Here is a 72,089-nt window from a genome sequence, read left to right as displayed (position 1 = left end):
CATTGTTTTCCAGGGCGACTTACTGCCAATAAACAAGTGTAATTGATGCCCACCTCTGCTGCGGCGAAGAAGATTATCGGCAGAAGAAGATTATCGGCAGTGTAATTGTCTCATTGGGTTGGAACTGGCATCTCAGAGGGAAAGCCGGGCTGAATGGATTGGAGGAGCATTCAAGATAATTTGAAAGCAGAGCAGCGTCTTAAGTTGAGCAATACACACAAACATCACTTGGTTTCATTGGAATCATCCACTTGTGACAATGGCAGATTTGCAGTGAAGTTTAAAGTGGAACTGACAGCGTTTTAACAAACTGTAGATATGAAACAAACAGACAATCAGTCCAAAAATATAAAATTCCCAGTTTTTGCTACAAAACCAACTTTATAAGAGGTTTTAAAAAGATGTTATGTTTTACTCAAAATCCCATGACGTACAGTAAGCCATTGCAGAATAGATGGATGCAGTTCAATGCGTGATTAATATAATTCCCCAAAATATTGCCATTAGGTTGTAAATCCCAGCTGGCCTGGTACATCGCTTGCTGCCTCCACCCATTTGAGATGCACTCTTTCAGTTTCAAATGACTCTATATTTTGGACAAAAACGGACAAATGTAAGTAAGGCTGGGAATGTCAATTCAATCAAAGTAGCAGGGGAAATGATCACAAGTCAGTCATAGCGTGGCTAATCATTTTTTGGCAGAAATTTGTTTACATCCCTGTTAGTGAGCATTTATCGTTTGCCAAGATAATCCATCCACCTGACAGGTGTGGCATATCAAGAAGCTGATTAAACAGCAGGGAGGTTGTTGGCATGCTGACTGCAGGAATGTCCACCAGAGCTGTTGCCAGAGAATTTAATGTTCATTTCTCTGCCACACGCTGCCTCCAACTTTGTTTTAAAGAATTTGGCAGTACATCCACATGGCCTCACAACTGCAGACCACGTGTAACCACACCAGCACTCCACCTCCGGCTTCTTCACCCGCGGGATCGTCTGAGACCAGCCCCCCGGACAGCTGATGAGACTGAAGAGTGTTTCTGTCTGTAATAAAGCCCTGTTGTGAGGAAAAACTCAGTCTGATTGGCTGAGCCTATCCCCCCAGTGGGTGAGCCTGGCTCCCAAGTGGGTGGGCCTATGCCCTCCCAGGCCCACCCATGGCTGTGCCCCTGCACAGTCATGTGAAATCCATAGATTAGGGCCTCATTTATTCATTAGCTGAAAAGGTTTGAGAGAGTTTATCTAATGTTCCCTCGTTAGATTTGAGCTCATCTCGCTCTGGCTAGAATTAGTTGTTGATCTTGTTATGACTGATTTCCTTATATGAACTGTAACTCAGTAAAATCATTAATTGTTGCACCATGCATTTATATTTTTTGTTCAGTTTATGTAGCTATTTATTTAGCAAGTTAATTAAGAATACGGAGCCTAGCAAGCTGCTGGGAGGATGGCATGTCATTGGAGTAGTGGGGGAGTGATTGAATGTTTCCCCTCATATCGTTTTTCGCTGGCTACAGCTAGAGATGCAAGTGTTATTTGGTTACCTAGCAAGAAAAATGTATCGCCTTGCTAGCTATCTAGCAATGCTGAACTTGAATGACTGTTATCCAGTTAGCATATCTCTTGCGTTCGTAAATTCACTCTGGCTAACTACTCCGATTTCAGAGCACTCTTGTCTGAGTGTTCCAGAGCGCAGAATAACTAATGAATTTACATCCGCTGAATATGACCAGTATCCGTAAAGTCGGCAAAATAAGTGATTAAATTGTTGCCAGCAGCACAGTTTGTCGCTAACGCTCTAGATAACATGTAAACAGTCTAACCAGCTCTGCTAGGGCGAGTGAGGTGTTCTCTCATTTTTAGCCAGTTAGCTTGGGTGCTTGACTACCATTGTGAGGAATGTTTGGATCAACCCTACAACTCAGCCAGAGCGTCCAGTGTCAATAGTGCAGTGCTCTCTCAGAACGCTCCTAGAGCGAAACGCTAGAAATGTACAAAAGACAATCTGACAACGCTCTGAATTTACAAACTACCCAGAGTGCACTCTGACACACTAGAGGCAATTTACGAATGCACCCTTAGTTGTCAATCAAATGTATTTGGCATTGATCAAATGGGCAGGCAGGCATGCAAGTTCCCATTCAATTGTCAAAACATGGGTTGGGACAAGCATGCATTGGAAGGCAAACTGCAGAAGGACGAGCAGACTACTAGTCCCCGTCGTTTATCAGTGCAATTTTGACGGCCAATTTGCTGAAAATGTTTGAGAGGGTTTATCGAATGTTTCCTCGTTAGATTTTAGCTCATCTCGCTCTGGCTAGCATTAGTTGTTGATCTTGCTATTATTGATTTGCATAACTGAGGGAGAGAGAGACTACCTTTTCATGGTTGTTTGATCAATAGGACTGTAAAGTTCCCAAATATAAGAGGACTCCGGTGGTATTTACATACTGTTTTTGCAGAAAATCCATTCAGTTGTATTTTGTGGCCTTTTTTTCTAAACTTGCGCTGTTGCTACTGCCTGAAAACACACAGTCCAGTCCAGTTCAAAGTGAGTGATGGCAGGCCTTTGCGGCAAATGGCTCATTTGCATAAAGGCCTACTGTAGGTCTGATTGGCTGTGGCGCAGTCTTGGTCCACGGACAAGACAGAAGTTTTTATTAAGTTTTATTTACTGCAGTGTCTATTAACTATCCATATGCATGTTCGCTTTCCCACTCTACATTTCTATAGAATTTTCACAAATACCTTACTATACGGCATTCTCAAACGTTCTATGAATTTATGAAAAGGTGAAAATGACCATATCTAGACGCTTGCTTGTCAGAAAAAGTAAGAAAAATGGTGTCATATTCTTCCTGGAGGTGTATATGAACAGATTTTAATAACATTTTTTAAAATGCTGTCAGTTCCACTAAGTGTATAACTCAAGTGAAAATGTAATTAGTTAAAATACGCACGCACGCACGCACGCACGCACGCACACACACACACACACACACACACACACACACACACACACACACACACACACACACACACACACACACACACACACACACACACACACACAAACAAACAGCTCACTAGCTGCCCATCTGGGACCATCCATTTTCATATGTGTGAAATTAAAACTTGAGCCAGTCAGATGTGATAAAGCAAATAATTGCAGCATCGTCGTATAGCTAATGAGGCAACTGGCTGTTTGCGTGAATGTGTTTATGTTCAAACTGAGCTCACAAGACCTCTGAGTAGAGCAATCATTTTGACTAATGTCTCCTTATTATGACTGGGGTTGAGCGTACGATAGCTGCTGTGTAAATATAGCAAGAATACACCATAATTCACATGACTTCACAAATTCATAACAAATTGATTAGCTAACAAATTGGACACCTGGAGATGCACTAGGTGCTACTTTACCAAAGAGGCACCACTCATAGCAGAGAATACTGCTATTACTGGGTATATTTTAATATTTAACCTTTATTTAACTAGGCAAGTCAGTTAATAAGAACACATTCTTATTTACAATGATGGCCTAGGAACAGTGGGTTAACTGCCTTGTTCAGGGGCTGAACAACAGATTTTTGCCTTGTCAGTTCGAGGATTCAATCTAGCAACCTTTCGGTTACTGGCCCAACGCTCTAACCACTAGGCTACCTGCTGCTCCTATAGTGAGGCTGGGAAGGAATGTCTCCCTCCACTCTTCAGCTATAGATGTATATCTATAGAATCTGTGTCTCTCTCCACTCCCCATGTGTTAATGTATATCTATAGAATATGTGTCTCTCTCCACTCCCCATGTGTTAATGTATATCTACAGAATCTGTGTCTCTCTCCACTCCCAATGTGTTCATGTACACTACCGTTCAAAAGTTTGGGGTCACTTAGAAATGTCCTTGTTTTTGAAAGAAAAGGACACGTTTTTGTCCTTTAAAATAACATCAAATTGATTAGAAATACATTGTTAATGTTGTAAATGACTATTGTAGCTGGAAACGGCAGATTTTTTATGAAATATCCACATAGGCGTACAGAGGCCCATTGTCAGCAACCATCACTCCTGTGTTCCAATGGCACGTTGTGTTAGCTAATCCAAGTTGATCATTTTAAAAGGCTAACTGATCATTAGAAAACCCTTTTGCAATTATGTTAGCACAGCTGAAAACGGTTGTGCTGATTTAAAAAAGCAATAAAACTGGCCTTCTTTAGACCAGTTGAGTATCTGGAGCATCAGCATTTGTGGGTTCAATTACAGGCTCAAAATGGCCAGAAACAAAGACCTTTCTTCTGAAACTCGTCAGTATTTTTATTCTGAGAAATGAAGGCTATTCCATGCGAGAAATTGCCAAGAAACTGAAGACCTCGTACAACGCTGTGTACAACTCCTTTCACAGAACAGCGCAAACTGGCTCTAACCAGAATAGAAAGAGGAGTGGGAGGCCCCGGTGCACAATTGAGCAAGAGGACAAGTACATTAGAAATGTCTATTTTGAGAAACAGATGCCTCACAAGTCCTCAACTGGCAGCTTCATTAAATAGTACTCCCCAGGTACTATAAACATTGAAACAATAGTCTCAATTTCAACAGTGAAAAGGCGATTTCGGGATGCTGGCCTTATAGGCAGAGTTTCTCTGTCCAGTGTCTGTGCTCTTTTGCCCATCTTAATCTTTTCTTTTTATTGGCCAGTCTGAAATATGGCTTTTTCTTTGCAACTCTGCAAAGAACTTTGAGACTGGTGTTTTGCGGGTACCATTTAATGAAGCTGCCAATCTGAAGAATCAGGGGGATAAGCTATTTCCTTGCGGTTCTACGCCCAGGGAGACAGATTTGCAGCTAATAACATCTGAGCAGCTTCCCAGAGCAGCACTGCTGTTCCTCCTCCTGCCAAAGACCTGTCAGCAACACACTGGAGCTGGCAGGACAGACAGATAGACAGGATCTAGGAGGAGAGAGACACACACCCATGCACATACTCACACATACATGCATGCACGCGCACACACACACACACACACACACACACACACACACACACACACACACACACACACACACACACACACACACACACACACACACACACACACACGCATCTCCAAGTTCAGTTTGGTGAGTGAAAGTTCACAGGGAATCAATGAAAACAATTTATAATTACTCCCAAACAAACCCCGCTTAGATATTCTAATCCACATACAATATATTTCAAATATCACTTTGGCGGCCAACATGTTTTTCTTTTCATAACAGATATACATTGAGATATTAGGGTATCTGGGGTCTTATTCTTGGATATTAGCCAACACTTTGTCAAGGAATTGGAGTGATCTTATCCAACAACCTGCCACAACAACCGGATCAAATGGCTCATGTTAAGTCTGTTTAGTAAAACAATTAGCCTGTCGGTACCTTCAGTGGTCAGAAAAGGCCTGTTTGTGTGTGTGTGTGTGTGTGTGTGTGTGTGTGTGTGTGTGTGTGTGTGTGTGTGTGTGTGTGTGTGTGTGTGTTTGTGTTTGTGCGTGTGGACACACGTTTCTCCTGACAAACCCTCCTTTCTTTCTGAGGCAGAACAATGAGCACTTCTCCATCTGCTGGGAGGTGTGGGTCGGTGTGGGTGTGTCGTGTGGGGCTCCGCAGCTGCCGAGTTGCGTAATAAGGAGGTCGGGGGGTGTAAACACAGGGTGAGAGAGTGTCACTTGCTGTTTTTAATGGAAACAAACCTGTGTGCTGTTAGCACCGGTGCAGAGCTGTGGAGGTTGCTCTCAAATCTGATAAGGGGCAGCTACTTTCGGACGGGCGTGTGTGGAAAGGACAAAGCTGTTTATCACAGAGTCAATTCGTCTTCATCTACCAGAGAGGAAGCCTGTTATCATTTATCTCTCAAATATTTGAAAGCTCTTGTGGCTACATTTCTCAAGACACCCTCTACCTCGGAATAATATTTTTCTCTATATTACTGTTATGTTCTATGTGAATATATTGTGATAGAGTGTTCTAACGCAGCAAACGTTATATAAATGTTAATATACCTCCCATACGTATGTCTCAAACTAGCTAGCCACCTGGCTTGGCTAACTATATAGAAGTAATTGAGAGAAACTACTCACCTCAGTACCATGAATGCTATGACAAAAAAGGGCATTGAACTTAAGTGTTTCGATCAGAAGCCAACATATAGGGCCAATGAAGCCCCAACTTCCTGTTTACAATGCTGTTGAATGGGTCATTAATCATGACACTGTATGGCCACTTCCTGTTGGGGGTGATGACTTAGTTCGATTGACATAGGATTAATGGGGGCCGTGTGAGCGGAGTCATTGCAGCTGTTTTCACAGAAAGGCAGGGGTTAAGTGCTTAACTATTTGGTTACAGGTTACTGCAGGTATCACCTCTTTAAGTACACACATGCACGCACACACACACACACACACACACACACACACACACACACACACACACACACACACACACACACACACACACACACACACACACACACACACACACACACACACACACACACACACACAAACCTCAAGCTCTAATTCCACAGCGGCCACGTAATACACGACATATATGTTTACACTTTTACTACTACTTGCTGTGTTGCTAGGCAGTACAGGTCATCTGCAGTATATCGTTTTCTAGTAACACGTTGGTAAGATATAGCAGTTTTCCTGGTTTCTAGGTAACATCAAAACAATGCATGAAAGTGTACAGTCTAATAATAGTTCAAAATTCAAAACAAGTAAGTGTGCTAATTTCATTTAAGTGTCCTACTCCTACGTTGACATAATAATTCTGTTTACAACTTACAGTTTTTTACGATTGCTGACACACTACAATTTAACTTTTCCCACAATTAGCAAAACCTTACACTCAAGGAGCAAAACACAAGGCTAGATTTGCACAACTGTAAGCACATTGTCAGCTTCACACTATTTGCAAAACATTACACACAGTGATTTGCAAAACACTAAACACACTTGTATACATCAGACACAGAAGTATATCATGATGTCACTTCCTTGCAATTCAAAAGCACTGACTGTCAAATTACCACACCTATGAGCCAATCTGTTAAACACAGCCATCAGGTGCACAAACACATGATTGCTAAATTGTAGACACACCAATCAGGTTTAAGCACTATAAAAATGCAGGAGGAAGGTTCACCTGCCTTCAACCAAAATGGAAGGAGTCAGAAGAAGAGTGAGGGTGAGAGGAGGAGTACACAGAGAAGGAGGTAGAGGCAGAGGCAGAGGCAGAGGCAGAGGCAGAGGCAGAGGCAGAGTCAGAGGTCGAGGAAGACCTGAAGCAGGAGGAGAATGTGCACAAAGAAGAAGAGGACCAAACTTATCAAATGACATTCGTGCAACACTAGTGGACCATGTTGTGAACCACGGATTGACGCTGAGGGAGGCTGGACTGAGAGTTCAGCCAAATCTTAGCAGATATACAGTGGCATCTGTCATAATGTCACTTTTTGACAGGAAAACAGGTAAAAGAAGATCTGTCTACAGTTACAGTAATCAGCCGCTTATTGTATGCACCATATCCACACTTGTGATACCCCTTCCTGTGACATTGTACAGTAAGTTACATGTATTATTCTCTACATAGGATTGAGTGTCGGGAACGACAAGGAGGAAGGGGGCCCATATTCACGCAAGAACAAGAGAGAGATAATAGACATGGTTTTGGCCAATAATGCTATCAGGCTCAGAGAACTACAAGCCAACATTATCGGTGACCATGCCATTTTCAATAATGTCCATCATGTCTCTCAGTCAACACTGGCACGCATCCTGAAAAGACATCAGGTTCAAATGAAACAACTTTATCGAGTGCCTTTTGAGCGGAATTCAGAGAGGGTCAAACGGCTGCGGCATGAGTATGTGGAGGTTTGTATTGTTCACTTTAGCACTGTGATGTTGCATACTGCACACATGACTTTTTTACATTGACTGTATACTAGACCTGTCCTGAACTACACAATCTTGTCTTTCACTGTATTTCAGGGAGTTTTGCAGATGGATGCTGAGGAAATCCTGCATGAATTCATATACTGTATACTGATGAGGCAGGGTTCAACCTCACAAAAGCAAGAAGGCGAGGCAGAAATATCATTGGCCACAGGGCTATAATCAATGTCCCAGGGCAACGTGGGGATAACATCACCCTTTGCGCTGCCATTTCACAGCATAGGGTTGTCCTCCGTCATGCCAAAATGGGCCCTTACAACACACCTCACATTCTCGCATTTTTGGACCGATTGCACCACATCGTCACAGTAGGTAATGAAATGCACCAGATGCAATACACGGTCTTCTGGGACAATGTGTCATTCCACCGCTCTGCTTTGGTCCAGAACTGGTTTCAACACCATCCACAGTTGACAGTACTATACCTTCCACCATACTCTCCGTTTCTAAACCCTATCGAAGAGTTTTTCTCTGCATGGCGGTGGAAGGTTTACGATCTCCAGCCCCAGGCTCAGGTACCCCTCATTCAGGCCATGGAGGACGCCTGTGACCAAGTCGACGCCGCAGCTGTGCAAGGATGGATTCGACATTCAAGACGGTTCTTCCCGCGTTGTCTTGCTAATGACGATATTGCTTGTGATGTTGATGAAATTCTCTGGCCAGATCCAGCTAGGCGAAGAGATAATGTATAGTATGTTTACTGTAGTATTTTCTGTACAATATTGTCAGTTTTTTTCTGATTATTTTTTATGTTTGTTGTTGTTATTTACTGTAATTGTAACCTGTACTGGATACAGTATTTTAAGTTTGTCTGTTGTTTGCTGAGCTAACAGTGTTATGCACACTACTGTAGTAGCATGAAAACTTGGACATGTTTTGTTGTGATTCTCCATGTTGACATGTTGACTGATTTGGGTATATGGAGAGAAATAAATGATATTTTCCTCAGTCTGCAGCGTTGGTCTTGTGTAGTGTTTGTATAGTTGCACTTTCTCTGTGTACTTCATTTACACTACTCTAATCACTGACAATTAGACTTGCTAAAAGTGTTTTAGGTTAGCAACAGCAGTGTGTAACTGGTTCAAAAAGATTGAAGTCATATGAAATGTGTGTGTTTCGTATGGTAACAAAATATTATTTTTATGAAGTCGTGTATAGTTTTGACAAAAGTGTTCCATTTTGCAAATGATCTGAAGTGTTGTGCTACTTTGGTGTAGGGTTGTGCTAATTGTGTGTAGTGTTTTGACAAACCGGGCCCTGTTTTCAAAATTGTGCTTAAACAATTGAAAAAAACTGTAATCACCGTAGTGTGGTTAAGGGGATAGTTAGGTATTTTTGCATAGAGTTTTGGATCTCTCCTTCTTATTGATCTCCTTCTTCTCCTGATGTCACCAGGCAGGCAAAAACTCCATCCCACCAAAACAGACAGACATTTCAGGCAGTCTTTTCAAACAGCTTTACACTAAAAAGACGTCATTTTCACAATTTGACAGTATTATTCGAACCTTATAGTGTTGAAATATATATATAAAACACACGAAAATCTAGTTGTTGACTGCACTGGGCCTTTAAAGATTTTTTTTTTTTTAAATGATTCACTCCAAACTCTGTACCTACATTAAGGGTTAGATACAGGCAGAAGTTTACAAAGGATAAATGTTTGTCCTACTTTTCTAGTTTTAAGGTTCAAGTGATCCATTTCACTGACTTGATGTGAAAGTACCAGAACGACTTTCTTCAAAATAAAATAGTTCCCTTACCTGAACTACTTTTCATATCCGCTTTACTCCTTTTTGAATTGCCACCTGCTGTGACAAGATATTAAATCACGAAGACAGGAAGTCTGAAAAGCACCATGTTTGTGTATGAAATTGAACCCAATTGAAATTGAACCCAATTGAACACAGTGCTTTTGACCAGGCCTAATACCAAATCAAATCAAATTGTATTTGTCACATGCACCGAATACAACAGGTACGCTGAATACAACCTTACCTTGAAATGCTTACTTACAAGCTCTTAATGAACAATGCTGTTTTAAGAAAATAGAGCTAAGAAAATATTTACTGAATAAATGAAAGTAAAAAAATAAATAAAAAGTGACACAATAAAGTAGCAATAACGAGGCTGTATACAGGGGGTACCAGTACCGAGTCAATGTGCGGGTGTGCAGGTTAGTCGAGGTAGTTTGTACATGTAGGTAGGGGTAAAGTGCCAATGCATAGATAATATGCAGCAGTGTAAAAACAAAGGGGGGGAGGGGGGGCATGTCAATACAAATGGTCCGGTGGTCATCTGATTAAAAGTTCAGCAGTCTTATGGCTTGGGAGTAGAAGCTGTTCCGGAACCTTTTGGACCTAGACTTTGGTGCTCCGGGTACCGCTTGCCGTGCGGTAGCAGAGAGAACAGTCTATGACTTTGGTGACTGGAGTCTCAGACAGTTTTTTGGGCCTTCCTCTGACACCGCCTGGTATATAGGTCTGGACCCAGCTTCCCAAAAGCATCTTAAGGTGTTAAGATCCATAGGATCCTATGGTTCTAAGATGAACTTAACCTATGGTTCTGAGATTAATTCAACCTTAAGATGCTTTTGGGAAACTGGGCCCAGAGCCACATTTCTTCTTAACCTGTTGGGGTCACTACTAACAACACAATTAGCATGTGCTATTAATAAATGAGTATTTCATCATTTCTGAACATTTCTAAGCAAGAACGCATTTAAGAGTAATATTGAAAGCCTATCTGTATTCCTATATATTCGTATAAGCATATTAAACCAATAGTCCAAATGTACGGTAAAAGTGTTCAGAATAAGCAGATATCAACTACACATGTTTGGAAACGCATGACAGTCCAGTCTGTCTCTGTCTATTTTGAGTGGCTTGCACAGGAGCCCACTTTGTCTGGCATGGCGACTCCACATATTCATCTCTGACAAATACATCTCAAACTGTAATGATGGACTCCAACTTAGGCGTGACTTATGGGCTCGCCTCCACCGCTCATCTGCCATCTGTCAATCAATCATCCCCCTGCTCTACTCGTCAAGTTATTTAGCATTCGCTTCCATCTATTCTTCAGCAGCTGTCTATCATTCATCAGGATGGATGAACTGATTAACGATGACGCTCTCCTGCCTCACGGCATCTTGCCCACTATACCTCTAATAGCTCTGTATGTTGTCTTATTTTGTTTCTCTCTCTCGCTCTCACTCTCTCATTCTCTCATTCTCTCTCTCTCTCTATCTCTCTCTCTCTCTCTCTCTCTCTCTCTCTCTCTCTCTAGGGCTTTATTGGCATGGGAAACATATGTTTACATTGCCAAAGCAAGTGAAGTAGATAATAAACAAAAGTGAAAAACTTTATAAAAAATGTACAGTAAACTTTACACTCACAAAAGTTTCAAAGGAATAGAGACATTTCAAATGTTATATTATGGCTGTATACAGTGTTATAATAATGTGCAAATAGTTAAAGTACAAAAGGAATAAATAAACATAATTATTAGTTTTATTTACAATGGTGTTTGTTCTTCACTGAATTCCCTTTTCTTGTGGCAACAGGTCACACATCTTGAAGCTGTGATTGCATACCTCTGTATTTCACCTAAAATATTTGGGAGTTTATCAAAATTGGATTTCTTTTCAAATACTTTGTCTGTGTAAACTGAGGGAAATAACTGTCTCTAATATGGTCATACATTTAGCAGGAGGTTAGGAAGTGCAGCTCAGTTTTCACCTCCTTTTGTGGGCAGTGTGCACCAGTGGCGGTTCTAGACCATTTCAACTGGGGGGGGCCAAGCTGGGGCCAGTTGTACTGTTAGAGGGGCCAGTTGTACTGTTAGAGGGGCCAGTTGTACTGTTAGAGGGGCCAGTTACATTAGACGTTATTGTTGTCATCGTTTTCTTCACTGCATTGCAGGCATTAGCAGGCAAAAGACCATGTTCATAATCATCATCGTTGCTACTGTCTAATAACGGATGTAAAAAAAGAACGATAGCAAAAATGTGTTATGTAAAAATTATTTCATACTCCACATTTAGGGGGGCCACAAGGGGGTCCAAAATTGTTGTCACAGGGGCACTGCCCCCCCCCCCCCCCCCCCCTGCCCCACCCCCCCAGAATTGCCTTCGGTGGCCTATCTCAATAGCAAGGCTATGGTCACTGAGTCTGTACATAGTCAAAGCTTTTCTTAATTTAGGGTCAGTCACAGTGGTCAGATATTATGAGACTGTGCACTCTCTGTTGAGGACCAAATATCATTCCAGTTTGTTTTGTTATTTAGTTAATTCTTCACAATGTGTCAAGTAATTATATTTTTGTTTTCTTATGACTTGGTTTGGTCTAATTGTGTTGCTGTCTCTGTCTGTCTGTCTGTCTGTCTGTCTGTCTGTCTGTCTGTCTGTCTGTCTGTCTGTCTGTCTGTCTGTCTGTCTGTCTGTCTGTCTGTCTGTCTGTCTGTCTGTCTGTCTGTCTGTCTGTCTGTCTGTCTGTCTGTATTTGTCTGTATTTCTGTATTATATCCAACAGGGCATGTTTGAGGTGAGAGCGTTTCAGTTCCCCCTTCCTCTCATTCTTCCTCTCTTTCTTTGTCACATAGTGTCTTTCTCCACAGGTATCTCTCCTTATCTCCCTCTCATTTCATTGTTGCATTCTCCACTAAACAATAGAGGGAATTATGGGGTGAGTTTATACCTCTGTTTATCTCTTTATCTCTATTCTTTACTTTGTTCTCTCTCTTTGTTTCTCTCTCCCTCCAACCTTCCTCTCTCTCAGACCCTGCTGATATAAACTGAGGACGGCCTCCCCCCTCCTCCTCCTCCTTCTCCTCCTCCACCACCTCTCCTCCTGCCTTGGGTCATCCCTAATGAGAGGCTCTTAAAGTATGCCCCTCTCCCTCCGGTCACATTAAAGAGTGTTCACCTTCTAAATGACAGATCAAACGAGGAGAACCTAAGGAGAAACTAAGTAAACTCCTCCCAGGGAAGCAATGGCCCTGTGGTACAGAACCGACCTGGGTTCACATACTAGTTGAAATGTTCCTAGAACTTTTAATGTTTTCTTTAGTCTGCCTGGAGTGCCAGATGGGGCAAGTTTACACTTTGCAAATGTTATATTGGTTCCATTGTGTCAGGCAAGCTCAATCAAGCCCACATAAATCATTTGAAATGATTTCAAATGGTATTTGAACCCAGGTCTGCTATTGAACGGTAAAATATGTCCTTTAGCAGAGGACAAAAAAAGGCATAAAATTCATTCAAATTACTGTAGTATTGTCCAAGAGTTGTATAATAAATCCTTTTGCCAAGACCCTAGATGTCAAAGGCAACTAAGTCCATTCAATGTTTTAATTGTGAACAAGACATTTTAATAAGGAATTCGAATTCCTTATAATCAAAAACTCTACTTCCTGGTAATCAGTGTGTCCCTGTAAACTGTACCTTTAAACTGGGACACGGATAATGATAGGAGTCTGGTTTCAGTACACTGTCTTCCAATAGCCAGGTTCAAGGCAATCAGAAGGGTCAATTTCGGCCTCTTTGAGCGTAAATCAGTATGAACCATTTGATCCATCTCCACTGCTCATCTGTTACACTTGTTTCAACTCTTCCGCTTCTTTGTCTTCCTCATAATGGGCCCATGGACCAGGGCAGGTGGTGTCTTTCTTTCTCTCTCTTTCGTCTCAGACCAGGGCTGGCCAGATGATGGCAGAGTGATAGTTCTTTTCAGAGAGATCCAGTGAAATAAAATGAGTCCTGGGCTCAGGCTTCTGTCAGGCCAGGACAGTTGAGTGTCTTTGGGTCGCCTGGTCGCCTCGCCTCCTCTCGTCTCCTCTCTTCTCCTCTCCTCTCCATATAGGGCCTATAACTGGTAATGAATGAGTTGCCTAATGGGGTGATGTGGTAAAACATGAGAACCAGTCTCTGGCACCAACCCAGCGGCCAAGTGTTTCTCCCCCGCTGGCCGCCGTCCGTCAGGCCGTCTGAAAAATGTGGAGGAAACGCCGGGAATCAGACCCATACAGGGGATGAGGGGGTGGAGAGAGGCTTTGGTTATGTGATCTATCACCACCACCAGAGAACAGGGTGCGCGTGTGTGGGCTTGTGTGGACTCTTGCTGTGGGCATCGTTGTATTCCTAGTGCACACTGCAGATGAAGGCTTGTGTGTGTGTAAGCATGTGTTTGTGTGTGTTTGTGTGTGTGTGTGTGTGCGTGTGACATGGTCATGTCATGGACATCTCTGCATCCCTATGCCTAGTGTACACAGTATATATGAGAATTTGGTGTTTGGCTTGTATGGTATGACTTATCATTGGACCTTCAGCACCTCAGCACCATGTGTGCATGTGTGTGTGTAAGCATGTGTTTGTGTGTGTGTGTGTGTCACTCCCTGATCTGTTTCACCTGTCCTTGTGATTGTCTCCACCCCCTCCAGGTGTCGCTTATTTTCCCTGGTGTATTTATCCCTGTGTTTCCTGTCTCTCTGTGCCAGTTTGTGTTGTATGTTCAAGTCAACCAGTGTGGTTTTTCCCGTGCGCCTGCTTTTCTACTCTCTTTACTAGTCCTCCCGGTTTTGAGCTTTGCCTGTTTTTCTGGACTCCATTCCCGCCTGCCTGACCATTCTGTACCTCTGGAACTCTGAACTGGTTTTGACCTTTTGCCTGTCCACGACCATTCTCTTGCCTACCCCTTTTGGATTGTCCCAATAGCAGGCCATGGTAAACGAGGCCCTGGTAAACGATGTGCTCCGTGACATGCTAAACCAGTTTGTGTTCATATACCTTGACGACATCCTGTTTTTTGCCCGGTCTGCCCAAGAACATGTTCTGTATGTCAGACAGGTCTTTCGGCGCCTCCAGAAGAACCAATTGTTCGTAAAAGCCGAGAAGAGTGAGTTCCACCGCTCTACCATCTCCTTTCTGGGATATATCATCGCTGAGGGAAATGTCCAGATGGATCCTGGAACGGTGAAAGCAGTGGTGGATTGGCCTCAACCCACGTCCAGGGTGCAGTTGCAATGTTTCCTAGGTTTTGCTAACTTCTACCACCGTTTCATTCGGGGTCACAGCACCCTGACGGCCCCCCTCTCTGCACTCACCTCTCCCAAAGTACCGTTTACATGGTCTCCAGCTGTCAACAAAGCCTTTGTGGACCTGAAGCATCGGTTCACCACAGCACCCATCCGGATCCGTACCGTCAATTTGTGGTAGAGGTTGATGCTTCTGATGTTGGAGTGGGGGCCATCCTGTCCCAGCGATTTGCCCAGGACCAAAAGCCATCCCTGTGCCTTCCTGTCCCATCGACTCAACTCTTCAGAAAGAAACTACGACGTGGGTAACTGAGAACTCCTGAGCTGAACATCCGTTTTTGGTCTGGACCGACCACAAGAATCTGGAATATCTCCGCACAGCTAAGCGCCTTAATTCCAGGCAGGCCCGGGGGGGCTCTGCTATTTACTAGGTTCAATTTCACCATATCCTACCACCCAGGGTCCAAAAACGTGAAGCTGGACGCTCTCTCCCGTCTATACAGTTCCACCGCCACTCGCTCTGAATCTGAGACCATCCTCCCTGCCTCTTGTTTGGCGGCTTCGGTTGTTTGGGGAATTGAGGCTCTGGTCCGCAAGGCTAAGTGTTCCCAGTCGGACCTTGGGGGGGGGATCCCCGCTAACCGTCTGTTTGTGCCTCATGCGGTCCAGTCTCAGGTCCTTGAATGGGCTCACTCCTCCAGGCTTACCTGTCATCCTGGTACTCGTCGGACCCCGACTTTCCTCCGTCAACGCTTCTGGTGGCCCACCATGGTTCCTGATGTCTCGGCCTTCGTCGCCACATGCATGGTATGCGCTCAAAGCAAGACTCCGCTGCAAGCTCCGTCTGGCCTCCTACAGCCACTTCCTGTCCCTCATCGCCCCTGGTCCCATATTTTGTCACTGGGCTTCCTCCGTCAGATGGCAACACCACCATCCTGATGGTGGTGGACAGATTCTCCAAGGCCGCCCACTTCACCCCTCTTCCTAAGTTACCTTCTGCCAAGGAGATGGCCCAACTTATGGTGCAGCACGTCTTCCGTATCCATGGACTCCCGGTTGACGTTGTCTCGGACCGGGGTCCTCAGTTCTCCTCCCAATTCTGGAAGGCGCTCTGCACCCTTATTGGGTCGTCAGCCAGCCTGTCCTCTGGGTTTCATCCCCAATCTAACGGCCAGTTGGAGCGAGCCAATCAAGATATGGAGACGGCACTCGGGCGTCTGGTTGCCAGTATCCCCACCACCTGGAGTTAGCAATTGGTCGAGGTGGAATACGCCAGGAACACTCTCCCTTGCTCGGCTACTGGACTAACCCCATGGAGCATTTGAAAGGGGAATCAGCCCCCGCTCTTCCCAGAGCAAGAAGTTGAGGTCAACGTACCTTCAGCCCAGATGTTCGTCCGCCGCTGTCGGCGTACCTGGAAAAGATCTAGGGTGGCTCTTCTCAAGACCACCTCCAGGTATCGTCGACAAGTGGACCTCCACCGGACTCTGGCTCCTCGCTATCGGGTCGGGCAGAGGGTATGGCTGTCAACTCGGGACCTACCCCTCCGGGTACTGTGTGTGTGTGTGTGTGTGTGTGTGTGTGTGTGTGTGCCTCGAGATCTCAAACACATTACGGGACTGTTAATAACTTAATGTTAATGACATGAATAATACTATACTCCCTGACTTCGGATCAGATCAGAACTCAATGAGGCCCCATATTACTAAACATGGTCTCCATACTGGCTGACTTCAGATTAGAGGTCAACAAGGCCCCACATTAGAAACCAGACTGTCCACGATACTCAAGGCGTTCTGTAGAGCTGATGAAATGACAGTCTCGCTTTAATTATCACAGAGGCATCATCTCCCCATCAGAAGATCCATATTAGGATCATTATCTATCTACACAGTCTTTGGAGCACAAATCTGCAATTGCAGCTCAAACGCCATCATAACTACTGTGCACTACAAACCTGGATGAATATGAACCAGCGATCAATAAATCCATTCTAATTTCATCAGACGGTGCGGGAAAACTGCAAGCTAGGTTTTAAGAGTGCATGGGTAAGAATGATATAGTTGGAATGAATTGAAAATAATGGTCTAACTTTTCATTGCCGTTTTTAATAATACATCTTCTGCGAGATAAAAACGATCTATTACCGGGTAAAGACTTTTAATCAAACCTTGAAACCCTATTATGTGTTGACATGAATTAGATTTTTAAACCAAATTCAACCAACTAGCCATGTTGATGCAATGTTTTTTTTACACTGCAAAAATGACGATGTTGCCTGATCCATATAATCGGCCTACGAAAAGAGGAGACACAAATAAAATAGGACGTCCATCTAACCTGGAGTCGGAAATTGGGTCAGTGCCACCACAAAAGTGGCAGTGGCCAAATGACAAAGCCAGTGAATATGCACACTCACAGGGAATACGGCTGATGTCCTCTGCTAGTACCAATATTATAGGCTACTTTTCACTCAATTAAGTTAAGAATTTTGATAACTGAAAGACAGATTGGAGTCATTTCACTTTCATCTCTTTACAGCAATAGCCATTTGCTTTCCAAAAAGTTTTTCTATGATTGTATTTTGAAATATTGCAAAATGCCTGCCTGGGTCTCTTTGCTTGTCACTGACAGTCGCAACTCCACAATCATCTATTTGGGATTTGCAGTGCGCGCTGCCCACATTGCGGGCACTTCTGACTGTAGGCTATGCATTTTAAAACAATCTACAGCCTTTTTTTTAAAGAAGCCAATGATTCTCTGTGGCCAAAATGATGCTTTCTGGTGTAGTAGCCTATTTTGAAGGATTTGATTTAGTTCTATGGACAGGAGTAAGCTAATTAGGCTACATCATTTTGACAATTTATTTCAATTTACTTTCGAGAAAGCTTAGCTTCCCTTCGCCTTATGGACACGCCTCCCTATGCCTTTTAATGTGGCTCCTGTAGGCTACCCGCGCACGTTCGTCCATTCACAAAAAGAATTTCAGCATCCAAACCCCGGCAGTGAACTGTGCACCCGCAATTTTATGATTGGAAAGTGACATCTGTTACAAAACACCTAGTACTGTAATGACACTTTGTGATTGTCATTAGGCCTAGACTTGTAGCTTGAATTGATGAGTCCGCTGTTGTCCACTCGTCTCCGCCTCGTCTGCAAGTGTCTCGGCCACTCATCTCCCCCTTGACAAAATGTAAGTGTTTTCCTCAAACCACAACACTATTTGGGTATTTGGAGCATATACCACCCAGTTTTCAGCCAATCCTCACATTGTTAATGCGATTGACATGCAGTAATGTTAAGTAATAGTGTAGTAGCCTATAGTTTTATTAATTGGCAAAGGCTCATGTTTCACCGGTACAGAGTACCCCCACTATTTATTTTGCCGGGACACCATACCACCTTACTTTCACCCCTGGTGATAACATTGATAAAGTAAGTTGAGATAATGTGGAAACTACGCTGACACTTTTTTTTGTTTGTTGCCTGGAGTGTACAATATGACCACGAAGAGATCAAGAAGAGCCTCAAGAATAGACTCAAGCGTAATCCTCGTTCTGTCACTCTATGTTCAACACCCCAGCAAACCAACACTGTCACAAAGTAGGAAGACAGATACACAGCGTCACCATTCTACCTCAGCAATACCGCTGTGTATCCTGTCTAGCTTTGTTCAAAGCCAAACAAGCAAACTTGTTGACTAAGAATTTTATCTGACCAGTGGGGCCTGTGCTATTTTCCTGGATATACCAACTGCTGTCACCTGCAAAAGACTACCCAGACAATCAATGTGAAGATTTATTTTGTTTTCTGTTATCAATGGTTTTCATATTTTTCATTGAACATAGTTTCTATTTGTGGGAGAGTTACAGCGACTGAGGAGACACAACGAGGCAAGCTCTATGTTTCGGATACATATTGTTTGTTTGGAAACTGAACCTTCAGAATGAAGTATAGAAAAACGACATGACATGCTGCAAAAAAATAAATTATCCAACAGTGGGGCCATAAATTAGTGCTAGAAAATGACCTGTCCACATATGTCCCATTACTGAAGCAAGAATTGTACAGAGTACTGAATCCCTTTTAACAATAAAAAACATTTATTCTAAAGTGCCTTCTGTAGATTGTACCTGTACGCTGAGGGCATAATTGAACCAACATGATGAGATAATTACATTCATTGCAAACTGCATGTTGTAAGCAGCCACTTCATCATTTTAAGTGCTCTTTTATGCTCAGGGCCTTCAATGCTTTAATGTATCCCCATGGGTTATGATTGTGTGATATATCGTTTAATATAGTTTAAAGTGCATTCTAGAGGTGCTTTGGACGAGTCTTTGCACAATGGGATTGCTGACTTAACGACTTTACAGGCCCGTTGAACACTGGTCAGAAGACTGTAATGTAAATCAAATGTAAGCGACTGGTCTTCAAAAACAAAGTTAAGTCTAGTCAAGAATCCTAAGAGGCCAACATTATAACACGCCATTCATTTTCAGGATGCTTTGCTAGAGTTAAGGCTGAAAGAGGAGTGGGTAGTGAGCACTAGCACATGTGGATGCCTCCCAACTGGCACTCTATTCCCTACATAGTGCACTACTTTTGACTAGGTTCCATATGACCTGTTTTCTCACATGATACTTTAAGTAAAAAACACATGATACTGCATTACAATTAACATTTTGGTAATGCTTTTAGGTACGCATTGGAATGTGTGCAGGGAAATGTGATGTCATTTGGGTAATTTCATTTCTGAAAATGTTTCACTTGAAGCCAATGAAAAGAAATGGAAAGAAATGGCTTCTGTTTTGCTCACAAAGCTCCGCACTGACAGCCAGATGGATACATTGAATGTGTCCTCTCTTTAATAAAAAAGAAATATAGATAACGTGATACGTACCATACATCCAAATGTTGTGAATCCTTCTGATGGACCTTGAGTTACAGCTTTCTCCACAATGTTATGTCTTGTGTTATAATGAAGCCTGAAACCCCAAAACTGGTATTTTCTTCTATCTCTTATCACTTGAACACAGCTGCTTACAAAGTATCTTTGAATTTGGCTACAATGAGTGTTGAATGACAAGCTACTTTTCCAATTTACATATGATTTGTTCCGGTGGATTTGTCATTGTGCCAATACATATGCTAAAAAATACCCGGAAACTTAATTTCCATAGAAGAATATATCCTAGTTGTGCCTCTTCCGCATTGGTCTCACAAAGACGACAACCATTTTATTAATTCAATTATATTCTAAACATAAATACTGGTAAATGACAGACAAAATATGCTATGCCTCATAATTGAAATGTTTCCACCTCAGTGCAACGTGCCAATGCCATGTGAGTGAAAAGGTGAATGTATTACACCTTTCCGACCACAAAACAGCACAAGCTCTTTGTTTATGTTACGACAAAGGAGTGTGAAAAGCAGATAGGAAATAGACTGGTATACAGTATAGTACTTCTTATCTTATCCACAGAGCCACAAACTTGACTTGGTTAATTATAGGAAAACTACAGTGAAAAGGAGATAGCATATGCAATTGTCTGCTGATCATTGGGAGGTTTGCACTCACGATACATCTACAACCTAAGGAAACACACACAGGAGCAGAAAATCCTACACATTTCATCCAGAAGGGAATTTCGGTGTGCGAAATGTTGCGTCGGCTCATTGTTCGACAGTTATGAGTAATTGTAAGTGTGACGCGTTATTTGCTAAATAAAGCCAGTAAAACCTTATGTAAATGAGGGAAAATCGCACAATGCAAGGCCGAACGACTTACAATGTCCATTGTAATAAAGAGAAAAAAAAATACATAGCAACAATATTTCCCAGCTCTACAAGCTAAGTGGATGTCAATACCTTTGAAGCCCTGATGAAGGCTTAACTGCCGAAACGTTGGCATTCAACACATTGATTTGAGCCATGTTAGTGTACTGCTTTCCTTTTCAATATCAACAATTCAAAATAGATTTTCCAATCAACACCCTTCCCACTGGGCCCACTCTGGTTGAATCAACATTGTTTCCACGTCATTTGATGAAATTACGCTGAACCAACGTGGAATAGAATTGGCATCTGTGCCCAGTGGGTTGAGGCAATAGATCTGTTAGAACTTGTAAACAAAACAGTGCAAGGAGCAGTAAACGATACACCATACACACATACAGTAAGCACTCTATCCTGTCTATGATATACGGGATGTGCATATTGGGTAATGCAAGGTGTCTCCCATTTAAACACATCCATAGAGATAATGAACCTGCTAAATGTAGTTTGGCTTTAGCAGTAGATGAATCGCTTTAGCAGCCTAAGCCCAAGACAAAGAGCTGGGTACATATTGAGAAAGCCTCTCAGAGTAGGAGTGCTGATCTAGGATCAGTTTTCTATTTCGGCTCATTCTGAATAAGATGAGAGCAAGATTATAGAAAGACCTGACACCTATAGATCAGCACACCTACTCAGAGACGCTTTGTCAACACGGGGGCCCTGACGAAGCTCCATTTCCTTCTTTGAGATCATCACAGAACAACAAGGGGTCGTGTGTTGAGCTCTTTAACTCTCAGACTCGGCATCTTCCCTCCGCCATGTCAGTTCCACTCTACATAGTCGTAAATAAGAGGGAGAAAGTGGGGTATGGGCACTGCTCGGGAGGGCCCGACGGTGGATGGTGGCGCCTGCTGGTTTGACAGATTGATCCAGCGGTGGTTGTGGTGGTGCTGGCGACAGTGGGGAGGTGGGTAGGGGGAGGAGGGAAATTTTGGCTGTGGCTGTGGTGGTGCTGGCGACAGGGGGGAGGTGGGTAGGGGGAGGAGGGACATTTTTGCTGTAGTTGTGGTGGTGCTGGCGACAGGGGGGAGGTGGGTAGAGGGAGGAGGGACATGTTGGCTGTAGTTGTGGTGGTGGTGTGGTGTGGAAGGAAAAGTTTGCCCGCAAGCGACAGTCAATGGAACAGTTTGGCAAGCAGCACATGACACACTTAGATGCACGCATAGAAACACACAGCCACTCACATGCACACACACGTGCAAAAATGCACACACACACACACACACACACACACACACACACACACACACACACACACACACAGCCAGCTACACCAACTACAACGAGACAACCCCTTAGTAGTGCACATTTCCTCTGAAGTTATGTCAATGTTGTGGTTTCCACGTGACGTGCTCAAAACAGCCTCATATGAACCCAGTTTTGGGTGGTTAGACCTCGGCTCAAATATTTTTCATTTCTTTTTCAAATTGTCTGTTTGTGCTTGATTGACCTTGCCTGGTTCAATGGAACCAATGGAATCGTCCCAAGATTCAAAGGAACTCCAGGCAGGTTCAATCAAGCGTTCAAAGCAAACAAGTATTTTGACCCAGATCTGGGTGGTTTGAGACCAAAGGCTTCCTCCCCTGGGAGCGCCTGCAGTTCAACCCATATCAGTCCCCTGGTTGGTTTCCAGAGATAACCTTCAGACACCATCTCCCCCCGCTCTCCCCTCATCAAAAGGAGCAGCCAGATAAGAGCTGACTGGGGAGGTAGAAGCCTGTGAGTGTCCAGCCTGCCCATAGAGATGGATAGAGGACACACTTCCCACAAAGGCTGTTTTAGCATGAGATGGAGATAGCCACATAGAGATCCTATAAATCCATGAGTAATTCTATGGAAAGCCCTCAATGGCTTTGCCCATGCTGTCAGAGGCGGTCAAAGGCGATCAATGGTAAAGATAGGAGGTGTGCCCTCTTTCCATCTCTATGGGCCAGCCTCATACAGTCAAACTTCCCATGGCCACACTGGCCTTCTCTATCTCTATCATAGAGGGCTTCACCGCCCACATATTTAATGCTCTCTTCTGCCATCAAGGGAATATCCCAATGTGCCTGTCCACAAGGGTGGCCATTGGGCGACCACATCAAACACTAGGAAGTAACCTTGGGGTCAAATAGAGTACACAACAGATAAGCTTGGAGTTGTTCAAAATAGGCTAGTTAATACATTCATCTGAGTATAGAAACAGTGTACACTAATAAGTGTGTTAAAAAAAAAAATCTAGAAATTTGAAAAAGAGAAAAAAAGACTTTTGCCATTAGAACCATTGTTTATCATCTGTAGACTCGGTATTGCAAAGAAGATGAATTAAATTCGAAATGCAGCCATTTTTTTTGCAGAGATAAAAATATCTTTCTTTGTCAAAAACCATGAATAGTCAATGACACTCATTGAAATAGAAGAGGGAGTTTGAATTAAAAACATGAGGGCGAATGGCATTATTCCTGACATGGCGAACCGAGTGGGCGCACTCTGTGAGAGAGGGACGCAATTAAGATAACCTACAAAGAGAGAATTTTGTTTGTGCTGGTTGTCAGTGTGGGGCACCTAACCGATTCTTCTGGCAGGTGGACGTTTTATGAAAAACATCAACAGCTCTGATGCCTGGAAAGATATATTGTAGCTTCTTGTCCCTGTGTCCATGAACCTGGACATGACTGAACATTTACATTTTACATTTGAGTAATTTAGCAGACACTCTTTTTCAGAGCGACTTACAGTTAGTGCATTCATCTTAAAATGGCTACAAAGGGAACAAAAGGACAGTCTTAGACTGACCTCTGGGAAGGTGTTCACTGACATTTCTCTCATCGTGTTAAACACCCTTTAACTAGCATGTGGTTAGCTAGGTTTTGTGCTAAAGTAGCAATGTCATTTTGAGAGGATTTTAAGATTTTAAGGTTTTTCAGAAATTAAGATTCCTGCTTTAAATTTTCCATTTGGAATCCTGCATAACTTCGCAACAAGAATTGGTTCACTGATTTGAAATAAATATGAATGAGAACCTTTTTTTGTAATGAGTCATTCATGGCACCCAAGGACACTGTACACAGGCAACAATAAAATACAAAAGTAAAAATGTAGGATTAAAAACATTGAAGGTGCAATAGTTTGATAAAACAGCTACCCACTGGGTTCAACGTTATTCCGTTGAAATGATATGGAAACAATGTTGATTCATCCAGTGTGTGCCCAGTGGGTAAGGCAAAAGGCAGAGCCCCGATAAGGGAAAGCCCAGATGTAAATGTGTATTGGTGTAATATGTATCATATATGCAATTATATACACTTCATATCACATGCGACCCATAATAAGACTATGCAATTAACCCGTTAAATTAATTACAGTGGCAAGAGAAAGTATGTGAACCCTTTGGAATTACCTGGATTTCTGCATAAATTGGTCCAAAAATTTGATCTGATCTTCATCTAAGTCACAATAGACAAACACAGTCTGCTTAAACTAATAACACACAAACAATTATACGTTTTCATGTCTTTATTGAACACACCACGTAACCATTCACAGTGCAGGGTAGAAAAAGTATGTGAACCCTTAGATTTAATAACTGGTTGACCCTCTTTTGGCAGCAATATCCTCAACCAAATGTTTTCTGTAGTTGCGGATCAGACTTGCACAATGGTCAGGAGGAATTTTGGACCATTCCTCTTCACAAACCTGTTTCAGTTCAGCAATATTCTTGGGATGTCTGGTGTGAACCGCTCTTTTGAGGTCATGCCACAGCATCTCAATTGGGTTGAGGTCAGGACTCTGACTGGGCCACTCCAGAAGGCGTATTTTTTGTTGTTGTTGAATATATTCTGTTGATTTACTTCTGTGTTTTGGGTCGTTGTCCGGTTGCATCACCCAACTTCTGTTGAGCTTCAATTGGCTGACAGATAGCCATACATTCTTCGGCAACATGTCTTGATAAACGTGGGAATTCATTTTTCCGTCGATGATATCATGCTGTACAGGGCCCGAGGCAGCAAAGCAGCTCCAAACCATGATGCTCCCTCCACCATACTTTACAGTTGGGATGAGATTTTGATGTTGGTGTGCTGTGCTGTTTTTTTCTCCACACATAGTGTTCCTTCCAAACAACTCAACTGTAGTTTCATCTGTCCCCCGAATATGTAGCCAGTAGCGCTGTGAAAAATCAAAGTGCTCTTTTGCAAACTTCAGACGTGCTGCAATGTTTTTTTTGGACAGCAGTGGCTTTGTCCTTGGTGTCTTCCCACGAACAACATTTGTGGTTTAGGGTTTTACGTATTGTAGACTCGTCAACAGAGATGTTAGCATGTTCCAGAGATTTCTGTAAGTATTTAGCTGACACTCTAGGATTCTTCTTAACCTCATTGAGCATTCTGCGCTGTGCTTTTGCAGTCATCTTTGCAGGACAGCCACTCCTAGGGAGAGTAGCAACAGTGCTGGACAATCTACATTTATAGACAATTTGTCTTACCCTGGACTGATGAACCTCAAGGCTTTTAGAGATACTTTCGTAACCCTTTCTAGCTTTACGCAAGTCAACAATTCTTCATCTTAGATCTTCTGAGATCTCTTTTGTTCGAGACATTGTTCACATTAGGCAATGCTTCTTGTGAATAGAAAACTCCAATTGTGAGTGTTTGTTATAGGGCAGGGCAGCTCTAAACAACATCTCCAATCTCGTCTCATTGATTGGGCTCCAGGTTAGCTGACTCCTGACTCCAATTAGCTTTTGGAGAAGTAATTAGCCTAGGGCTTCACATACTTTTTCCAACCTACACTGTGAATGTTTAAAGGATGTATTCAATATAGACAAGAAAAATACAATAATTTGTGTGTTATTAATTTAAGCACATTGTGTTTGTCTATTGTTGTGACTTAGATGAAGATCAGATCAAATTTTATGACCAATTTATGCAGAAATCCAGGTAATTCCAAAGGGTTCACATACTTTTTTTTGCCACTGTATCTGACCGTGTTTAACTGACTAAGATTAAACTACTTCATCACCCTCCCGGATCCGGGATCCTCCTCATCAAAAAAGCTGACTAGCATAGCCTAGCCTAACGGGACAGGGATATCATATAATATAATTTTCATGAAATCACAAGTCCAATACAGCAAATGAAAGATAAACATCTTGTGAATCCAGCCATCATTTCCGATTTTTTAAATGTTTTACAGCGAAAACACAATATGTATTTCTATTAGCTAACCACAATAGCCAAACACACAACCGCATATTTTCACCATGTTTCCACCGCATAGGTAGCTTTCACAAAACCGACAAAATAGAGATAAAATTAGTCACTAACCAGGAAACAACTTCATCAGATGACAGTCTTATAACATGTTATACAATACATTTATGTTTTGTTCGAAAATGTGCATATTTGAGGTATAAATCATAGTTTTACATTGCAGCCACCATCAAAAATAGCACCAAAGCAGCCAGAATAATTACAGAGAGCAACGTGAAATACATAAATACTCATCATAAAACATTTATGAAAAATACATGGTGTACAGCAAATGAAAGATAAACATCTTGTGAATTCAGCCAATATTTCCGATTTTTTAAAGTGTTTTACAGCGAAAACACAATATAGAATTATATTAGCTTACCACAATAGCCAAACACACAAACGCATTTATTCACCGCAAAGGTAGCTTTCGCAAAAACCAGCAAAAGATATAAAATTAATCACTAACCTTTGGACAACTTCATCAGATGACAGTCTTATAACATCACGTTATACAATACATTTATGTTTTGTTCGAAAATGTGCATATTTATAGCTACAAATCCTGGTTATACATTGTGAATACGTAGCAACGATTCACCAGAATCTCCGGCGATATTTTGGACACTCACCTAATCTGACCAAAGAACTCATCATAAACTTTACATAAAAATACTTGTTGTATGGCAAATGAAAGATACACTGGTTCTTAATGCAACCGCTGTGTTAGATTTTTAAAATAACTTTACCACAACATACAGCTTGGGTTATTGTGAGACAGTGCTCACCAACACGGCGGAGAATAGACATCAACATATTACACAGAAATACGAAATAACATCATAAATGTTGTCTTACTTTTGCTGAGCTTCCATCAGAATGTTGTACAAGGAGTCCTATTTCCAGAATAAATCGTTGTTTGGTTTTAGATTGTCCATTTCTTCTGTCGAATTCGCGCCACAATGCTAGCCAAGGTTGCTAATATTCCCATCCTCTCTTGGCGCAAAGAACGGAAAACTCCAAAAGTCCCAATAAACGTTGAATAAACTGATAAAACTCGGTTGAAAAAACCTACTTTATGATGTTATTATCATATGTATCAAATAAAATCAGAGCCGGAGATATTCGCTGTGTATACCGAACGCTTTTCAGAAGACAATGTCGAGGTCCCTCGCGCGTCGTCGAAGACAAAGAAAATACCGGACCTGTCAATCCAAAAGCTCTTGTTTGGCTTCAGATCAAGCTAGACACCCCATTCCACCCACCACTGCCTGTTGACATCTAGTGGACGGCGTATGAAGTGCATGCATATCGATAAATAAAAGCCAGTTGAACAGGCAGGCCCTGAAACAGAGCCTCATTTTCAGATTTTTCACTTCCTGTATGGAAGTTTGCTGCCAAATGAGTTGTTTTACTTCAAACAGTTTTAGAAACTTGAGAGTGTTTTCTATCCAATAGTAATAATAATATGCATATTGTCACGTTCCTGACCTGTTTTCCATTGTTTTTGTATGTGTTTAGTTGGTCAGGGCGTGAGTTGGGGTGGGCATTCTATGTTATGTGTTTCTATGTTGGGTTAAATGTGTTGCCTGATATGGTTCTCAATTAGAGGCAGGTGTTTGACGTTTCCTCTGATTGAGAACCATATTAAGGTAGGCTGTTCTCACTGTTTGTTGGTGGGTGATTGTTGCTGTGTCTGTGTATGTCGCACCACACGGTACTGTTTCGTTTCGTTTCGTTCTTTCATTCATTTTCGTGTGTTCCTTCCTGTTCGTGCGTTCATGTTATATGTTCTCTAGTTCAGGTTTGTTCACATCGTTTATTGTTTTGTAGTTATCAAGTGTTCTTCGTGTTTCGTCTTTCATTTAATAAATTCATTATGTATTCAGCACCCGCTGCGTATTGGTCCGCTCAATCACCTATAGACGATCGTTACACATATTGTATGATCTAGAACAGAGTACGAGGCCGTTTCATTTGGGCACGATTTTTTCCAAAGTGAAAACAGCGCCCCCGTATTGACAAGAAGTTAAGGAATGGTCATGAGAAGTGAATATCAAAGCAAGTATTATTTATTAACTGTAATATGAATGGATTCCAATACCAGGCATAAAGCTTAAGCTTCATTTTTTCTTGTTTTATTTAACCTTTATTTAACTAGGCAAGTCAGTCAAATAACAATTATTATTTATAATGACGGCCTACCAGAAGGCAAAAAGGCCTCCTGCAGGGATGGGGGCTGGGATTAAACATTTGTAATAAAATAAAAATATAGGACAAAACACACATCACGACAAGAGAGACACCACAACACTACATAAAGAGAGATCTAAGACAACAACAGCATGGCAGCAACACATTTAGTTAACCTTTATTTATCTAGGCAAGTCAGTTAAAAACAAATTCTTATTTACAATGACGGCCTACCAAAAGGCAAAAGGCCTCCTGCAGGGACGGGGGCCGGGATTAAAAATAATAAATAAATAAAATATAAATATAGGACAAAACACACATCACGACAAGAGAGACAACACAACAATACATAAAAGAGAGACCTAAGACAACAACACAGCATGGTAGCAACACAACATAACAAGATAACACATGAAAACACAGCATGGTAGCAACAATACTGGCATCATCATAGCAGTCATAATACAGGTATAAAGACCCTAAAGTTAAGTTACAAGAAAAAGCATGAACAAAGAGATGCCTAGAAAATGAGAAAATATTGTAAAACCGGTTTCCAGTGGACAGTATATAGGATAAGAGAGATAACAATGACCATCATTGCATTTCTGACTTCTAAAGGTCAAATTTTTCAAATCATTTTCAAACCAGCCACCATTGACCAATGATACCAAGTTTACAGTAACCTGATCTCCCAGGCCCACTCTCCACAGGATGTCACCGCATCTAAATTCTTGTGTGTGGGGATGAGACCAATGTATATGAGACAGAATTCCTGAGTTAGCAATAAAACCCTTTTGCATAGAGTAATTCAGAGTTCACCCTATGCTGATACAAGTAACTACAGAGATTATGCATCCATAGCATAGAGTCCTCCATAGCATAGAGTCCTCCTTAAGGGGCACATTTCAGATAGATACCAGACATGGCTGCTGGAGGAGTACTCTATCGCACGTTCCAGTAATCAGTCCTCTGGATACTGTAGAGAGAGAGATACATTTTGGCCCCTTGATGGGTGGATGGGCTGACTGGTCCTTGGACATTGTCCTTTGTGTTTTGTTGAGCCATTTGCCATGCGGCCGAAGGTGACAGAGAGTCTTCTTTCCCAAATATACAAATGCTCTACACCCACACAATTTTCCCAACACATTAGCTCTCACATTTCCCCAAATTGGACAGCTATAACTTCATCATGTCTTTAACAGGTAGCATTCATCACTTTATCAAACCCTGCTCTGACTTCAACTCATTCAAAAACATAAACGGAGATAACGCTGTCTGTGTCTTGCCATCGTCACTCATGTACAGCCCATTCAACCATCAAATGTTCATCTTATGGGGCCAACATGTCTAGAGAGAGGCCAAAACACTAAAGTGTCAGATGGAGGAATATTGTTCAGAAGCTCATCTATTAATGATCAAAGGAGAAATCCTCACACTCGTCGGCAGTATTCTTGTAGTTAAAATATGTGGTTCACCAAAAGGGCAGTTTCATTTGTTTAATATTCAGAAGATAAGCCTTAATTAATACCTTATAGCTGCCGAGGAACAGTGAGAGAGCTCTAACCGGTCTTGATACATGACCAAAGGCTCATTCTACATAATTCATTAGTATACTGTCATATACAGTTGGACCAAACTTCCACTTCAATATCAATGGAATACTGTATGTACTGAAATTAAAGCATGCATCCAAAATGGCACCCTATTCCCTATACTGTGTGATCCATATGGGCCCTTGTCAAAAGTAGTGCACTATTTAAGGGAGAAAAGTGACATTTGATACTCATCCTTAAGAGTAATAATAAGGGTCAGGTTAGTATGAATTGTTTAAACGGGGTGGGAAAAGACACCAGACACATGATCCCGACCTAATCTTGCGAGAAACTTTTACTATCAATTTAAACCACTAAAAGGTAAGAGATTATTCAGAGTATTCATTATTCTGATTATTCATTATTCAGAATGTATTCATTTCTTCTCATTGCTTCTCATGAGTTAGTCCTCTCACACTGTAGTGCCTACATGTGTGTGTGTGTGTGTGTGTGTGTGTGTGTGTGTGTGTGTGTGTGTGTGTGTGTGTGTGTGTGTGTGGGGGGGGGGGTATTTCTATTTTCCACAAGATTTATCACTATTTTTCAGTCCCTTTTTCTCCTCTTCTATGATGAGTGGATTATGGAGAGGCTGAGTGTGGTCTGGGGCTGAGGAAGAGGTCTGCTGATTTATGCCCAAGAGGGTAATTTGTTACAGGGATATTCACACAGTGGAGAGATGCTGGGGATATTGGAACAGTACTTAACTGGGCTGACTCCTAGACAGATTGGTTGTTTAGCCCCTAAAAACTCCATATTAATGCCCATGATTTTGGAATGAGATGTTTGACGAGCAGGTGTCCACATACATTTTGTCATGTAAAGTGTTGGTCGCATCTTTCATGAGCTGAAATAAAAGATCCCAGAAATGTTCCATATGGACAAAAAGCTTATTTCTCTCAAATGTGCGCTAAATTATTTACATCCCTGTTCATGAGCATTTCTCCTTTGTCAAGATAATCCATCCACCTGACAGGTGTGGCATATCAAGAAGCTCATTAAACAGCATGGTCATTAAACAGGTGTACCTTGTGCTGGGGACAATAAAAGGTCACTCTAAAGTGTTCCGTTTTGTCACACAACACAATGCCACACGTCTTTAATTTTGAGGGAGCATGCATTTGGCATGTTGACTGCAGGAATGTCCATCAGAGCTGTTGCCAGAGAATTTCAAGAACTTTGAACGTTTCTTCAAGTGCAGTCACAAAAACCATCAAGTGTTATGATGAAACTGGCTCTCATGAGGACCGCCACAGGAAAGCAAAACCCAGAGTTACCTCTGCTGCAGAGGATAAGTTCATTAGAGTTACCAGCCTCAGAAATTGCAGCAAAAAATAAATGCTTCACAGAGTTCAAGTAACAGACACATCTCTACATCAACTGTTCAGAGGAGACTGCATGAATCAGGCTTTCATGGTCAAATTGCTGCAAATAAACCACTTCTGAAGGACACCAATAAGAAGAAGAGATTTGCTTGGGCCAAGAAACACAAGCAATGGACATTAGATCGGTATAAATCTGTCCTTTGGTCTGATGAGTCCAAATTTGAGATTTATGGTTCCAATCGCCATGTCTTTGTGAGATGCAGAGTAGGTGAATGGATGATCTCTGCATGTGTGGTTCCCACCGTGAAGCATGGAGGAGGAGGTGTGATGGTGTGTGGGTGCTTTACTGATGACACCATCTGTGATTTATTTAGAATTCAGGGAAAACTTAACCAGCATGGCTACCACAGCATTCATCAGCAAAACGCAATCCTATCTGGTTTGCACTTAATGGGAGTACAATTTGTTTTTCAACAGCTCCAGGCTGTGGAAGGGTTATTTGACCAAGAAGGAGAGTGATGGAGTGCTGCATCAGATGACCTGGCCTCCACAATCACCTGACCTCAACCTAATTGAGATGGTTTGGGATGAGTTGGACCGCAGAGTGCAGGAAAAGCATATGTGGGAACTCCTTCAAGACTGTTGGAAAAGCATTCCAGGTGAAGCTGGTTGAGAGAATGCCAAGAGTGTGCAAAGCTGTCATCAAGGCAAAGGGTGGATACTTTGAGGAATCTGAAATTGTAACACTTTTTTGGTCATTGCATGATTCCATGTGTTATTTCATGATGTCTTCACTATTATTCTACAGTGTAGAAAATAGTAAAAATAAAGAAAAACCCTTGAATGAGTAGGTGTGTCCAAACTTTTGACTGGTAGTGTATATCATTTTTTTTAAAGACCTGTGCGCATTTATGGGGCAAAACAGGCGGGGTTGGTTTAGATCCCTTTCAAAATACAGAAATCGTCCCCGTACGATGCATGTAGCATCATATGATGATGCATCATACGGAAAGTTTTCTGTATTTTGAAAATGACATACCTTTAAAACTATTTGCTGACAAGCTTAACCTTTTGGGAATATGTCAGCAATGGATTAGTGAAACAAATACCAAAAGATAGTTTTGGGTGGAATATTCCTTTAAACCCTTCAAAAGAAAGGGCCACATTTGTAACATACGGTAAAATAAATGGTCAATTTAAGATATGATTGTTATGATTATCATTGGAAAAACATATTATTTTTTTTCCACTGAAGACCCAAATTGCACCCTATCCCATAGGGCTCAGGTCAAAAATAGTGCACTATATAGGAAATAGGATGCCATTTGAGACGCAACCCATAAATGGGTTAGCTGACAACGTCACATAAATGGTGCATACTGAGCTCAAAAGAGAAACAAAATAAGAAATAAAATAAAAAATAATGTGAATTTGGTTCACTAACCTCTGGTAGCCACTAGACACGGTTGTAATAAACAGAGCACTTTCTGTTTTCTTCCGGAATGTACATACATTTCCTGTGCCAACGACTGTCCTCTTCTTTAGTCTCTATTTGATTGATTTTAATAGCGTCTGCAAAAAATATGTTTGCTGTACTATTCCTAGTCTAATGGGATACTGTACGTGCCATACTGGGACACCATATGAGCGATAGTCTTCTGTGCCATTGTTGTTGGTTCTCTTTAGGGCCCTATTCATTCTGCATCATGGAAGTTCAGCTTTACAGCGTGTGTCAAATCTAAATGCAATGTTCCTGCTTTAGTGGAGAATGCGTTCAGGGTAAACCGGCTCAATTGGAAATGAACTTTACATTTCTATTGTGGAATCTGTAACGCTTCAGCTTTACAGACTGAAAACACTCTTTTCAGTCTCCATTTTATTGCATCCTAGAAAAGTAGTATACTATTCCTTATTTATTTGGATGCCGTACGTGCCATACCGGAATACATGTTGTATGTGCGAAAGTCTGCCATTGTAGCTTGTTCTCTTATTGTCAGTCTCCATTTTGTTGCGTCGAAGAAAAGTAGTTTACTATTCCTTATCTATTTACATTTCCTGTTTCACACTTATGTAGATGAGACATACAGTACGGGAGTGTAAATGTTATACAATTTGAGCGCTCGTTGTTTCGTATAGCAAGGTCGGTGCTTCTCAGAAACGTTCCACAACGGGGAAAGAAAACAATGGGCATAGTGTGAAGTGGGCTAATAATTCAGAATCTGAATAATCTGAGCGGCCACTGTGTGGATTTCTCTGTTTTAACTGGTTGTTTTGACTGAAAAACTATCTCTGAAAGAGCCACTGCAAACAGGCATGAGGGAGAGCCGGCTCTTTCAAGGCTATGCTGGGGCGTACACAAGCCCCTGAAAATGGTTGTGTTGTCTTCATGGAATAAGAGGTGTCCGTTTTCTTTTTCAATAAACGTGGTTAATTTCAGTTGACACTGTTTGAATGCTACCATTTTGTGTGGAATCTTCTCTTTATTTTGTGTTTGAATTCCTCAAATAGAGGTACATTTCAGTTGACACTGTTTGAATGTTCCCATTTCTTGTGGTATCTTCTCTGCCTCTTTTGTCGCATTGGCATATGTTGACCGCCTTGAAGTAGTTCAGAGGGTTTAAACCTGTGCAGAACTAAGTCCGAGAATGTCTTTTAAGGTCACATTGTCTCTAGTTATAAACAGGGCACTGAGGGAATATCAGAAATGTTATATTTTCCGGCTACCTGCAGAACCAAAACTGAGAGAGAAATGTGTGAAAGTTGGCCGAGACAAATATCGTCTCGTTATGTTTTTGAATGGCGATTCCTCAGCTCAACATGCTCCAGAGTTGACCTGAATCTTCTGTGTTACACAGAGGCAACATGCTCACGGTTCGGTTCCCTGTCTCCCCAGAGTGTGGATGTGGCTGGTGCAGCCCCAGATGGTTTATCAGGGCGAACTGTTTGGGTCACCACGCTCCAGTAAGGTCACGCTTCACAGCCCACCTCAGGCAGATCGTCATCCCAGAATCACTGCAGCGGGAAATGGCACCTTTCCCTGATGTGTCTCATTTCAGCTCTCGTACAGATTGTCAGTTTTCGTTATGACACTAGATGAATAGCTCAAACAGTAATGCATATTATACGGCATGTTCATCAAAGGACTGTTACGTTTTATGGTCAGATTCAGAGGTTATTTTGATGTTATGAAGTTTTTCTTGTGTATTGAAAAAAATAGAACAATCTGTAGCTGTCACTTGACAAGACGTTTATGTGAATCGCAGTTGTTGCCGGCATGACAGACAATGACACTTCAAAGCTAACACCTTATCAAAAGAGTGAAAAAGATCTGAGATTCATTTGAAAGCAATCAAATCCACATGTGAAGACAGTCCAAGCAGAGAGGAATTCACCCCAAAAAAAGGTGAAACCTAATGCGTAATTCTGCTCATTCGTCACAGAAACCATTTAGACACACTATTAGTGGTAAACCATCAAAATAACAGCAAGGCTGAAAATAGTTTTCATCTTGGAACAGACCGGAAGTCTAGAAACCTGGTCCAGGTACAAAATACGTTTCTACAACCTTGATAAGGCGTCACTGTTACATTCTCATCAATTGCTTATCTGGCTCTCTGCTGCGGTGTAAATGAAAGTCTGCTTCTGTGCAACAAGGACACTGTTCTCTAATGGTCTGACAGGATGTTATGGTAGAAAGCAGTACAATACCCAAGAACCCACCGCAAGACTGTATTAGCCCGCTGAGCTAAAGCCAAGGCGTACCGCCAGACTGTGTTCGTCCACTGAGCTAAAGCCAAGGCATACCGCCAGACTGTGTTCGTCCACTGAGCTAAAGCCAAGGCATACCGCCAGACTGTGTTCGTCCACTGAGCTAAATGCATCTGAGTTTCAGATAAGGTTAGTAACCACATGTCATTCACAGAGTCACTACTGTTACATGAAGATTGCTTTGGAGTTTCCAAAGTTTTACTCTCTATTTTCGCAAACCTTTTTCTTCTCACTCGCTTCTTATTTACCATCCCATTGGTCCTATTGGCATTGTCATAATTGGAGTGCATAAATGCAAAGCGCCATTTTTAAACTGGTTTCATAGTCTTGGATATATTCACGAGATTCTCCGGAGAGCCTCACTGATCCGTCAGAGTTGGAGACCTGCCAGAAGAAATAAAGATAATTACTTTTTAAAATGTTGAACCTTTTTTTATATTTAACATTTACACAAAACTTTGAGAACGACTAACTATTTGAAGCATTTCACATTTTCCCATGTAATTTTCTCCTCTCCCAGTACTGTGCACCTTTACCTTCTCCTCATAGTGCAACACTAGAAAATGAATGTCATGTGAGTACATTGAATTCTTCCCCATATGTTTCCTGTCAGCAACAAAGGAAAAAGCCACAGGTACAGACAATAGCAGACCCCTGAGTGGAAGCACAAAGAAGCCCCTGTCCAAGCACCTCTGGAGCCTCTGCTTCTGAGATTTGTGTGTCAGACTTCAGAGCCCGAGAGCTGAATAGCCCAGTGCCAGCCATGGAACAGACCCAGAACCCACCGCTGTGGGAGGCTAGAATGAACAACAATGATGCCTTTTTTCTCCCTGAACCACCAGAGACATGTTTTGGCTCTGTGTCCATTTGGCACAGGCTCCCATCCAGCCATCCATCCATCAATTCCAAGGTAGAGAGCACTCATTTCAAAAGTGCCTAACAGCCAACCTGAATGAGCTTGAATAGAACCAATTCAGAATTAAGTCTCCACAGTCCCCACTCTAGTTCTGAGCTTTGGGTCACCCATCTGTGACAGGGATGACAGTGAAAAATACAGCATTCACCTTGGGAAAGAGCCAAAATGGATGCCTAATGTCACCCATTATACCTGAGGACTGAGCCAAAAGAAATAACTGAGTGACGTGGCTCTGAATGATTCATTATCACTGCATGGGAAGGGACTGTAGGTTCTCAAAGAAAAGATACATAGGACTCACTCCAATGTGTATTTTCTGCCTAATGGCTGAGAAATAATTGTAATGAACCTGGATTTCACCCACAGGAGTGACTTCCGGGGGCCCTTATTAACAGCTTCTAATAGACTTCCTGGACTTAGTCACATGGCACTTAATCGCGCTTTCTCAAACAATGAGAGTAACCCACTGAGCTCTCCAATGATTGACAGGTAAGATGGGGGAAGTGATTATTTGCGTAGGTGGGCAAAGGGCAATTTAAATGCACACCTGAGTAATGTTTTTTGCTAAGAATGTTCAAGTACTGTATATGGTATCCATATCGTGCTGAGACTGAGGCAGTCCTAATACGGACATCGTACTTTTAATAACACTATTTACCTCCAGCTTTGTGAGATGCATCACACCTACAGTATGATGGAACGCAGCTGCCCCCTTTGCTGTTAAAGTCTTGAGGTAATTGGCTGAAGAAAAGCGTAACGTGGAGCTATGAATTGTACTGTACAGACCAAAGAGTGCATATTTTTCCTGGAACTGTCTCCATAAATTGCAAGGCTGGAACGGCTATTTAAGTAAATTACATCCATTTTCTGTGGGGCTTGACCTATACCTCAAGCTCTGGTCCGAGTCTGAAGTGTTCGCAACAAAAGCTGTTCAGATATTAAATTAACTTGGTAAACCAAGGGGAGATCTGTTATTTGTGTTTTGTTTATGAATGGCAGTTTAAACAGATTTAATTTTGAAATACAGAATTACTAAAATGACTCCAAATTGTGAAAAAGGCGTTTTGTTTATGAGAACTGCTTGAAGCGTTTCCGTCTTGTCTCAGCCTATCTTGACATTCTCTTGGATGATGATCGTCCCTAATCTAACAGACAAATGACTTGTTTTAGAAGAGATTCTCTCTTGTGCTTCTCTCCCTCAGAGAATGACGTTCATATCCATAACGATCCATTTCTGTGTAGTACAGATCAGGGACCCATGATGAAATTCCGTTACTGCAATTTCCTGGGTGCAAATCAACTTCACCTACTGAAGTTCAATAACCAAAAGAGATGTGTTCAAAGTCAAGATGTCATGTCATAGCTGCCACTACATTCTTTCAGCAGACATCTTTGAGTCTTAATTCATCATCTTCGGAAAACATGGTCACTTAAAAACTGAGGGAGATTTTAACGAAATTCTGTTACCAAACTTTGCATCCTCAAAGTTCTTACAGTAAATGTGTCTTTTTAAAATGTTCAGGTTAAATTAGTAAAAGTTGTGCTTGTGCATGAGTTTTATGGTTTGTTTAACTTTGAAATGAATGTTTTTTGTTTGGCATACATTTTATGTGAAAAAATCTGCCCAGGGGTGGAATCCCAAAATACATGTTTATTGTGTAAAGTGATAGAAAGAACTGTAGCTAGCATGTTATAGATTAAAGGACCTCCTTCCCTCCCTCACCTCCTTCCTCATCTTAACTTTAGAGGATACCAACAGTTTTTAACCAAATGATTTCCTTCTTTGTCTACTGTAAATATGCTTATACAGTATACCTCTGTGCCATCCATATTTTTCTCAAAGCATCTGGATTATCACCCTTAGGTAAATAAGACAATTACATACTACTAAACAAACACATGCATATTCCCTAAACCAACACATTCATCACAACAAGCACACTAATCTGAATGAACTCATTCATTAAACAAAGATGATCCTTCTAACTAGCATCAGCTGTTTGGGACGATAAAACCTTGTCTCTGTAATAACATCTGTATCCAATAAATGACAAAAAACAATCCTGCATCTTAGAATAGGAAACAAAAAATACAAAAAATACAAACAAAAAAATACAAAAAATAAATAAATACATTTTTCAGAAAACAAAAATTCCCCCTAGGTTCGTTAGTGTTGCGTATTTTAGAGCTCTCTTTCCAATGCTTTTCTGACCCAGGGGGGATACCAGTTCCAATCCTGAGGAAAAATAACACGAGAAGTCAAAACTCAGAGGTTGTATCCTCTATATATTCTCTATTAAGACACAGTGCAGAAGGGCATTCTCTCAGGACAAACCAGGTGAGAGAGAGAGAGAGACAAACGAGAGAGAGGGGGAGAGGAAGAGGGAGAGGGAGAGGGAGAGCAGTTTCCTAGAAGCCTATGCTACAGAATGAACCAATCAACAACATAGAGAGAATGCCACACAAGCCATCGCACACAGACACAGGTAAAGATCAACGCTGTCCCGTGTTCCCAGTGCGATCATGTGCTCGGTGTGTTAAATGCTCTCCTACATTCCTGAGGTAATTTCTGGGTGTATAAATAGTCTTGTTTGTCTCCAGACGATGACAGCAGGCCAGAGAAGAAGAGCGATGTGAAGTTGTGTTGGGTTACACAAAGCAGACACAATTGGGTGTGTTTGACTGGAAACGTGCTGAACATGTCATTTGTTGAGTTACGGAGGAAAAAAGGACCTGCACCTCAGGACAGCCACACGTACATGGAAGTTTATAAATGTTAAATAATTGTCTTTTCACTTTGACATTATGGAGTATGATGAAAAAAATCCCAATTATATCCCACATTGTGACACAACGTGAAAAAGTCCAAGGGGGTGAATACTGTACATATCCTATTATGGACACTGTACATATCCTATTATGGACATTGTACATATCCTATTATGGACACTGTACATGTCCTATTATGGACACTGTACATATCCTATTATGGACACTGTACAGGTGAACGTCTGATGCAAGGTTTTACATATACAGACATTGAAATGTTGGGCTTGTTGATATCATGGAAACCAGAGGTTTAGTGGAGGGTGAATGCACATCAACACCGTTTACTCAACACTTTTGTTTTGCTCTAGCGTACAGCCAGTACGAAAGTATAGGGGGCGTTACTTTACTCACCGCAAACGCCGATCAGTATTTACCCACATATTAATCTTACCACTGCATCCCTGATGGAAACACACTGTAGTTGTATTCTGTTGACTTATGCAGAAGTTGTATTGTGTTACAACACTGAAACACTTGCTCTTTCCATGACTTAGACTGACCAGGTGAATCCAGGTGAAAGCTATGATCCCTCATCGATGTCACTTGTTAAATCCACTTCAATCAGTGTAGATGAAGGGGAGGAGACGGGTTAAAGAAGGATTTTTAAGCTTTGAGACAGTTGAGACATGGATTGTGTGTGTGTGCCATTGAGAGGGTGAATGGGCAGGACAAATTTTTAATATTTTTAAATATTTAAGTGCCTTTGAATGGGGTAAGGTAGTAGGTGCCAGGCGCATCGGTTTGAGTGTGTCAAGAACTGCAACGCTGCTGGGCTTTCACGCTAAACAGTTTCCTGTGTGTATGAAGAATGGTCCACCACCCAAAGGACACCAAGACATCTTTGACACAACTGTGGGAAGCATTGGAGTCAACATTGGCCAGCATCCCTGTGGAACGCTTTGACACATTGTAGAGTCCATGCCCCGATGAATTGAGGCTGTTCTGAAAAAATGGGGTGCAACTCCATATTAGGAAGGTGTTCATAATGTTTTTTACACTCAGTCTATGTATGGCAATTGCAGAAGAACCTTAAAGTAACCTATACAAGTTAAAGTAACCTTACACATAGGCATCTTGTACGTAGTAGAGAGACTGAGAGGGCACAATTATACACATTTGTAGAACAAAATGCAAAAGAATTTGCTTATTTTACACATCATTAATTTGAAAGTCCTTCAGTGCCTCTTCAAATGTCATGATTATGCACGAGCACATGATTCTCCTAGATTTACAATAGGCTAACTGTGTTTCATGAACTGCCCCAAGGAGCCAATTATAGGGGACATCTTACTAACTATATGCCATTGCATGTCATTACCTGATTTCTATTAAACAGCCGCACATGGATTCTACTGTAATGTGAAGGTCACAATGTCTTAGCGCTCATGATTTGATATTTGACCACTGGCACATGCGAAACTACATTTAAGACATGAAAAGTCCAATTCAAATGAGTGATGTTTTCGTTTATTTCTGGTTCTCAAGGCCATCTTATAAACGGGCCACCGTCGTCTGCTTCGTGACATTTGGCTGAAATATCACGAAATGTCAGACAGGGTGAAATTGACTGGTGGATATGTTTGAAAACAGTTTTAAAGTGTTTGTTTGAGGGAGTTTTAAGACATCGAGTTAAATGAATTAAGCTGTGTGTGTGTGTGTGTGTGTGTGCCCTTCTCTCTCTCCCTGGGGTTGTACTGTATAGCTCAGTGTTTTGGGTTCTGTTGAAACAGATCAGGTTTCTCTGTAGAATGGTGTGCCAGAGGCCAGTGACATTTCCTCTTCCTTTTAACGAAGTTCACTGGTTCAGAGCTCTCAATGGTGCCTATAGTGTATGACTTCCCAACCAAATCAGCTGTTTCCCAGCCTCATAGTCATACTTAACCACTGTAGGGCCCATATTCATAAAGCGCTTCAGAGTAGGAGTCCTGATCTAGAATCAGTTTTTCCTTTTAAATGATATTGAATGGTCAGATGGGACTAGACCAGCAGAACTTCCCCGAGACAGTTTTTTAAAATTATGGTCCCAGAATCCTTGTCTGGGACACACCAAGGTAGTCATCATCACCGAGAAATGGCTCCCTGGTGGGTGTAAATAAGCTGTTTAAAACACATTGGTGCCACTTGTTGAATCCTAATCCTTGTCTATCACAGTATACAGTAGTGGAGAACGGGTCTGGATCTCAACAGTTCACATTTCTTTACCTATTTTATTCAGCCTCTGTTCTACATTCATTGAAAGAAGACAGGAATTTCATGTTGAAATGTCGATGTTTTTTCACGCCGTAGGTTATGTCAAAATGAAAATACTGTACAGGCTTGAACAGGCCTTGTCAACTTGTGGCAACCAGCCCCACATTACATGCAATTATAATTTCATTAGTAATGCGTTATCTGCAGGTGCTATGAAAAGAGACGTATGAATGCTTCTGTGTAGAAACATATTGAATTCTAGGACATTGTGTGCAGTTTGCACATTGTCGGACATTTCCCCCCATCACCATTGACTACAACAATCCACTGTCTGGCATCTGCTGAAATGGCAAATTGTCATCTACTGCAGTGTGCTCATACAATGTGTGCGTCCCAAATGGCACCCTATTCCCTATATACAATAGTGCACTACTTTGGACTAGAACCCCATGAGCCCTTGTCAAAAGCAGTGCAATATATAGGGAATAGAGTGTCATTTGGGAGACATCCAATGCCTATGTAAAGTGATATATCTTATTCGCCTGCAGCAGCAAAAACAAGACTTCTTGCCCTTCCATTATGTGTCAGCGAGGGAAAATTTCTCCCCTGGATGAGTGGCAGCCACATTGTTTGACTGGTTATATATGTGAAAACACACACAAAAAGAGTGGTCCAAAGATTGGATTCCTTCCCTTCTTATCCCCCTGATATCAGACACATCAGGAATGTAGCTGTCTCTCTTTTTTCTCTTTTCTGTCCTTCCCTCTCTCTCTCTATTTCTAATTCTCTCTCTTCCTTGTCACTCTCTTCATTCTATTCACCTTTCTCTCTGCCCCCTCTCTCTCACTCTCTTGCACTATCTCTCTCTTTCTCTCTCCTTGTGCCTCTCTCCTCCTCTCCTTCAGGTCTTTGTTTGACATGGATTAAATTCAGTCCAGAAGACACATACCAGAGCCTATCAGTAGCATGAGATCTGGAGAGGTAAAGTGAGTCATAGTGTGGACAAGCAGGGTCTGTGTGTTCACCTGTAGAACATGGCTGGGGGGTGAGGTCACTGCTGCTCAAAGTAGCTCTCAATCTGAACAACCGTAACCACAGTTGGACCTCTCTCTCTATATATACATATATATATATACATACATTACCAGTCAAAAATGTGGACACACCTACTCATTCAAAGGCTAATCTTTATTTTTTATATTTTCTACATCAAAAATATGAAATAACACATATGGAATCATGTAATAACCAAAAGGTGTTAAACAAATCAAAATATACGTTGTATTTGAGATTCTTCAAAGTAGCCCCCCTTTGCCTTGATGACAGCTTTGAACACTTTCGGCATTCTCTCAACCAGCTTCACCTGGAATGCTTTTCCAACAGTCTTGGAGGAGTTTCCACATATGCTGAGCACTTGTTGGCTGCTTTTCCTTCACTCTGCGGTGCAACTCATCCCAAACCCTGTGATTGTGGAGGCCAGGTCATCTGACGCAGTGCCCCATCACTCTCCTTCTTGGTTAAATAGCCCTTACACAGCCTGGAGGTGTGTTGGGTCATTGTCCTGTTGAAAAACAAATAATAGTCCTACTAAGCGCAAACCAGATGGGATGGCTTATCGCTGCAGAATTCTGTGGAAGCCATGCTGGTTAAGTGTGACTTGAATTCTAAATAAATCCCAGACAGTGTCAACAGCAAAGAAACCCCACACCACTACACCTCATCCTCCATGCTTCAAGGTGGGAACAACACATGAGGAGACCATCCGTTCACCTACTCTGCGTCTTACAAAGACACGGCGATTGGAACCAAAAATCTAAAATTTGGACTCATCAGACCAAAAGTCAGATTTCCACCAGTCTAATGTCCACCGCTCCTGTTTCTTTGCCCAAGCAAGTCTCTTCTTGTTATTGGTGTCCTTTAGTAGTGGATTCTTTGCAGCAATTCTACAATGAAGGCCTGATTCACGGAGTCTTCTCTGAACAGTTGATGTTGAGATGTGTCTGTTACTTGAACTCTGTGAAGCATTTATTTGGGCTGGAATTTCTGAGGCTGGTAACTCTAATGAACGTATCCTCTGCAGCAGAGGTAACTCTGGGTCTTGCTTTCCTGTGGCGGTCCTCATGAGAGCCAGATTCATCGTAGTGCTTGATGGTTTTTGCGACTGCACTTGAGGGAAACTTGCAAAGTTCTTGAAATTTTCCGCATTAACTGACCTTTATGTCTTAAAGTAATGGTTATTTGAGCTGTTCTTGAGCTGTTCTTGCCATAATATGGATTTGACCAAATACGGCTATCTTCTGTATACCACTCCTACCTTGTCACAACACAACTGATTGGGTCAAACACATTAAGAATGAAAGAAATTCCACAAATTAACAAGGCATACCTGTTAATTGAAATGCATTCCAGGTGACTACCTCATGAAGCTGGTTGAGGGATTGCCAATAGTGTGCAAAGCTGTCATCAAGTCAATGGGTGGCCGCTTTGATATATTTAGATTTGTTTAACAATTTTGTTTACTACATGATTCCATATGCGTTATTTCATAGTTTTGATGTCTTCACTATTATTCTACAATGTAGAAAATAGTAAAAATAAAGAAAAACCCAAGAATGAGTAGGTGAGTCCAAACCTTTGACTGGTACTGTATATCACACAACAATTCTCACATATCCAGCAGACTGAAACAACTCCTGCTGAGAATAAGGCAACTCATGCTAAGATTGGAAGAACTTCTGCTGAGACGGTCCTAATATGGGCACTGTACAGACAGCCACAATATATCAGAAGCATATAGCCAATCTAACATATCACAAACATTCGATTAGATATACTTTACTCTCTGTTGTTCACATAAATGTTATTTCCATACAGAAAAAGCAACGCTTTTTATGGATGTACATGAACACGTTTGAGTTTGCAAGAAAGGCCTTTTACTGTACTTGTGCATGCGAAATAAAAATTTGAAAGTTGAAACATTTACCCATGATCAACTCTCATTCAAACCTCTCCTAGTAATGTCTTTGTTCTGAATAGACGGTAGACATATTGTGCCAAGACCTCATTTCCAAAGGAGCTCTACTTTTCCGTTTGCTGAAAATCACCAATTCTCATTCTGTATAAAGTCTCGACAGGAGTTTGCCACTCTCCAGATAGCTTGCTGAGAGCTGAACTACTAAACTTCAAGAATAGTTCTAGTTTCTAGTTTTTCTCCCTGATAGACATATTTATACTTGCTATGTGATTCTGTACGTTCCAGCTTAATATCCCTGCCGCGAATTTCCCACTTTCTTTAGTTTTAATGGATTTTCTTACGTAACGCTTCCACTAAAATCCCTCCAAATCAAATTCAATTAGTCCATTAAAATGCCTAAGCTCTTTTGACAGTTTTTTTCTCCTTTTCCATTTCAGAGTGTCAGACAGGCATAGCGTGGGACGACTCAGGTGAGTGACGCTTTCCGACCATGAGGGGCCTTCTCTCGTTCGGGCAAAAGTCCGTCTTCCGTCCTCTCTCCTCTGTGACCGGGAAACCAATAAGTGGTTGAGTGGTCGAGGAGTGTGTCAATTCATTGGTAGGCAAACAAAATACGGTCCATCCCCTCCTTCATAGCTTCCTTTAAGTGAGGAAGCACAAGTGTATCCTACTGCAGAGGATTTATTTTATTTATATCAGCCACACCCTCTTTGAATCAGCTGTTGTATTGTCAGAGGACAAAAGCATGCGCACATTTAAAAACGATATTCTACTTATCCTTTTATCTATAAAATGTCTTGCACAGCTAGCTTCATTTGTTTTTCTCAACGTACACATTTATTTTGGGAGCCACCCCTGTAAACGTAATTTGCTTGATGGGAGGTTCCGAGTGGAGAAGGAGCTTCTCATTTCATGCAAGCACAATTTCGTTCAAGCTCACTCTCCTCGCCGCCTCTCCTCGATTACCTTTAACCTTTTTCAAAAGGAGGCGAGAGAGGATGGAGGAGAGAAGATGCAAGAGTCGAGCAAATCTAATTGAGAAAAGGACAGGGGCAGGCTGCTCTTAGTTCCTACCACATCCTGTCAATCACAGACACAGCGAGGACCCACTCCGATTACTCTGTGGACAGAATGTTATGGTATGGTAATGAGCATTGCATTAAAGATACCCCTGGATCACCAAGTAGCCCTCAGTCCCTGGTCTACTCTGTGTTCCTAAGTTAGGAGTTTGCTCTTAGCCAGAGTGCCGGACTTGGAATAGTGGTTCGGAAGAGTGGTTTGGAAATAAGTGGATGTGGGTCAATACATGTAAATAAACGTTGTTTTCAAGGGTACATTGCTTGTCTAAACGACTCAGCCAAGGTTTCAAAGTTTCAACGTTTTAAAGTGTATTTGCTACGTGCACAGGATACAACAGTTGTAGAACAGAACAGAGACATTCTTACCTTGAGTGTTCTGTCCAACAATGCAGTGATAATATAGATAATAATTTAAAATAGAATTTAAAAAAAAAGTACAAATACAAACCACACAAGAACTATGATGAGAGTTAAAGAAACAAGAGAATGCAGGTGTTTACAGGTCAGTGTCAGTACCTTATTCAATGTGCAGGGGTACTGGAGTGGTTGTATATACAGGTCAGTGTCAGTACCTTATTCAATGTGCAGGGGTACTGGAGTGGTTGTATATACAGGTCAGTGTCAGTACCTTATTCAATGTGCAGGGTTACTGGAGTGGTTGAGATGGGTTTATACATCCAACGTGACTTGTAGTTAGATTACATGTAAACAGGGCTGAAAAGTGACTGGTAGCAGGAATACACATATATACATACTTATGGTAATAATATAAGCCATTTAGCAGACACTTTTATCCAATGCAACTTAGAGTCATGCGTGTTTGCATTTTCCTTATGGGTGGTCCCGGGAATCAAACCCACTACCTTGACATTACAAACTCCATGCTCTACCAACTGTGCTACAAAGGACAACTAACATGGTCCATAAACAGTATACTAACGGTAATATATACAGTTGAAGTCGTAAGTTTTCAAACACTTAGGTTGGAGTCATTAAAACTCATTTTTCAACCACTCCAAATTTCTTGTTAACAAACTATAGTTTGGCAAGTCGGTTAGGACATCTACTTTGTGCATGACACAAGTCATTTTTCCAACAATTGTTTACAGACAGATTATTTCGCTTATAATTCACTGTATGACAATTCCAGTGGGTCAGAAGTTTACATACACTAAGTTGACTGTGCCTTTAAAAAGCTTGGAAAATTCCAGAAAATTATGTCATAGCTTTAGAAGCTTCTGATAGGCTAATTTACATAATTTGAGTCAATTGGAGGTGTACCTGTGGATGTATTTCAAGGCCTACCTTCAAACTCATTGCCTCTTTGCTTGACATCGTGGGAAAATCAAAATAAATCAGCCAAGACCTGTCTCCTAGAGATGAACGTACTTGGTGCGAAAGTGCAAATCAATCCCAGAACAACAGCAAAGGACCTTGTGAAGATGCTGGAAGAAAACAGTTACAAAAGTATCTATATCCACAGTAAAACGAGTCCTTTGTCGACATAACCTGAAAGGCCACTTAGCAAGAAAGAAGCCACTGCTCCAAAACTGCAATAAAAAAGCCAGACTATGGTTTGCAACTGCACATGGGGACAAGGATTGTATTTTTTGGAGAAATGTCCTCTGGTCTGATGAAACAAAAATACAACTGTTTGGCCATAATGACCATCGTTATGTTTGGAGGAAAAAGGGGGAGGCTTGCAATCCGAAGAACACCATCCCAACCGTGAAGCACCTGGGTGGCAGCATCATGTTGTGGGGGTGCTTTGCTGCAGGAGGGACTGGTGCACTTCACAAAATAGATGGCATCGTGAGGTAGGAAAATTATGTGGATATATTGAAGCAACATCTCAAGATTTCAGTCAGGAAGTTAAAAGCTTGGTCGCAAATGGGTCTTCCAAATGGACAATGACCCCAAGCATACTTCCAACATTGGGGCAAAATGGCTTAAGGACAAAGTCAAGGTATTGGTGTGGCCATCACAAAGCCCTGACCTCAATCCTAAAAAACTGAAACTGAAAAAGTGTGTGCGAGAAAGGAGGCCTACATCCTGACTCAGTTACACCAGCTCTGTCAGGAGGAATGGGCCAAAATTCATCCAACTTATTGTGGGAAGCTTATGGAAGGCTACCCGAAACGTTTGACCCAAATTAAACATTTTAAAGGCAATGCTACCAAATACTAATTGAGTGTATGTAAACTTCTGACCCACTGGGAATGTGATGAAAGAAATAAAAGCTGAAATAAATCACTCTCTACTATTATTCTGACATTTCACATTCTTAAAATAAAGTGGTGATCCTAACTGACCTAAGACAGGGAATATTTACTAGGATTAAATGTCAGGAATTGTGTATTTGGCTAAGGTGTATGTAAACTTCCGACTTCAACTGTACATGTAAACAGGAAATATAATCTAGTGTGTGAGAGAAATAGAGATTTGTGTATGTGTGTGTGTGTGTGTCTGGGTGCAGTTGCACTTATAAAATAAAATAAATGTTTTATGCTCTGTGGGTCCGGCGCAATGCAACAAATTAATAGATACCAACATTTTGAAAGCTATGCTGTTGTAATGATGGGGCAGTGAGTTGGAAGCAGGTGCAGGTGAAACTTTTTAATTAAACAACAAAACCAAGAACACGACACTAACATAAGGCAGAACACCGATACACAAAAACAATACCCCCTGGTGAGTGAACATGGGAGAGTGACATATAAAGGGGAGGAGACGATGAAGGTAATGGTGTCCAGGTGTGAATCATAATGATTAACAGGTGCTCGTAAAAATGAGTGCCAGGTGTGCGTAATGATGAATCCCAGGACCGGTGGTTTTTACTCTGGCGATGTCGTACGCCGGAGGGGAGGAGCAGGAGCAGACGTGACAGCTGGTCAAAAGTAGTGCACTCAGGAGCAGACGTGACAGCTGTCTTCATCAGAGTTTCATCTGATGGTTTTTCAAGGTGGAGTTACAACCATATTTACCTGGTAAAATAAAGGTTCAACCTAATAAAATATTGTTTCCATTTATCCAGCCTTCTCAGATCTACATGAAGTGCCTAAGAAGAAGAGGCTAGGGTCTGATGTATATTCATAGCCTACTTGACGGTTGTCTTGGATACGGTTTGTGTTGGGAAATGGTAGAATTTATGTTTTCCTGAGAGGAAGTATTTGGAAAGTGTCTGCCTCCCAAATGGCACCCTATTCCCTATGTAGTGCACTACTTTTGACCAGAGCCCTATGGGCTTCCCTATGGGCCCTGCTCTAAAAACATGCAGCTATTGTGGCTGAATGGAGTTTACAGTGTTGGGGAGTAGGGAATTACATGCAGTTCAACTATATAGTAATTAAACACATTAGCTTGGAAGTAGGGTAAATCAATTCTAATCATGGTAGTGTTTTCAGTAGTTGATAACTTGTTGCCATGGAGCAGTGTCGCTAACTACTGGAACTACACACAACTTCGTTTTGAAAAAATGTAATATGGGTGAAGTAGGCCATTTATTTTTCAGCATCAGTCCTGCCTAATTCTCATTTGAAACACAGTTTTTGAAATTACAGATTTTGTTAACATCTAAATCCAGAGTGATCTGTTATAACAATTTGTATTCAATGAAATTTCATATTTAGATAAGACACTTTTTCATAAAGTAGTTTGGATGTAGTGAACTAGCTTTAGTTAAGGAAACTGTAGGTTAACTTCTTTCATTGTGAAGTAATTGCTAGCTTGATAAACTATATTTTCAGAGTAGCATCCCCAACACTGTAAGTTTGTTTGGTTCCAGGTTGCACATGAAGGAAAATAAATCACAGATCTTTCTCTTTTGTTCTCTTTCTCATATACAGTACAGTACACACACACACACACACACACACACACACACACACACACACACACACACACACACACACACACACACACACACACACACACACACACACACACACACACACACACACACACACACACACACACACACACACACACACATTTGGCTCTCAGTCATTTTCAGCAGCAGCTGGGGACTGGAGGAGACTGTGGTGAAAAGAAACTAAGGGGGGACATTACCCACTGTGTCTGCTATAGTGGTGCGTTTGTGCGTGCATGCGTGTGTGTGTGTTGAGACTACAGGGGTGGACTGGACAGGACATACCTCACCTCAGCCTACAGCATTACAGCACTAACATTCAAGGGAGGTACATGCTACGAATTGGATCTGCAGCAGTTTATGGACAAACCAGGGGTTGTATTCACTAGGAAACAGATGGGAAGGATCTACCGGATTTTGTCCAATAAGAAACTCTCGTTTTCACCTAACCGTAGGTCAGGATGCATTGCAAAAAAAACAATGTGTGTGCGTGCGTGTGAAATGCTTGGCTTGAAGTACTTGAGAAGCTACTTTACAAAAAAGAAATGGAACTTGTCCCCCAATTTTATTCTTATCCAAACCCATTTAGCTGCTGGCCAGTTACCATAATGATCAACTGATTATCCTTATATTTATCACTGTCCCCCAAGTAAACAGAATATTCTACAGAGTCCTTATCGAGACGAACTCCTGTGGTGATGTTGGTGTAATTCTGGCCACATTTAGAGACTTCTCTCAGCTGAGGTGTGTGTTTTTCTCTGTGGCTCTGATAACGGTCGACTGCTGGGAGTAAATCTTTATGGTGGTGCACCGCCTCGCTCCCTCTCTGTCCGCTGCACACCTGCAGAGCTCAGATTAAAACGGAATTATCTGTGTAGAGAGAGAGAGAGCATCTGCCGCTGCCTCCTCCTCAATCATGGGTTTCATCTGGCGCTTGTTGTTGACGTTTTCCCTAGAAGTGAGAGTAGGAGGGAGGAGGACTGCAGTCCAGCTTATATGCCTCTCTCTATGTGAACACCTGAATGTTAACAGCATGTCACTCAATACCAAAAACGGTCTATCTACCTGCAGGGAAAATGCTTCGACTTTAAATAGCCATTACGGCCACATGTTTATTCCATTTTAGTAATTTACTAGACGCTCTTATCCAGAGTGGCTTACAATCAGTGCATTCAACTAAAATAGGATAAACAACCACATATCTTAGACTACTGTGAGTGGCGCAGAGGTCTAAGGCACTGCATAGCAGTGCAAGAGGCGTCACTACAGACCCTGGTTCAATTCAAGGCTGTTTCACATCCAGAATGTCAAAGTGGAATAATGTTTTTAGAATTTGTCGAAATTAATAAAAAATGAAAAGCTGAAATGTATTTAGTCAATAAGTATTCGGCGCCTTTTGTTATGGCAGCCTAAATCAATTCAGGAGTAATAACGTGCTTAACAAGTCACATTATTAGCTGCATGGATTCATCCTCTGTGCAATAATAGTGCATCTCTATACCCCACACACACAGTTATCTGTAAGGTCCCTCAGTTGACCGCTGTATTTCAAACAAAGATTCAACCACAAAGACCAGGGAGATTTTCCAATGTCTCGCAAAGAAGGGCACCTATTGGTAGATGGGTACAAAAAGAAATCAGATATTGAATATCCCTTTGGAGCATGGTGAATAACAATAACACTTTGGATGGTGTATCAATATACCCAGTCACAGAAAAGGTACAGGCATCTTTCCTAACTCAGTTGCCGAGAGGAATGGAAACCGATCAGGGATTTCACCATGAGACCAATAGTGACTTTGAAAGAGTTACAGAGTTTAATGGCTGTGATAGGAGAAAACATAGGATTGCTCAACAACAGTTACTCCACAATACTAAGCTAAATGACAGAGTGAAATGAAGGAAGCTTGTACTGAATACAAATATTCCAAAACATGCATCCTGTTTACAATAAGGCACTAAAGTAAACCTGCAAAAAAATGGGCAATGAAATTCAATCTTTGGCCTGAATACAAAGTGTTATGTTTTGGGCAAAATCAACACAACACATCACTAAGTACTACTCTTCATATCTTCAACCATGTTATGAGTATGGTTGTCATTGGCGAGGACTAGGTCGTTTTTTAGGATGAAAGGAAATTAAAAGAGCTAAGCACAGGCAAAATCCTAGAGGAAAACCCGGTTCAGTCTGCTTTCCAACAAACACTGGGAGACAAATTTAGCAGGCCCATAATACACTGGAGTTGCTTACCAATACAACATTAAGTGAATTTGAGTGGTCTAGTTGCAGTTTTTACTTTAAATCGGATTGAAAATCTATAGCAATACTTGAAAATGGCTGTGTGCAAAGGTGTGCAAAGCTCTTAGAGAGAAAGACTGACAGCTATAAATACTGCCAAAGGTGATTCAAACATGTATTGACTCAAGGGTGTGAATACTTGTGTAAATAAGATATTTCTGTATGTCATTTTCATTTTTTATTTTTTATAAAACATTAAAAACATGTTTTCGCTTTGTCATTATGGGGTATTTTGTGCAGATGGGTAAGAATTTGTATTTTTTTCTTAATAAAACATGTAGGCTGTTACACAACAAAATGTGGAATAAGTCAAGGGGTATGAATTCTTTCTGAAGGCACTGTAACTTAAAAGTCTCAATGTAGACACTGTGATAAGGAAGAGATGTGTATTAACTAAGGTGTTAAAATGGAGGATCCTTCACCACAGCAGACATGAAAGAGCTCATATAAAAGCTTCAGAATCATCAACTGCAGGTGCACTGACCTTGTTTGACCCTCATCTATCCCCCTCCTCTCCTCTTCCTTCTCCTCCTCTCCTCCGTCGTCATCCTCCACTGACTCTATCATTCATACACCTGTTCTTGACGTGCGATAGGGAAGGCAAGACATCAGCGGGAGAGAGCAAAGCTGTTAAATACAGTCATTCCAGGTTACTTTGTCAAAAGGAGGGGAGCAATTCCATACCATCAGCTTCTGTTCAGAGCTATAGATTGTTTCCACACAACTCTAATGTTATTATGTCCCCTTGATAGACATGGTTACAGCTTTTCTGAACAACAGACACTTCTTTGCCATGCAGATAGGGCCCTAGAAGGAAATCATCCTATACTTTCAAATGCCATCACAGAAACATTTACGATAGTGGGCTTGCATGCTAAACAGAATAACATATTCTCTTCTCTTGCTTCCACCTGGAGGGAAACCAGGGGGAAAGCACCAGCGTGCCTAGAATGCAATGAGTTTAACTATATCCCCCCCCCCCCCTCCCCAACACACACACACACACACTCTCAACGGGAATATGACACACAGGAGCTATAGACAGACACTGATTGGCTGGGCTGGTTTGTCCACACTCCAGGTGTGACTGGAGGTTAACTAGAATGGGGAACATTCCCACTTTGGGGAGGCTGCTGTTTATCATGAGGCTGGAGCTGCCTGAGCTGCCTGAGGAGGAATACGAGACGACCAACCACAGAATTCAATTCAACATTATATTATATATATATCAGAGAAAAGCCCTAGCTGAAACGTGTTAGGTGGAACTGAATAGATATAGGGACTAATGGTGCACACTGTGTGTGTGTGTGTGTGTGTGTGTGTGTGTGTGTGTGTGTGTGTGTGTGTGTGTGTGTGTGTGTGTGTGTGTGTGTGTGTGTGTGTGTGTGTGTGTGTGTGTGTGTGTGTGTGTGCACGATTGACATAATGCTTTGAACAGACGTACAGAGAGCTTGAAGAAGCCTTCCCAGGCCCAGTGACGGGTTGATGGCAGTAAAGGGGGTTGTGAGCAGAGCAGAGCTGTCAGGTGTTGAGGTGTCTGACAGACAGAGGGGTCAGGAGGAACCACAGGGGCCAGTGCCAGGGGCCACACTGTTCCTTTAACACACTGTGTACAGCTGCACCAATCACGCATGCACACAAGCGCACACACACACAGTTTTAAAAAGACAAACGGTACAGAGCACAACTGCAAAAATAGAATAGAATTGTTTTTTAACAATCTGTTTAGTCTCCTGGTGAAAAGAGATCGCCAACCTTTATACCTCCAACTGTCAGAGCAGTGGTGTATTTTCATAAACACATTAATCATGGCTGCAAATGAGAGGCAATCTTCATGCTTAATAACGCACAACAAGAAATTCATGAAAAAACTAAAATCCCCATAGCTCTACCTCACATAACTTTTTTATCCAGATAATGGCGCCGGAGGGATGGCTGACATTTTTGCGCTATTTAGTGTGTTTTTTTTTCCACATGTTTGTGACTTAATTTTTACTTTAATGTTTCTGCCACTGTCTCTTATGACCGCTTCTGGATATTTATTTATTTATTTATTAAATCTTTATTTAACTAGGCAAGTCAGTTAAGAGCAAATTCTTATTTACAATGACAGCCTAGGAACAGTGGGTTAACTGCCTTGTTCAGGGGCAGAACGATATCAGAACAGTGATTACTCACCTCGAACTGGACAAAGATTTTTTCTTTAACGAGTCGGATGAGAAGGATATACTGCTACTCCAGGACCAGGCTCAAATCCCCGCCATTCTCATTCAGAGGAGACGCCAATACAAAGGACGCAGATCTGGGTGCCTTGTGAGAATTTGTCGGCGAGTGGGTAACCCGCCTCTACCATCTGTCCTATTGGCTAACGTGCAATCATTGGAGAATAAACTGGAGGAGCTCCGATCGAGACTATCCTACCAACGGCACATTAAAAACTGAAATATCTTATATTTCACTGAGTTGTGGCTGAACGACGACATGGATAATATACAGTTGGCTGGGTTTTCCGTACATCGGCAAGACAGAACAGCTACCTCCGGTAAGACGAGGGGTGGTGGTCTGTCTATTTGTCAGTAACAACTGGTGCGCAAAATCTAATATTAAAGGTTTTACTCACCTGAGGTAGAGTACCTCATGATGAGCTATAGACCACACTATTTACAAAGAGAGTTTTCATCTATATTTTTCATAGCTATCTATTTACCACCACAAACCAATGCTTGCACTAAGACCGCACTCAACGAACTGTACAAGGCCATAAGCAAACTAGAAAATGCTCCCGATCACAGCTGGTTGTGATACAACCCGGTTCTGAACCTGGGTCTGTAGTGACGCCTCTAGCACTGTTACGCAGTGCCTTAGACCTCTGCGCCACTCTGGAGCCCAATAAGTACATAAATGATGTCGTCCCCACAATGACCGTACGTACATACTCCAACCAGAAGCTATGAATTACAGGCAACATCTGTCCTGAGCTAAAGAGTAGAGCTGAAATTTTCGGGACACTAAGCGGGACACTAAGCAGGACAGTTAGAAGAAATCCCACTATACACTCCAACAAACCATCAAACAGGCAAAGCAGCAATACAAGACTACAGCGGCTCTGACAGTCGTCGGATGTGGCAGGGCTGGCAAACTATTACGAACTCCAAAGGGAAGCCCAGGAGCGAGCTGCCCAGTGACACAAGCCTACCAGACGAGCTAAATTACTTCTATGCGTGCTTCGAGGCAAGCAACACTGAAGCATACATGAGAGCATAAGCTATTCCGGACGACTGTGTGATCACGCTCTCCGTAGCCGATGTGAGTAAGACCTTTAAATAGGTCAACATTCACAAGGCTGCAGGGCCAGACGGATTACCAGGACGTGTACTCAGAGCACACGCTGAGCAACTGGCAAGTGTCTTCACTGACATTCGCAACATTTCCCTGACTGAGTTTGTAAAACCTATATGTTTCAAGCAGACTATCATAGACTGCTTGAAACATATAGCAGACTAACATTCCACATAAAGGTGGAATGTTTTAATGGCTGGAAGTCATTCATCAGTTCCCTGTCCTAAATGGCACCCTATTCCATTGTTAGGACACAACTTTTTTTATTTTTTATTTTTTATTTTTTTAAATAAATTTTACCCCCTTTTCTCCCCAATTTTCGTGGTATCCAATCGCTAGTAATTACTATCTTGTCTCATCGCTACAACTCCCGTACGGGCTCGGGAGAGACGAAGGTCGAAAGCCACGCGTCCTCCGAAGCACAACCCAACCAAGCCGCACTGCTTCTTAACACAGCGCGCCTCCAACCCGGAAGCCAGCCGCACCATGTGTCGGAGGAAACACTGTGCACCTGGCCCCCTTGGTTAGCGCGCACTGCGCCCGGCCCGCCACAGGAGTCGCTGGAGCGCGATGAGACAAGGATATCCCTACCGGCCAAACCCTCCCTAACCCGGATGACGCTAGCCCAATTGTGCGTCGCCCGACGGACCTCCCGGTCGCGGCCGGCTGCGACAGAGCCTGGGCGCGAACCCAGAGACTCTGGTGGCGCAGCTAGCACTGCGATGCAGTGCCCTAGACCACTGCGCCACCCGGGAGGCCAGGACACTACCTTTGATCACTTTACTCAGTACTTTGTTGAAGCACCTTTGGCTGTGATTACAGCCTTGAGTCTTCTTGGGTATGATGCTACAAGCTTGGCACACCTGTATTTGGAGAGATTCTCCCATTATTCTCTGCAGATCCTCTCAAGCTCTGTCAGGTTGGATGGGGAGCGTCGTTGTACAGCTAAATTTAGGTCTCTCCAGAGATGTTAAGCCTCGGCTTTGGCTGGGCCACTCAAGGACATTCAGAGACTAATTTAATGGCCGGAAGTAGAAGGAGAAATCCTAGTTGAGTTTAAGAGGGAACAATAAATAAAGACATTGCACTTCTAATTTCTGGCATCGGAGCAACGTGACAATAACTGAAAAGATTTGGCCCTCCAATCCGGTGTCTCCCTATTCTGTCCATTTGAGATGTCCTCCTGACCACTCACTTCCTCTTATGGCCCTGTGTTGTCTTGGCTGTGTGCTTAGGGTCGTTGTCCTGTTGGAAGGTGAACCTTCGCCTCAGTCTGAGGTCCTGAGCGCTCCGGAGCAGGTTTTCATCAAGGATCTCTCTGTACTTTGCTCCGTAAATCTTTCCCTCGATCCTGACTAGTCTCCCAGTCCCTGCCGCTGAAAATCATCCCCACAGCATGATGCTGTCACCACCATGCTTCACCGTAGGGATGGTGCCAGGTTTCCTCCAAATGTGATGCTTGGCATTCAGGCCAAATAGTTCAATCTTAGTTTTATCAGACCAGAGTCCTTTTGGCAAACTCCAAGCGTGCTGTCGTGTGTCTTTTACTGAGGAGTGCTGCAGAGATGGTTGTCCTTCTGGAAGGTTCTCGCACCTCCACATAGGTACTCTGGAGCTCTGTCAGAGTGACCATTGGGTTTTTGGTCACCTCCCTGACCAAGGACCTTCTCCCCCGATTGCTCAGTTTGGCAGAGCGGCCAGCTCTAGGAAAAGTATTGGTGGTTCCAATATTCTTCCATTTAAGAATGATGGAGGCCACTGTATTGTTGGGGACATTCAATGCTGCAGACATTTTTTCGTACACTTCTCCAGATCTGTGCCTCGACACAATTCCTTCGACCTCATGGCTTGGTTTTTGCTTTGACATGCACTGTCAACTGTGAAACCTTGTATAGACAGGTGTGTGCCTTTCCAAATCATGTCCAGTCAATTGAATTTATACAGGTGGACTCCAATCAAGTTGTAGAAACATCTCAAGGATGATCAATGGAAACAGGATGCACTTGAGCTCATAGCAAAGGGTCTGAATAGTTATGTAAATAAGGTATTTTTTAATTTATTTTTTATACATTTTCAAAAATGTCTAAACCTGTTTTTCGCTTTGTCATTATGGGGTATTGTGTGTAGATTGATGAGGGAAAAGCATAATTTCATCAATTTTAGAATAAGGCTGTAACCTAACAAAATGTGGAAAAATGGAAGGGGTCTGAATACTTTCCAAATGCACTGTATCTGCTTGTTTTTTGTTGTGTTTGACTCCTAATTGGAAGGATGTGAGCAGATTATGACAAATTAAATGCATCTCCCTGGGTGTGTAATTGGACTGTGATCTGACTGTAACTTGTCTGGTTGTGAATTTGGAACTCCCTATACTCCTCAATACCCCGAGTGGAATCACAGTCACAGGTTGTGCTCAAGTCACGGCTATATAATGATGTTGATATGTTGCGTGTTAACCACATGCAAAAGACAATTTTCCAATGTATGAATATTTCATGGACAATAAAGCTTTTTAGATTTGAATCTAATTCAAGTAATTTGAATCAAGATGGAGCTTCCTACACTGAATTTAAGCAAACAACTCAATTTCAAATTCTCACCATGGGTTGAAATGATGCAGACACACACCAAACAGTTGTCTGACTTTGACTAGACAGACCAGCAAACTGTAGCCTCTGACAATTGTCTTGTTGACACACAGCAAATAGTCTCCGACAGAGTTTTCTCTGTTTGGGTATAGGAAAGAGCTATAGGGAATAAAAACATTCCCATTAAAAATATTGCTAAGACCCTCACTGTACGTTAACTCAGCAGGGTGTTGAAAAAATACATTTAGGATTACAAATGTTCACGTCGTGTTTTGCTCACCAGACACCAACAGACATGAAACAAAACAGTATGGTGCCATTTGGCGTAGAGACAACACACAGCAAATGACAGATTTGCTTTATCTTGACTTTATCTCTTGGTGTCTGTTTTAGAACTGCCCAGCGACAAATCCATAACCAAATGCTATGTGTAACGAGTGAGTTACACAAAAGCAGTTACTCAATTAATCGTGTTTATGCTTTGTAACTGAACGTAACATTCGAACAACAATCAGCTGTAACCTCCTCCTTTACATCCAAATCAATTGTCTTTTTACTTACCGGAGAGACATTTTTCACGGGATGCGTTCGAAAAATCGTCGAGAAATCTCAACGGTAAAGCCAGGTTCACAAAAATAATTTTTGTTTTACGGTGTCCATATTAGGACAGCCTCCGCCTCACAAGAAGTGCCAGTCTCAACCATCTCCTTATGAGGCTGTCCTTTTGGTCACTGTGAGTGCTTCACATTTAAGCAGTTTATGGCCACTTCACCCCAGAGAACACAAAAACAGCTGAAGCGACTTCTAGCTTAACTTAATCTTGAGAAACACACACACATAAACTGCACCGGCAGATAGTGGACAGAGAGAGACTTCTGTTGAGGGATATCTCTACCTCTATCTCACGCAGAATCACATCAGTGTGTGTGGGTTTCGAGCCATTTGGTCACTGTGTGTTTCACACTTTAGGGTCAGTTCATGCTCAGAAGGGTACTAATGAGCTGAGAGATACCCTACTCTTATCTCAAGCAAAATCACATTTCTCAGTTTCTGTCCCCTAAAGTCCCCTAAATCCCAGGAATAGAGCTTAGCCTTGTAGCCACCTCAAAATGGCCCAGTCTGAGAAAACCGAGACTCCAGTGATTTCTCGTGTCTTTTTCCCGGCCTGCTCACAGCACTTTTTTGTAACACTTTTTGTGGGAACTGGTAAGGGAATTAATGAAGGGACGGAGCATTGGGACGCAATGGTACTTTTTCCAACTGATGGACATCTGCGGATGAGCAAAATGTCGTATCTGTGTATCGGCAAAATCCCTCATCGCAGTATCAAGGTCGGAGCATTTATGTGGGAACCTCTAGGACGGTCTCGGGAATTAAAATACCAGAATCCTTCATTGTCCCTAATTTTGTGTCAAGGCACATCTTGCATTGGTCTACAAACTCAAAATGGCCACTGCAATGCTTACCTCTGCCTGGACAGGAGAGCATGGCTGCATCCAGGGACCAAACACTACTCCAAGACAATTGTGTAATTCTGAAGGAATTGGATACATGTGAGCAATATGGTAAAATGTCATATCAGGGGATAATATGGAGCTATTAAAGTATTCCCTATACCTATCAAAGTCTTTAAGATCTAGATTAGAGAAAAGTACCTACGGGTTATGTCTGTAGGGGCCATCATTAGACAAGCTCCTAAGCACAGGTAATAATGGACCCCTGAGGCACCACTTCATATTGCCTGGTTATAATTTGCTCACACACACACTGAGAGCAAATGAGCTGTTCTGGCTAAGTGGCAGACCTCCAACAGCTCTACCTGCAAATGTATGAGCAAAAATCTAACAGCTCAGAACTGTCTCTCCCTCTTAGTCGGTAACGCTTTATCATAACAAATACCATATATATAATTTATTAAGGTAGATTATTTGAAAGTGTTTCTTCTTGGTTTTATATTACTGTACCAACAGCGTCCTTCAGACCCAAAGGGTTGCTTCTTTCATTCTAGCCCAGCACTAACTCACTGGATTCAGCTAATCAATTCTTCACCAAAGCTTTGATTAGTTGAATCAGATGTGTTAGTGCTGGGCTAGAATGAAAAATGCGCACCCCTTTGGGTCCCAAGGACCAGGAAGAATCAGGAGTGGGAAACCACTACTGCTGTACAGTAAGCACATTGTGTAACTTCCCCTGCTCTGGGTCTTATTGTTCAGGGCTTGTCACATTGCATTGCGTTGAGTTTAATGTGATTTTAGATCTCTGGCTGGGATCAAACTGACATTGCTGACCCCCGTGTCGCCCAGCCTGTGGCGGACACTGTGATCTCTGCCAGCTCCAACACCGATGCCTCTCCCTTTGAGCTGCTGCTGCCTCCACACACTGCATGACTTCTGTCATCTTCTGCTGTGTTTGCATGGTGGGGTGTAGACACACACGCGCACACGCACAAACACGCACGCACGCACGCACACACACACACGAACACACACAGACACACACACTGATGGAAGGACAGATACACACATGCCATCACACATGTTTTTATAGAAGCAGTTGTATTTCACTGCTGGAATTGGTTAAACATATATTTTATTTGTATGTCTGCATAGTTCATGTGGCATGTGTAGGTGGTGGAATATAAAACTGGAGAAAAAAAACGATTCTTACATTCAAGAGGATGTTTATTAAAATTGAGATATGACCCCAATTATAGAAGACCAAACTGAATTAGTTTGACCTCAATTTGTCGGTAATTAGGAAACATATTCAATGATTAAATGTCAGTTGTTTGAAATTCAGCGAGATCCCAGTATAATTAACTTCACTCACAGTACCCACGCTTATTGTTCTCCATTGTACGACTGAAGGTTAAGTTAGTGCTCAAATCTATCCTAACACTCCCACAGAAAAAGGCGTAAATACACTTGATCTTTGCAACAATTATTTTACCTGTTATTTATATAAATGTTTCGTTTTATTTATAATTTTTGTGATTACAAGTGAATGAGTTAAACAGATACATAAAGATGAATACCATGTGTCAATGCTCATCCTCGTCCTTTTCTTAATGAAGGCCTATCTACCGCTTGTCCATGCTGTGTAGGCTGTGTAATCAATTCAATCAATCATGAATAAAGATCAACGCCTGTAAATTGATTGAAGTACCTGTTAACAAAACAGACACACAGCGAGATCCTTGAAGTAGAACAAAACTTGGTCGGAAATTCTGTCCCCCCCCCCAATTATAGCAGTATCCTATGGTATCTCTTACTGCAGTTCCCCAGCAACTGACTGACAATGAATGACTTGCTTATCATCCTGTGTGTTTGAGCACCACTGCACATGACAACTTGGGCAGTTATTAATATTCAGAGTCAAAACGACGCTCCTCAGCTCATGGCGGGATTTCGGCAGCTCATCGGCAACTATTGTGGTTCTGATTCTTTTACGTTGGACCAAAGGTTGCGTTTTAGTCATTGATGAAAAGTCGAACCACAAATGACTTTTCAAAACGGATGTTAACAGGAATGTGCTGACACAGCCACTGCACTTATTTGTGAGACAGCACCCATTTTTATATGGCTTTCTGTATTTGATGCTTTCTTATAAAGAGAAAAAAGAAAGAGAATAAAGAAGAAACCTGCACACTGCTCCTGATAGTATCGCTGCTCTTTAATACGCTTTACGTATCGGCCTCGCGGCCTTCGTCCGAGTTTTTGTGGGTAACATATTTTTTTTTTAAGTGCACCCTTATGTAGACATAGCTCCACCCGCGTCCGTTCCATGCAACCAATGGGGTTGGAGTGAAAGGAAAGTAAGTAGGTGTTACCAAATATAACAATGTGCATTTCATAAATATTCTAATAAAGTGTGTGCAAAGGCCTTGGGGCTGATAAGTAAAGCTTATTAAAGAGCAGTGATACTATCAAGAGCAGTGTGTGGGGTTTCTTATTTTTTCTCATATTATTCAACTGTTACCGTGCACCTGCAGAAAAGATAGCTCAGATGTGTGAGTGGTTTTAAAATAAAAAAAATATATATGAAAAATAAGCTATACTGCTTATACAATCCCAGCAGGGGATTGCAACCTAAGTGTAGAGCATTAAGAGAATACTGTAGGCTAAAATGGGGGATATAGGCTATATCTTATCCAGACTTAGAGAATGTCTTATCCAGGATAATCTAGTTAATATGTGACACAGTTGGCCAAGAGTCCTGACTTTTCCTGCTTCTCAATAATCGCCATGCAGGGAACTCCACTCTACACTCACTAACAGGGTCATATTCATAAGGCACCAAACAGAGGAAAACGGTCTAAAACAAAGAGGGACAACCTGAACTAATCCAATGAGAAATGCTCGCTTTTGGTTTCAGTTGGTTGAAAAACGTTTTGCTACATTTTGCCCAAATGAATATAACCCAGCCAAACATGAGCTCATCTATCTGCACAAACCTGTAAAGAGATTAGCTTAAAGAAGACCTATTCACCAAATAAATTGGATTATGAAGATCCTCTTTGGGTCTCTCAGTCAGTCTGTGAGGTCATCATATTGGCGCCAAACTAAGGCTTATGGGGAGGTAATCAGGGCTCAGCCCAGCACTGAATTACCTACTCAATCTGCTTGTTTTTGTTACTGTAGCTGGTGTTCAATGGCAGTGGTTCCCAAACTGAGGGCAACAAATATCCTTTACATTGATGACCTTTTGCAGATCCAAATTAGTTTTACACGTTGATTCCACAACATAATTGTATTTTTATGAAGGGATGTGGAAACACTGTACCATACCTAATGTGCTATTGCCAACTACTGTGTTGTTGACACCTGTATGTTCTGTAGCCATCTACTGTGTTGTAGCCAACTACTGTATGTATTGTAGCCAACTACTGTATGTATTGTAGCCATCTACTGTGTTGTAGCCAACTACTGTATGTATTGTAGCCAACTACTGTATGTATTGTAGCCAACTACTGTATGTATTGTAGCCATCTACTGTGTTGTAGCCAACTACTGTATGTATTGTAGCCAACTTCTGTGCTGTGGCCAACTACTGTGCTGTAGCCAACTTCTGTGCTGTAGCCAAGTATAGTGCTGTAGACACTTCCTGTATGTGCTGTAGCAAACTACTGTATGTGTTGTAGCCAACTACTGTGTTGTAGCCAACTGCTGTATGTTCTGTAGCCATCTACTGTGTTGTAGCCAACTGCTGTATGTGCTGTAGCCAACTACTGTGCTGTGGCCAACTAATGTGCTGTGGCCAACTACTATGCTGTAGCCAAGTATAGTGCTGTAGACACTTCCTGTATGTGCTGTAGCAAACTACTGTATGTGTTGTAGCCAACTACTGTGCTGTAGCCAACTACTGTATGTGTTGTAGCCAACTACTTTATGTGCTGTAGTCAACTATTGTGCTGTGGCCAACTACTGTGCTGTAGCCAACTACTGTATGTGCTGTAGCCAACTACTGTATGTGCTGTAGCCAACTACTGTATGTGCTGTAGCCAACTACTGTGCTGTAGCCAACTACTGTATGTGCTGTAGCCAACTACTGTGCTGTAGCCAACTACTGTATGTGCTGTAGCCAACTCCTCTATCGCATGACAATGATTGAAGAGTTGGCAACAGCACATACAGTACAGGACCAGGTTAGGCAATAATACTCTTTGTCATGAGACGGTTGTTTGGATCATGATTTCAGCTTTGAAGACAATCCGTGTGAGATGACCACAGCTAACTGCTTGACTAGCCATGCGGCCAGTGTATGGAAATGAAAACAAATCCCACCTCTCTCAGGGATAATCCAGAGACAGGGTTTCATCTGATCCAAATTGAGATCAAAGGGTGAAACGGCGGCCATGTTTTATGGAGTAGTTCTACTCACTGCAAAGCTGCTTGTCTCACAGCCTGTCGGTTCTGGTTATGTTCGCTAGCTAGGTGACAGCAGATGACTCATATCACTCTGCCTGGGTTACGGAAGTCACCAAAAAGAATCCTTTGGTTGTGTTGATGAAGGTAACATTAGAAAAAATATATATTTGAAAGATCACAATAGCATTTTCATTTGTTTATGTTACTGTAGGCTGTTTTCTGCCGCATGCTCACCTGTGGAGAGCATGGAACAGCGGTTATTCTTGGAAAAAGTGATATTTTGAAATAGAGCTCATCTCTTACATCTTTTGGAAACCTCTGAATATGGTCTTTTGGCGCTCTGTTTCCCTACGTCTGTGACATGACATGTCCTCTCAAAACTGCTTAAACCACAAATTCTGTTTGTGATGTCAAAATTCAAACAATATATGTGCGTTAAATATACTGATTTAGGTAAGGTCCAGGATGGAGGTTGGCATGACTTTAAAAATGGCAGAGATATTTCAAATTTAAATGAATATGCAGTCAAAATGATTGCCTCTGCGCTTCTAGCGTTAGACAGCAACTTTAGAGGCTGGAGGGAAATGATCTTACTGAACCTCTGTCCTAATATGGACACCGTATTGCAGAACTTTCTCCCCTAAACTTGTGCTTTGGGAGGCCATTATGCATCACAAGTACCTCAAGGGTGAATGAGTAATCCTCAGGGCTCTGCAGTAACATGAGTGGTTTTACACCAATTATACTGCACTGTACCTGCTCCAACCTGCTGCATGAACGACACATTAGATTGAAGTCAATTAAGACATCCGCTCTCAGGATTCCTGTTCATTTAGGCGCCAAACGGAAGAAAACCAGCTGGGCGTTTTGCCACGGTGTGCCCTACTGAACATGGCCAGTTTCACTCCATTTTCAACACTGTGTCAGGTCATGTCTTTCAATCCCTCGTTGAGAATGAATCTGATATTTAGCCAGTCATTATTACTCATCATCTAATACTAACGGATCTTCAAAAAAACTTCCTAAGAACTATAAGCAAACTTTTATATGGTATTTAAAAGCTGATGAAAGGCTCAGTTTTAAATCTAACGATTGTGCCATGACTTTAATCACATCAATTAGTTTGATGATAATGTGACCAACTGAAGAGTTTCATTCCAAAACGCTGTGTATCCAATTTCAGAAATGTTGGAAAAGTAGCTTCTATTGTTTAAAGAATGTATGAAACAGATTGGTGTGTTTTTTCACTATCTAATCATGACACTGGGTTTTTCAATGACAGACATGTACTGTATTTGTTTTGAAATCTATCACTTGATGGTTTCATTTCAGAGAGACAGATAATCATCTATTCTTGTTTTGCTAAACGCTATACACTGAATGTACAAAACATTAGGAACACCTTTTCATGACATGGACTGACCAGCCGAATCCAGGTGAAAGCTATGATCCCTTATTAATGTCACTTGTTAAATCCACTTCAATCATGGTAGATGAAGGGGAGGAGACAGGTTAAAGAAGGATTTTTAAGCCTTGAGACAATTGAGACATGGATTGTGTATGTGTGCCATTCAGAGGGTGAATGGGCAAGACGGAAGATTGAAATGCCTATGGTAGTAGGTGTCAGGGACACACCGGTACACCGCTAGGTTTTACACACTTAAATGTAACAAATAACTCTTTTTTTTAAAGAAAGATCTGTACAAATGATACATTGTGATGATATCTGAATCTAATTAGCAGATGCTGTTATCCAGAGAGACTTCAAGTTAGTGCATTGATCCTACAGTAAGATATTTAGGCGAGACAACCATATATCACAGTGAAAATATACAGTAGTCAAACATTCCATTCCAGCTAAACAATGGATATATAGCGTTTTGCTCAAATTTATAATAAGACATATCTAGAATCTATGAATGAAAAATCTGAGAACAGTAATATTTTACACTCACATGAAGGTACCCATAATCAATCACTGCTAGTGAAAAATGTGTGGATATAGCATTTGGAAATAAACTCTTCAATTCCTCACGGTAATTATGATGTGTTTAATTTTGAGTGTAATGCGATCACACACTGAGTTGCTTCGATTGAAAATTACATTGAATATGGATCCCTGGAGTGAAAAACATCTTAATGTGGGCAAAACTGGATGCTTTGTCACGTCACGGTCAGGTTGTGTAATGGTTGTAAGAGGACGTTTTTTTAGAGGTCTGAAAAAGAAAACGACTTAAAGAATGTCCTTAAATCTGGTCTAAGACCTTCACCTGGTTGTAATACGGTTATCTGGCAATAGTATAAGGAACTTGATGCAGTAGCAATCGATTTGGCCAGAAGCCTATATTCCACAAGGCGTGAGATGGGTGCCTATTTCAGCACAAAGGAATGTGACATTCTGGTGAGAACGTCTGTACAGCACAATGTGCATAGCCACTATGTGAACATCAATGCAGTCAACACACGCTGCAGTGGGAGCCTTCATGGATGTGGTCTTTCTTCCTGACAAAACGGACGTTTGGACCGTTACCGGTAAGTTCCTCAGGCATGAGCTCCCTGACCGTAGGCTGTGAAGTCACAGCAGGAAGTGGTGAGATAGAGCACTTTGATCTCTCACGTCATTCAAAGGCACAGTCAGGTGTGAAATTTGACAGGCAAGCAGAATGCAGCTCCTACAGGATAGGTTCATTTCCGTTTCATGGATGTACAGGAGAGGTTACTGTGTGTGTGTGTGTGTGTGTGTGTGTGTGTGTGTGTGTGTGTGTGTGTGTGTGTGTGTGTGTGTGTGTGTGTGTGTGTGTGTGTGTGTGTGTGTGTGTGTGTGTGTGTGTGTGTGTGTGTGTGTGTGTGTGTGTGTGTGAGGGAGAGAGAGAGAGATTTAGTAACATTTCCTGATTGTAAAGTAACTTGATGCACTACAGCTCCGTCACTGCATAGTGGTATGATTACCACTAAATAAATCAGGGTATGGACTTGTGTAGACGAGAAGGTGACTCAGCTTTCAGCAGTTTGCCAAATAAAAACAACTGAGTGTTTCTCTCATTGTCCACGCACGCACGCACCCACCCACCCACCCACCCACCCACCCACCCACCCACCCACCCACCCACCCACCCACCCACACACACACACACACACACACACACACACACACACACACACACACACACACACACACACACACACACACACACACACACACACACACACACACACACACACAACACTACATCAATCTTGGCCAAAGCAATTTGCTGACTGCATGAAAGCAGTTTAACGGTGCAGAAAAAGGGAACATCAACGCCCAGATTTGGAAGTCGCCATTGATCTTTGTTCCATTAGAAGCAGAACAAAGGTTCCATTGAAGCCCACACATCCTCACCTATGATTTATAACTGACTGGTGGCCATCTCGGGATCTGAAAGAGTGTGTTATTAATGGTTGTGGGAAGGTTGCGGCAAACCTGGGAGAGAATGGCCCAGAGGGGAAATAACGGCAGTCGGCAGTTCACAGCTTAGTGAGGACCTGAAGGACTGAACTGTCCTTCTAATACAATGAGAATTATGGCTCTGAACTGTCCTTCTAATCTAATACACTGAGGGGTTAAGGCACTGAACTGTCCTTCTAATCTAATACACTGAGGGTTAGGGATCTGAACTGTTCTTCTAATCTAATACACTGAGGGGTTATGGATCTTAACTTCTAATCTAATACACTGAGGGTTATGGAACTGAAATGTCCTTCTAATCTAATACACAAAGCTGTTAAAAATCTGAACTGTCCCTCTAAACTAATACACTGAGGTTTAGGGATCAGAACTGTCCTTCTAATCTAATACACTGAGGGTTTATGGCTCGGGAACTGCCCTTCTAATATAATACACTGAGTGTTATGGCTCTGAACTGTCCTTCTAATCTAAGACACTGGGGGTTAGGGATCTGAACTGTCCTTCTAATCTAATACACTGAGGGGTTAAGGCTCTGAACCACTAATCTAATACACTTAAGGTTAGGGATCTGAACTGTTCTTCTAATCTAATGCACTGAGGGTTATGGCTCTGAACTGTTCTTCTAATCTAATACACTGATGGTTAGGGATCTGAACTGTCCTTCTAATCTAATACACTGAGGGTTTATGGCTCAGAACTGTCCTTCCAATCTAATACACTGAGGGTTATGGCTCTGAACGGTTATTCTAATCTAATACACTGAGGGTTATGGCTCTGAACTGTCCTTCTAATCTAATACACTGAGGGTTACGGCTCTGAACTGTCCTTCTAATCTAATACATTGAGGGTTACGGCTCTGAACTGTTCTTCTAATCTAATACACTGAGGGTTAGGGATCTGAACTGTCCTTCTAATCTAATACACTGAGGGTTTATGGCTCGGAACTGTCCTTCTAAGATTAGGGCAACTCTAGAGTAGCCTATGTCCTTATCTGACCAGTGGCACACTATGCTTTGGCCATCACCCAAATGAGCCACATTAAGGCTGTGCTTTGCTAGAGCTTGGTCTACCTTCTGGCATGCTGTAGTGCTGGTGTGACAAACTGTGTTCAAAGACCGGTATCTTGCTCACCACAAGACTGTATAAGCCAGGTGAGTTAAAGTCTGGGCATTCGGGAAGCTAAAGGAGGTCACCAAATCATCTCCGTTACTCTGGCACCATCACCCAAATGAACAAGACAAAGGCTTCCCTTGGCTGTCAAACCCCTGCCCTGTGCCCACTCCGCTCCTGGTCCTCTCTCTCTGTATGCCAAGCAGTCAGCTAGGGTACTGGGACAATATGCTTATTAAACAGGACGTCCTGGAAGTATTTCGGTCAAGGGATTAGAAGACTTTCACTCTTGGCTTTAACTCTTAAGCATCTGGAGGAAAGAGGCTGCTGCTGCTGTTGCTGCATGATTATGGTGATGATGCTGATGATGATGATGATGGTGATGACGATGGTGATGATGACGATGATGATAATGGTGATGATGGTGATGCTCGGACCACTGGCCGACTACTTCGACCATGTGAAAGCAGATCAACTGAAACAACAGGATGAAAAATCGAATTACCCAGTGACACCTATAAGCCATTAGTCCGTCTGGCCCAACCAAGATTAGTAGCATAATCACAGGCTAATAATGTCGCAATCTGCATCAATAGCATCCAATCACTTTGGGCTGTGAAAAGCACTGTACAGTACCAAATCGAAATTTATGAAACTCAAATACGTTATATAAACTCAGAAAAATAAGAAATGTCCCTTTTTCAGGACCCTGTCTTTCAAAGATAATTCGTAAAAATCCAAATATCTTCACAGATCTTCATTGTAAAGGGTTTAAACACTGTTTCCCATGCTTGTTCAATGAACCATAAACAATTAATGAACATGCCTGTGGAACTTGTTCAGTTTATGTCTCAGTTGTTGAATCTTAATATGATCATACAAATATTTACACGTTAAGTTTGCTGAAAATAAACGCAGTTGACAGTAGATTTTTTTTATTTCACCTTTATATTTCCAGGTAGGCCAGTTGAGGACAAGTTCTCATTTACCACTGCGACCTGGCCAAGATAAAGCAAAGCAGTGCGACACAAACCACAGCACAGTTACACATGGAATAAACAAACGTACAGTCAATAACACAATAGAAAAGGTATGTATACAGTGTGTGCAAATGGTGTAAGGAGGTAAGACAATAAATAGGCCATAGTAGCGAAGTAATTACAATTTAGCAAATGAACACTGGAGTGATAGATGTGCAGATGATGATGTGCAAGTAGAAATACTGGAGTGCAAACGAGCAAAAAAGTAAATAAAAACAATATGGGGATGATGTAGGTAGTTGGATAGGCTATTTACAGATGGGCTGTGTACAGCTGCATGGATCTGTGAGCTGCTCAGATAGCTTATGCTTAAAGTTAATGAGGGAGATATAAGTCTCCAACTTTTGCAATTCGGTCCAGTCATTGGCAGCAGAGAACTGGAAGGAAAGGCGGCCAAAGCAGGTGTTGGCATTGGGGATGACCAGTGAGATATACCTAGTGGAGCTCGTGCTACGGGTGAGTGTTGTTATGGTGACCAGTGAGCTGAGATAAGGTGGAGCTTTACCTAGCAAAGACTTATTGATGACCTGGAGCCAGTGGGTCTGGCGACAAATATGTAGCGAGGGCCAGCCGACGAGAGCATAAAAGTCGCAGTGGTGGGTAGCATATGGGGCTTTGGTGACAAAACGGATGGCACTGTGATAGACAGCATCCAGTTTGCTGAGTAGAGTGTTGGAGGCTATTTTGTAAATGACATCGCCGAAGTCAAGGATCGGTAGGATAGTCAGTTTTACTAGGGAATGTAAAGTCCATGGAGAATAAGAGCACCTCCTCCCAGCTGCCCACTGCACTGAGGCTAGGAAACACTGTCACCACCGATAAATCCATTATAATTGAGAATTTCAATGAGCATTTTTCTACGGCTGGCCATGCTTTCCACCTGGCTACCCCTACCCCGAGCAACAGCCCTCTATCCCCCACAGCAACTCGCCCAAGCCTCCCCCACTTCTCCTTCACACAAATCCAGATAGCTGATGTTCTGAAAGAGCTGCAAAATCTGGACCCCTACAGATCAGCCGGGCTAGACAATCTGGACCGTCTCTTTCTAAAATGATCTGCCGAAATTGTTGCAACCCCTATTACTAGCCTGTTCAACCTCTCTTTCGTATCGTCTGCGATTCCCATAGATTGAAAAGCTGCCGCGGTCATCCCCCTCTTCAAAGGGGGAGACACTCTAGACCCAAACTGCTACAGACCTATATCTATCCTTCCCTGCCTTTCTAAGGTCTTCGAAAGCCAAGTTAACAAACAGATCACCGACCATTTCGAATTCCACCGTACCTTCTCCGCTGGACATGGGTGCACCTCAGCCACATTCAAGGTCCTAAACTATATCATAACTGCCATCGATAAGAGACATTACTGTGCATCGGTTGAAAAGCATGCATTTAGGTTTACTAGCGTTTAAGTGCAGTTGGAGGCCACAGAAGGAGTATTGTATGGCATTGAAGCTTGTTTGGGGGTTTGTTAATACAGTGTCTAAAGAAGGGCCAGATGTTTACAGAATGGTGTCGTCTGCGTAGAGGGGGATCAAGGAATCACCCGCAGCAAGAGCGACATCGTTGATATATACAGAGAAAAGAGTCGGCCCGAGAATTGAACCCTATGGTGCCCCCATAGAGACTGAGACAGTGAGAGGACGTTTCTTGTTTTGCTGAGTTTAGCTGTGTGAGTGAAGTTTAGATACAAGAGAAGCCATTTAAATGCCAAACATGGCTTATATAGTAGTTACAAAAAACAGTTCCATTATAACATTTTATGTACAAAACGGAAATTTATTTATCAAACTTAAACCCAGCAAATGGCCTATCTATCAGACTTGTTTGAGGCAAATAATGTTAATTCCCTCAAAGAAAATTATGTAAAACATATTCTACAGCTTGTGTCTACCGCATTTTATGATTGGCCCAAGGGCACAGACAGGTTGTGCTTGTAATGTTAAAACGCTGGTCCCATGGTATGTCTGAACAGTGCAATTCCACAATTCCAGGGAATTGCGCGGAGACTCAGATTTTTTACTTAAAATGTTCACAAAAAGATATTGATTTCCAAGTTTAACAAACCGTACAACTCGATGCACCAGGACTACTTTTAACAATTTCCACCGAACATTTTACATAAACACATTTACTGGAAGAACTGTGCAGATGCAAAGTTTGGTAACAGAATTTCGGTAAAATCTCCCTTTGTTTTTTTGTGTCCACATTTTCCAAAAACTCTGTTAAACATCTGCTCGGGATTAAGATTCAAAGATGTCTGCAGAAAGAATGGAGTGTCAGCTATGACATGACACATTGACTTTGAAAACATCTCTTTTGGTTATTGAACTACAGTAAGTGAAGAGGATTTACACCCGGTAACAGATTTATGGTAAGGGAATTACATCGTGGGTCCCTGATCTGCACTACACATAAATGTAATTCTCTTCATGGTGATGTATGCTCAATAGTTGTACAAATATATAAATATGCAATATACTCCTTTTTATATTTGGGTATTATTCTACATACTGGCTATTATTTAATGAGTTCTGCCCCAAAACAAGACCACATTTGGTTGGTCCGGACCAGACCAAATCTGAACCAATCATAAACATCTATCTTTCACAAGTTTGGACATCAAAGTACATCACAGTAGAGTACAGTAGAGTACTGAGGAGCACAGTACTTTAGAGTAGAGTTCAGTTTAAAACAGTAAAGTTCAGTACAGTACAGTATAGTTCAGTGCAGTAGAATACAGTACAGTACAGTAGACTATAGTGTACTCAACTCTAGTGTGCTCTACTGTGTACTGTACTGAACTGGACTCTACTGTACAGTAATGTAACATACTGAACTATACATTACTTTTCTTTGCTCTATTGTGCTGTACTGTGCTGTACTGTTCAAATTTATGAACCCAGCTATGGTTTGTGATTACTATGATTTCCCATTGTAGCCAATCAATTGTAGAAATTCCGTTATCGATTTTTCAGGAAATGATGTTACCAATTTGGTAACGGAATTTCACGTTTTAATCACTTACAAATTCATAAACAAAATTGATATTAGTAAAAATATTAGAACTAATTGGTAGGTCTATCTCTACTTGTTACTTCTGTGATCTATCATTATCCTCACTCCTCATTAGGGAGAGAAATTTGAAAATAATAAAAAAATATTTCAAGGCACAAGGCAATGTTTCTTAAACTTAAAGAAGGCAGAAACATTTCTCCAAAACTAAATATACTGTAAGTGTTGATATTAGTAGGCAGGAGTCTTTACTTCAACATTATCGTGTTTGTAAGGACCCGACGCCGGGGATGAGGAGCAGCAATGGGGAGTCAAACATTTAATCAGGAACAGACATTAAACAAGACAGGAACAGCGTCAGCACACGGGTATACAAGGGCATAAGATAATCAATGCAGAAGCAGGGAACAGAGCGGGGAACCAGACAAATTCAGGGAAGGTAATGACAGAGGTGACTGAGTCCAATAATCGCTGATGCTCGTGACGGGGGAAGGCATGAGTTCGTAAAGTTGATGGCAAGAGTGCGCAAGGCTGGAGAGCATGGGGGGGAAGAGTGGGAGCAG

The sequence above is a fragment of the Salvelinus namaycush genome, chromosome 8 (assembly GCF_016432855.1).
Source record: "Salvelinus namaycush isolate Seneca chromosome 8, SaNama_1.0, whole genome shotgun sequence".
NCBI classification, from domain to species: domain Eukaryota; kingdom Metazoa; phylum Chordata; class Actinopteri; order Salmoniformes; family Salmonidae; genus Salvelinus; species Salvelinus namaycush.
Note: the sequence above shows the minus strand (reverse complement) of the source record.